This window comes from Peromyscus leucopus, chromosome 5 (genome assembly GCF_004664715.2).
Source record: "Peromyscus leucopus breed LL Stock chromosome 5, UCI_PerLeu_2.1, whole genome shotgun sequence".
Classification (NCBI taxonomy): Eukaryota; Metazoa; Chordata; class Mammalia; order Rodentia; family Cricetidae; genus Peromyscus; species Peromyscus leucopus.
The window spans coordinates 20,114,877-20,186,965 of NC_051067.1; the positions used below are offsets into that span (position 1 = coordinate 20,114,877).

General features: G+C 46.0%; 1 protein-coding gene and 1 long non-coding RNA gene across 2 annotated transcripts; one reads left to right on the forward strand and one right to left on the reverse strand.

Annotated features, from left to right (window-relative positions):
- The first annotated feature begins 2,287 nt into the window (after window positions 1-2,287).
- LOC119087940 lies at window positions 2,288-5,826 on the forward strand. Its single transcript, XR_005091493.1, has 2 exons — window positions 2,288-2,325; window positions 5,352-5,826. It is a non-coding gene; the product is annotated as an uncharacterized LOC119087940 (long non-coding RNA).
- Window positions 5,827-33,026: 27,200 nt separating this feature from the next.
- Cd83 (CD83 molecule) lies at window positions 33,027-52,507 on the reverse strand. The gene is made up of 5 exons (XM_028867721.2): window positions 52,333-52,507; window positions 52,121-52,242; window positions 38,031-38,223; window positions 36,230-36,336; window positions 33,027-34,600 (listed from the first exon to the last, which is right to left on the reverse strand). Exons 1-5 carry the CDS (start codon window positions 52,367-52,369, stop codon window positions 34,472-34,474), a joined length of 588 nt encoding a protein of 195 aa, XP_028723554.1. The 5' UTR covers window positions 52,370-52,507; the 3' UTR covers window positions 33,027-34,471.
- Between the last annotated feature and the right edge of the window lie 19,582 nt (window positions 52,508-72,089).

Genomic DNA, 72,089 nt, shown 5'->3' on the forward strand with positions numbered 1-72,089 from the left:
AAACCGCTGAGGACAGAAAATGAGGTTGCATTTCTTCATCATTCCTATTGGTCCCACCACGAGCTCCGAAGCACTACATAGGATTATTGCAGCTTTCCTGGCTTTAGACCATGGAACTGGACTTGGAAGGGAGCTGGAGCTGGAGCTGGCTGTGAAATGGGCTCCCTCCCCTCTGACAAGCAGTGGCAATTCCTTCAGAGCCACAGGGAGCTGTTTGTCTCCCCTGCAGTCTTCCTGATGCTGCAGGCTAATAGCTGGACGGGCATTCGGCTTTTTATCTCCTTCCAAACTTCTTGCGCAGGAAATGATTTAAATAACTGTTTTGTAGTCACAAAAGCCTCTTGAGTCACCAATGCTTCCGTGAAATTGTAAAGGTTCTCGTGGAGCCCCTTCCACAGAGCTTTTATTTCCTCCAAAGAGCATCAAATGGGGGAGAATTACATCTGGGTGCTAATTTCCCCAATTACCAGCAGTGGCTTTCTTTCCACCTGCCAGGTTAATAACCAACTTGTTTTATCACCCTGCTCGTGGAAGGAAGATTGTGTAGCTGGCAATTCTCTCTCCCTCCCCCTGCCCATTATCTCGAACATGTCCTTTCAAGCTTTCCAATGGAGCCCTCCTCTTGTGAATGTCCCCAAATTTCTCTCCATTTTAAATCTCACATTAATTCTTCCATATTGTCAACAGTAATTCTCAAATAAGAATTTCAATGAGAAATGAGCTCCTTTTCTCCTCTCTCATTTGAAAGTCTCCCTGGGTAGCTCGTAAAATATTTGGAAAACAATTTCTCAATGGAAACAATTCTACAGACCTATAGCCACAAAACCAGGTTCTCTTTGGCATTCACCTAATTCAAGTTGTAAGTGAATGGCTTCTGGGAAACACACACACACACACACACACACACACACACACACACACACACACTTTTTTCATTTTATACAGTTTCATACCTTTCAAGTTTAGACAAATTTTAAAAATGCACTCTTTAAAATGCATATAGCTAAGATAAAATTTGCATTAATATTAAAGGCACAAAATTCAGATCATATGATTATAGATGTCTTTTCTTGGGTAGAGAAAGAAAGCAGAGGAAGACATGTGCTGACTAGTCCTATGACAGCTATGAACCTAGATTATGACTAAAGGGAACTTAGGTCCTCCTCTGAAAAGCATGAGTGAGATACCCAGTCAGATGTTCATCACAAGTGTCCTTTGAAGCACGAGAGGGATGAGTTAGTATGCATGCCAATGACAGGGAATATCATCTTACATCAGACAGCTGGGTTTATGTAGAACCTGGACTGCTGCTTCAAAGGTGGATTTTCATCTACAGAAAGGGAGATGATGATTTCTGTACTTCTTTATTGGAAGGCAATGAAGAGAAGGTGAAAACATGTTCAGGACTTAAAATGGCACTTGGCATACAATTGAGCACTTAGTACCAGACATTTTTGTTTCTGGGTATACATACTCAGGTGTGGATGTCACCAACGTCACCAATGGCTCCTACCTGTTAACTTCCCTTTCCATACTCATACTTGTAAACTAAGTAAGAGTTAACCATTAGTTTGCAATTAACTAGCAATTAACAAGTTAGTTTGATGAGCTCTAAGGATGTAGAAGTAACGGATATAGAAGAAAGAACATGTTAGAGATAATGGGGTGGCGAGGGAGAGAATTGCCAGCTACACAATCTTCCTTCCATGTGCAGGGTAAAGTTCTAAGGATTCTAAGTAATGAAATGAAAAGCACAGTTTTTGACAGTGATGGAGGAGAAGATGTCTTGCCTGAGTCAACAGGCTCCTGCTGTCCCCACTGCGCCTGACTGTCTCACCAGTATCTTCTCGTCACAGAGATTTAAAAATGAAACATTTCTTCATAGCTTTTACTATTAGAACAAACCACCAGAGACTGAAGAACTGATAAAGCAAAGAGGTTTGTCTGGTAGACAGTAGCGGAGGGCATGGCGTTGGCATCAGCTCAGTTCTGGTGACTGTTCCGTGGTGGACAGCATCACAATGGTGGAAGTGGGTGGGAGACAGAAGGGTTATAAGATGAGGCAGAAAGCCAGGGGTGGGCACAATGTCAATCTTCCACTAGGCCGCACCTCTTAGAGACCCTACCTTCTAGTACCTGTGGAATATTCCTTTATACTGTGAACATTTGCCACCATGATTCCTTCAATAGAGAAGCTGACTGGCCAACAGGATAAAGTTAGGCAGGAGAGCCAAACTGAGAATGCTGGGAAGAAGAAGGATGGGGTCAGAGGAGTCGCTGGCAGATGCAGAGAGAAGCAAGATGGGCATGCTGTACTGAGAAAAGGTACCCAGCCATGTGGCAAAACATAGATAGGAAACATGGGTTAATTAAAATGTAAGAGTTAGTTAGTAGCAAGTCTGAGCTGGCGGAGCATTTATAATTAATATTAAGCCTCTGTGCCGGTTATTTGGGAGCTGGTGGGCAGGACAGAAACTTCTGCCTACAAGTACCTTCTCACTTAGCCGTCCAGGGAACCAAGCTTCCAGACCATGCACCTTTGGAGCAAGCCAAACCTGAACCATAGCAGCTGCTGAACTTGGCCAAGCTCCACTGACTTCTAAGAGATGGGCCGCATCATCTGAGAGTGACAGGACCGCAGGGAAGGTATTTCTGGAGCTGCTGCAACCAAGGAGGAAATTAGCACCCATCTCTGAAAGACCAGGAGAAGCCCTGGTGACACAGGACTCGGGACAAGAGAGCTAGCTGACCATGCTATGCTGCTGTTGTGGTGCTTAATCACACTACACAGGGCAGTGCGGGGGCTGCTTTCTATTGCCACTGTTAGCATCTTCAAGTTCAGTGTTTTGAAACCCACAGACTATTACGCAACAACTGTAGAAGTCAGAAGGCTCAAACTGGCCACTGGAGTTGTCCTTCCTTTGAGAAACCCTAATCTACGCAGACCAGACCGGCCTCGGACTCAGAGGGATCTTCCTGCCTCCGGGATTAAAGAAAATTCACCAGTACACCTAGCTCTTTTTCCTTCCTTCTTTTCTTTTTTAAAAGAAGACATGAATTAAAAACAAAAAAGGTTTATTTATGTATATGAGTGCTCTAGTATGCCAGCACGGCAGAAGAGAGCATCAGATCCCATTGTAGATGGTGATGAGCCACCATGTGGTTGCCAGGAATATGAACTCAGGACCTCTGGAGGAGCAGTCAGTGCTCTTAACAACTGAGCCATCTCGCTGGCCAGAGAAACCTTAACCTTGAACCCATTTCCTTCCCTTTTCTAGCTTCTAGAGGTCACCTGCACTTCTTGACTTATGGCCCTCTCCTCCATCTTCAAAGTCAACCGCCATGACGCCATGTGACATTCCCCACCCTCCCTCTCTCCTACCACTCATGCCTACCTCTTGGAAGAAAGCTTGTAATTACGTGTAGCCTGCCAGGAGAATCCAGGTTAGTTTCCTCATCTGAAGATTTTTCTTTTAACTGCACCAAAACTCTTCTTGCTAGGTATGAAAGCACACTCACAGGATGTGGACATAGTTGGAGCATCATTATTTTGAACACGTGACACAAGAAGACAAGATTACCAACCTGGAAGAAAACAAAACAAAACAACAAAAACCACCCAGTAGAAAGGCTTTCACAGTCGCTGTCAAGAATCCTCCAGGAGCCCCTGCTGTGGTATAAATGGTTCTCCATTATCCAAGTGATGGAAATGGAATCTTCATTTTACATGATGGTGTTTAGAAATGGGCTCTGGGGAAGTACCTGGGATCAGATGAGGTGAGGAGACTGGGGAGCCCATCATGGGGCTGGCGGCTCCATAAGAAAAGCCAGGGAGCTCGGAACAGTCGGGTGCTCACTCCATGACATCCTGTTACGTTCTTCACCGGACAAGAAGCAGCAAGAAGGTCCCTCCCCAAATGCCAGTGCCATGCTACCAGACTCCAGCCTCCAGAACTGCCAGCCAAATAAACTTCTTTTCTTTATAAACCACCCAGTTTCAACTATGCCAATATAGCAACTGAAAATGCACAATGACACCTACAACGTGGACTTAAAAGCTACACTGAAACCCTCATTTCCAAATGGGGAAACTGAGGCCCAAAGAGACAAAATGCTTGGCACCATGCGCATTGACTGAGCAGTCTGCAGTGGGCTGGAATCCAGTGTTTGACTCCATGCTCTGTGTTCTTCACAGAACAAACCCTTTCAGTCAGTTTCTCCACTCCTCTCTTTCTCCTCCCTCTTTTTAAAAGAACCTACAGCCAGAGGCGGCCTCTTCATTTCCGGCTGCTTCTAGAACAGCGGGCTTCTCTTGAAGCAGAGAACCTGTGCTGCCCGCCTTTGCATCTGGTGCTCTGAACCTCGAGCGCCGTGCGGCTGTGGACTCTGAAGATTCTCTGCTTTCATCTTGGCTCAAAATAGCACCTGCCGTCCTGTTAGCCTCGGAAACTTCAGAGGCTCCCGCCAAACGGGCAAATTTATCACCCGGTGAACTGGCCTACATTCTACCTAATTGTTTCTGGCCTGACCATGACCCCAGGCATCAGAGCCAAAAGGAAGAAAAAGTTGGCTAGATCTTAATGTGGTGAAGACTCTGTGGCCCTGGATGGGCCACAAAATTAATAACTGTCAGGAAGAAATTTACAGATGAAAGAGTCTGAGCACAGAATTAATTTTTACAAAGAATGTGCTTCCACTGATCTTTCAAGAAAAAGGAATTCTCAAAGCAATAATGTGAGGTTTCTCAGGGCCAGAGTCTCTCGCCCTCTTCACTGCTCTTTAATATATGTTGGGCCGGGTTGTATTTTATTACAAAGAGGGTCTACTTAGAAGTTAGCCCATGTGCACGCATGTGTGCCTGTATGTGTGTGTGTGGTTTGCAAATGACATAGATTTCTCTCTAAATGACAAGTACGTCACCTTGTCCCCTCACCACTAGTAACATCAGAAACAAAGGGTTTGCTGTTGTTTTGAAAACATGAGCTGATTGATGATGCTGTCCGAAGATATTGAAGGTGTTGCTAAAATCATCATCAAATTCATTTTACTTCTCTGGTTTTGTTTGTAATGCTTTGGTTATAAAACCCCATTAGAACACTTCGGAGCCTCTTATTTCATCCTGGTCTTATAGTTTAGTCCAGTCGGCCCCTGCTGCATTCCACCTCCCCATGCACTTCCAATGCGGACCCAGGCATCATGGCTGGTTGAATATAGTACATTGTTTTTGTGTTAGTCCTTGTAGCTTCATCTGCCTTGGTGTGCAAAGGGAAGCTGGGTCATTATCTGTACGTGTTTTCTTTTTCTCAAAGTTTTTCTTCAATTGGCATGACTTTAACATTTGCCTGTTTCAGCAAAAGAATGAGACATCCTCCAATTTCTCCAGCCTCCAGTAGTAAATACAAGATAAGGAAAAAAACCAGCATGACCAACACATCCAATGAAGCTTCTGTGTCAAGAAGCCGTTTGTGTGACCAGTTGTGGGGAGCTGAGACATAGAACCTCTGATGGGACTACAAGGCTGTTTACTTACAGACTTTTCTCCAGTTCCTTGGGTAGCTCCACGGCCAGACATGAGCTCATTACTCTATCTTCCTCCAGCCTTCTCCCATGGGTTCCCACCTCAGTGGTCAATACCACCACCCACCCAGCTGTGTGATCCCGTGTCCAGTCACCAACCCATTGTTATCTTCTAAGAACCTCTTGAATCCATCTGTGTCTCTTTAACTCTGCCTGTGTGGCCAGAGCCACGTGCTGACATCTGTGGTCTCCAGGCACTTTTGTCTTCCTGGATCTCTTCCACCATTAAAATAAAACACTTAAAATTGTGCTTTATGACTGTTGGTATAAAGATTAGTACTGGATTTATGACTATATATTCATTTGCAATTCTGATTTTAAGATAAACTAAAAATTAAATCATTTTTATGGCCATTAGAATGTGCTACGAAGCCTGGGCACGATGCCTGCTGTGCCTGGCAGCTAAGTTGAGTTTGTTCATGCTGCTGGCCCACACCTGGATGCTCTCATTACCGGCTATTTGATCTCTGCACAGCCGCTGTAAGTAATCCAACTGCAGACAGAGGGTTTAAGTATTCAAATTTGCCTATAACCCACCAAGACTATGCTTTTAAAAAAAAACCACTTTTTAATTAAAATGAAATTTCTATAACATAAAATTCACCATTTTAGCCATTTAAACGTGGAAAGCTTAATGGGTTTTAGTATATTTAAAAATCTTTCTAAGCACTACCACTGTGCAATTTTTGGAATGTGTCCTACCCTCTGAATCCCTCCTCTCCAAATCCCTGATAGCAGCAAGAAGATAATCCCTTTCTCTGCCATGCCTTTGCCTCTTCTTGAGGTTTTCTTTGAGTCCTGTAAGTATTGCCTTTCATCTGCCTTTTAGTATGTCTCAGAAGTTTGGCCGTGCCTGGACTTTATTTCTTTTTATAGCTAATTAAGAACTCACTGTAGGGCCAAAGAGACAGCTCAGTGGTTAAGAGCATGTTCTGCTCTTCCATAGACTACAAAATCAGTTCCCAGCACCTATTATCAGTGGCTCACAACTACCTTTAACCCCCATTCTAGGGGATCTGATGTCCTCTTCTTTCCTCACAATTAAAAATAAAATCACTATTTTAAGAATGACTCATTGTTTAGATACATCATAGTTTGCTTACCCAGCCATCAGCTACAGGACATTTGCACTGTTACTCTAAGATGTCTGCATATTCACGTACAATTTTCCTGACCAACATTCCCAGTCCCCTTGGGCATATACCTCGTAGTGAGGTTGCCGTTCTGAGGACCTGCAGGCCTGTCCATCAGCAGCTGTGTGGTTGTGCATGGCCATCAGTGTGATAACACAGGGTCTCGATGTCTCTGCATCCTTACCAACATGACTGTGTCCCGTTCTTTAAATTGTAACCATCCTAATGAGTCTAAGGTGCCATCTCATGGTTTAAATGTTCCTGCGGTGACTGAGGAGGTGAGCATCTTTCCGTGCATCTACAGACCACTTGCATTCTGTTACACAGGATTTTATTGCACTCCTTTGCTTTTTTGCATATTGGGTTAATTTTCTTGAGGTGCTTGAGTCGCAAGCGCATTTTAAAAACTATGTAATTACTAATCCTTTCTCAGATGTGTTATTCCACCTCACAGGTTGTTTTTCACTCTCCTCACGGTATCTTTTGATGGACAGGTTCTAGTTTTCATGAAGTCTAATTTAACTATTTTACCTTTTGTTATTTAGGCCTTTGATGCTTTATTTAAGAAACAGTCGCCTAATCCAACTTCTCCAATATTTACACCTTCATTTCCTTCAAAGACCTTTACAGTTGTAGTTTATACATCTAGGTCTGTGGGTCCACTTTTGGTTCATTTTTGCACATGCTGTGAGGTAGTTGGCCAGCATACATGTGGAATGTAGTGGCTTAAGTGTGATGTGTGTCGTGCCCGACCGCCGTATCCCCCCCCATTTCACCACCACCACCACCCCTGTCCCGCGCCTCCCCATTCTCCTCCCCCATAAGTCTTGGGCCTTTGAATACTTGCTCTCCAGTTAGTGGCACTGTTTGCAGAAGCTTGGGAGGTGTGGCCTTGTTGGAGATACCCTGGGGATGAGCTTTGAAGAGTTAAAAGCAATGCTGGTTTGCTTTCTGCTTCCTGCTTCCAGTTTAAGATGCAAGTCCACAGCATGTTGCTCCATCTGCCACGTCTGCCTACTCCACATGTCCCTGCTATGATGGTGATAGACCTTCAGCCCTCTGGAACCATAAGCCCAAATGAAACCTTCCTTCTATAAGTTGCCCTGGTTATATTGTTTTATCACAAAATAATGAATACATGGATATCTAGTGTTGGAAAGACTATTCTGTCCATGTGGTGGTATTGTGTTTCCCAAAATATTGTGTACTCTAATAAATTTATCTGGGGTCAGAGAACAGACAGCCACTAGATACAAAGGCTAGAAAATGGTGGCACTCACACCTTTAATCCTAGCATTCCAGAGATAGAAATCCCTCTGGATCTCTGTGAGTTCAAGGCCACATTGGAAACAGCCAAGCATGGTGACACACGCCTTTAATTCCAGAAAGCCAGCCTTTAATCCCAGGGAGTGGTGGTAGAAAGCAGAAAGATATATAAGGCGTGAGGACCAGAAACTAGAAGATTTTGGCTGGTTAAGCTTCAGGCTTTTGAGCAGTAATTCAGCTGAGACCCATTCCGGATGAGGACTCAGAGGCCTCCAGTCTGAGGAGACAAGACCAGCTGAGGATCCGGCGAGGTGAGATAGCTGTGGCTTGTTCTGTCTCTCTGATCTACCAGCATGGACCCCAATAACTGGCCTCAGGTTTGATTTTATTAATAAGAACTTTAAAGATTCATGCTACATGTCCGGGTTGAATTCTTACCAGAAGTCAATTGACCACAAGAGTAAGAATTTATTATTCCATTCCATGACTTGATTTACCCTCCTTATACCAGAACCACATTATCATCTTGATTACTGCAGTTTTTAAATTGTGCAGCACCCTGAATTTATTTTTCCACATTGTTTTTGCTGTTCTGAGTACATTGCATCTCCATGCAGATTTCAGTATCAGCTTGTTGGGTTCTGGAAACACCAACAAGGCGGCCGACTTTTGATGGGAAGTTGGAAGGACAGACAACTCATGTTTTGTTCCTCACTCCTGTGATGACTATTGTCTAGGTGTGGTGGGAATTCATTCCGCCAATGACCTTGGGGTATCTGGCCCAATAGAGGTATGGTTTTTCTGGGTACGTGACTGCTTAACACTGAGGAAGGGGTGCATGCTCTCTCTCTCAGGTGGTCGTAGACCAGACGGCTGGTTCCATTCACCCCCACGCAGAACAGAGGATGCCCATGGCTGTTCACTTTGTTCTGTATCTGTGAGTGTATTTCTCCCCATTTTGTATCTTAATAAGTCCTTGATACCCTTTAGCAGACTTTCATGGATTCGCTTAACATCTAGGTGTCCTCATTAAATATTGGCATCAAGTAACAGCTGGATGCTTTCTGTGAATGCTTTCCATCAGGTAAGGGATGCTCTTCTGTTCCTGCTTCCTAAGGGTTTCTGTTATGTTTTGTTTTTATGGAGAGAGGGCTAGAATTTCTCAAGTGCTTTTTCTGGCTTGACTAGATTTTTCTTAGTTTATTGTATTAATTTATTGTATTGTATTCTATTGATTGATTCTCACTTATATTGTCCTTTCAACATTCTGCTGAAGTCAATGTGCTAGTATTTTGATGAAGATTTTTCCATCTATATTCGTAAGAGACAATTTGTCTGCAATGCTCTTGTGATGTCTTTTTGCCTTGGTGTTGTGTTAACACAAGCCTGATAATAAGCTAAGGAGTTTTTCATATATATTTTATTTTTGGAAACATTTAGAATAAGTAACGTTAATTCTTTAAGTCTTTGGTAAAATTCGGTGAGTGGTTTTTTTCCTCTTACCTCCTCTTTTTGGTTTGAAGCTCTCTAGGCTTTCAATTTCTTCTTTGATCAATGTGGCTAGATGTCTGTTTCAAAAGTGTACACCCCCAAATCCTGCATTTCTACAGCTCTGGACTCCTGCCAATGTTGCTATCACCACAGTTACGTCTTTACATCCCATCAGTATAAATTTGCGCAACTTGTTTCATAAAATTATCACATGTCAGGTGGGGAACAATAGTTACAATCAAACGCTACGTTAACTCTGTATTATGTGGCTGTTTGATAGTCTAGGCTCTTTCATGCAGATTTCATTAATGAGCCAATGGCTTTTTACTGTAAATTAAAATGTCTTTTTAGCATTTCTTATAGGGAGGTCTGTAGTAACAAATTATGTCAAAATTTATATGGGGATAGTTCCATTTATCCCTTGTGCGTTTTTAAAATTTATTTTTGTCATTTTAAATTCTGTGTGTGTACATATCCTATCTCTGTGTAGCTATATGTGCATGAATTCCTGAGTCCACAGAGGCCAGAGGAGTTAGATCCCCATGGATCTGGAGTGATAGGTGGCTATGAGTGCTGGGAATTGAACCCTGGACCTCTAAAAGAGTAGTATACATTCCTAACCTCAGAGCTATCTCTCCAGCGCCTTCTCCCATATTTCAAAAATTTTGTTGAATATAAAGTGTTTCTTTCCTTCTTTGTGTATATGTATAATATACATGTGTGTGCTGCATGCGCATGTATGGGTGTGGGAGCATGTATACTGCAACATATGTATACAGACCAGAGGATACTTGAGAGATCAGAAGATTACCTTGGGTACAGGTTCTTGCCTTCAACTTGTTTGAAAAGGGATGTTGCTTTTTATTGTTCGCCTCTGTGTGTGCCAGGCTAGCAGGTTACGGTGGTTTCAACGGGACTAACCCTCATAGGTTCATGTGTTCGCTATTGGTGGAACTGTTTGGAAAGGGTTAGGAGGTGTGGCCTTGGGGGAGGAGATGCCACCGAGGGGTAGGCTTTGACCCAACCATTCCCAGAGTTCGCTCTCTCCCTTCTACTTGAAGTTTAAGATGTGAGTTCGAGCTGCTCCTGCTGGCATGTCTTTATTCCAACATCATAGACTCTAACCCTCTGGAACTGTAAGCCCAATTAAACATTTTTATAAATTGTTTGGTCATGGTGTTTTATCATAGCAGTCAAAAAGTAGCTAAGACGCAAGTTCAAAATCTTACACTGTCTCTGCCTTCCATCTTGCTATAGGAGTACTGGCATTATAGATACTGCATGGGTCCTGGGGATTCAAACTCAGGGCCTCATGATTGCATAGCAAGGATTTTATCCACTGAGCCATCTACACAGCCTTACATAGATTTGTTTTGTTTTGTTTTGTTTTTCGAGAGAGGGTTTCTCTGTGTAGCTTTGTGCCTTTCCTGGATCTCACTCTGTAGACCAGGCTGGCCTTGAATTCACAAAGATCTGCCTGGCTCTGCCTCCCAAGTGCTGGGATTAAAGTCATATGTCACCACCACCCAGCCTTACACAGAATTTTTAACTGACAGTTTTTATTATTTAGTACTTTGAATATGCCTCACCCCCAGCTTTCTGTTTTCAAGATTTTTTTTTTTTTTTTTAGAAAATCAGCTATAAATTTTATGGATAAACTGGCTTCATATTTCTTCTTACCCCTAAAACTGTATGTTTTGTCTTAGGGTTATGAGAGATACTTTTTCATGTGTCTGAGATAAAGAAATATCTGTGAGCATCTTCTGTAAAAACAGATCGCACCTGCAGATTCACCACCTGCTCAAGGGCAGTTCAGAGTCTTAGGGCCACTAACGCTGTACTGCCAGGCAGGACCAAGTACTGCAGGGCTTATTTATGCGCAGGTCTGGGAAAGGTGTAGCGCAGTCCGGCAGTGTTCTCTGGAGAACTCTGCTCGGTCTACCTCCAGCATCCAAGATCCAGGAACCAAGAGAGCGGGCACATCCAGATCTCCAGATCTCGGGTCTTCAGGGCTCCTCTCTCAGCTCTGCCTTCTAGGTGTGACAGTTACCGAAGTCTCAATGGGTGTAGTACTTCCAGGTCAAAGCTGGAACAGCTACCCACTACAGCAGCCAATCACTAGTCAGGAGGTATAGGCAGGATTTCTGAGGACAGAAAGGAAGTGGAAGAGATTTAGGTATACAGGAGAAGCCAGGAGACACAGAGAGGAAACAGAAGGTGCAAAATGGAAGAAAGGTAACACCACATGATAGAATGTAGATTAATATAAATGGGTTAATTTAAGTTATAAGAGCTAGTTAGGAACAAGCCTAAGCTATAGTCTGAGCTTTCATAATTAAGAAGTCTCCATATCATTATTTGGGAGCTGGCTGGAGAGACAGAGAAAGACTCATTACAGTATGTCTCTGTCTCTCTGGGTCTCTCTCTCTCTCTCTCTCTCTCTCTCTCTCTCTCTCTCTCTCTCTCTCTGCCAGCTCTCTGGTCTAACATGGCTATTCATCGACTCCTCTGGTTCTGGTGTTGATTTCACCCATCTTCCCCTTGTCAGAACTGATTTTCCTTGGAGAGGCTCAGGTTCTTGGTTCCACTCCTCGAACAATGGTTTCTGTTTTCCATAGGAATGAGTTCTTTCATGCTACCATGCTGTGCCATGGCAGGCTTCTCTGGAAAAAACCCTAACTTTAAAACTCCCCAGCCCTCTACCCTGCCAGGCCCCCTCTGCCCTGCCAGGCCTCCTCCACGGGTCCCCTGACAGCAGTACCATTGTCCTTTAATTCATTGGCACTCATGTAGCCCCCAGACAAGCTCCAAGTAGACACCAAATGTTTACTGATGAGTGGATGAATGAACCTTGTTAAATAGATCAGTTCTACTTTTCCTATAATATTTTTGGTCACAATTCCCTAAATTTGAGTCGCTATAGTGAATCCACTTTCTCTCTCATGGTCTACTTTGCATTCACTTCCCACAGATGTGTTGTATGTGATGTACCTGAATCACAGAGACTTGGGTTCCACACAGGCAGATGCCTCTGGTCCTTGCCTTTTAAATAAGTTTTTGCATGTCTTTCTGTTTGCAGGTGTACGACTCTCTTGTAGGAATTGTGGCTGACAACGTCTTGGATCACATGCTAGTTTTTTGCAGGATGAATCTCTAAGGGGTGTTTCCAAGGAACTATGGCTGTATGGTGCTCATGTGTATGTATGGTCCAGACCTGGGCTTCTCTGTGAACTAATGGTACCATGCATCTAAATGAACACAGAGCATGTGAGAAACAATTAAAAATCTTTGTGTGCTTTTTGGCCATTTCACAGAAGTACCTGCTCGTGGCCTGATGGACATAAAAAGCAGTAGATATCACAGGTAGTGTGAGAAGCACTTGTTCAGTTTCTGGTTAGGTCAAATATGGAGGTCGGTCAGTGAGTCTATCAAACAGGTTCTGAGCTTAAAGACTGTGTCACATGACTTTCAGGAAAAAAACCTGCAAACTTGAGATAATGATTCCTGATGGGGGGAGATTTCAAACCTTTGTACATATTTTCAATAGGAAAAAAGACTCAGATCGCAGAATAATGGACATCATCCTGAAGTTATGCAGAGTGGCGCGGTTTCAAAATCAGTTTATCATCCACCTTCACAGCACACCAACTACCTCTTCTGCGAGGACAACCTTATCCACTGGTGGAAAAAGCCGGCAGCGGTGGCAGAGGTGATGGAGAGGCTGCACCGTCAGAAAGCAGCTCATCAACACCGAAGCTGATGGCTGAGCAAGGAGGCTTCTGGGTCCAGGGGAGACCAAAACTGAATCAAGATAAACAAGTGATGCCATGGCGTACGGGGAAGAGTAGGTACAACGCAGATGTGTGTTCTCCGTGCAAGAGAAGATTGGGGCTTTCAAGGCAGACAGTTGTTGTCTGTGCAGTTGACATAAATTTTGCTAATGTTAATGGAAATGTACCATCGAGATTTACCAAAACCATTTGCAGCTGTTGAGTTGGAGGGAAATAGAAAGCAATTGCAAAAAGAACCCACGAGGCCTCGTGCTCCTGTGTGCGAGCAAATGCATATTTTAAAACTTCTAGATGCACACAATTTCCCTCTAATGTGCCAGTTTTTACTCTTCCTTCCAGTTATTTCAGATGTGAAGAAACCACGGCAAATTCTGTCATTCCAAAAGCCCGTCGGGAAGTCTGCCTTCTCCATTCTGAGGAGATACTTTCTTTCTCCTCATATATACCTCTTAGGAAAATATGCCCTTTCTTTCTTCCTCACAGTGCTGAAGCAGGATATGTTATCTGTGGGAAGTCACAGGAGTCTTATAGTGTTCTGGAACATCTGAGGCCTTGCTTTTAGGCCAGGGGTGGCAATGTCCCAGGTGTGGGATGATTCTACAGAGAAGCCATTCAATGCAAAGAACATCCAAAGCTGGCCGTGAAGGGTACGAGCCACAGCTTCTGCAGCCAGTGTTTGGAAAGCAAGCTGAGAGAGTTGGTGGCACATGGAAAATATCTCCCCAGCAGAAGCCTCTCCTACTGTGGAGAAGGTAACGAGCCGCCTTCCACTTGGGGACTTCTCCCTGGAGCATCACCTCCTACTGGGGACCAAGTGTTCAAATACATGAGCCTATGAGGGACATTTATCATACAAACCACCAAAAATCATCCAAGAATCACAGTAGTTTATAGGGCAAAGGCCTAGGCCAAATCCACAAAAAGCTAAAGCTCACGTTTAGTCTAAAACTCAAGAGGCAGGACAAGGACCCACAGAACATCCCAGGATAGTCCTAGGGGGTCAGAACTCATTGGCTCACCAAGGTGGACTTTATTACAACATTACTTTGGTGTGTTGTGGATTCCCTTTTTTCTGGGGTGAGTAGGACTCGTGTGTGTGTATGTGTGTGTGTGTGTGTGTGTGTGTGTGTAAAAATCTGGAGGTGGGAGTTGGGATATTAACACATTCTATCTAATATACAGGCAACTAAAGCTTTTGTTCCTGGAAAAATGACACTCATTGTGATTGGAAGGTGAACACACACACACACACATACACACACATACACACACATATATACATACACACATATACACACACACATACACACACATACATACATACAAACACACACATACACACACACACACACACACACACACACACACACACACACACACCAGACACATTTCATTCTCTGGACTTATGACAGCCATCAAGCTCACCTGATTCAAGATGAAATAAATAACATCCACATAAGAAGTAAACTAAAGTTTGGGGTAGAAGTAGCAGTTTCAGCTCTTCCACTAAAAGGCATGGCCTTGAAAGTGAGTGAGCATTAAATGGTAGACTAGGGGGTGGGAGAGGAGGACTAAGAGATGATGGCTCAGTGGTTAAGAGAGCTTACTGCTGTTTCAGAGATTTCAGTGGCTGCTCACAAGGGTCTGTAACTCCAGCTTCCGGGAGTCTGATGCCCTTTTGTGGTCTCTGCAGGCAATGCATGCACATGGTACACACATACTCTTGTCTGAGTTAGGGTTTCTATTGCGGTGATGAAACACCATGACTAAGCAACTTGCAGGGGAAAGGGTTAACTTTACTTACACTCCCACATCACTGTTCATCACTGATGGAAGTCTAGACAAAAACTCAAACAGGGCAGGAACCTGGAGGCAGGAGCCGATGCAGGGACCAAGAGGAGTGCTGCTTACTGGCTTGCTCCCACGGCTTTCTCAGCCTGCTTTATAACCCAGAACCACCAGCCCAGGGATGGCACCACAATGGGTGCCATCAATCCCATCAATCACTAAGAAAATGCCCTACAGGCTTATGTATAGCCCAATCTCATAGCGTCATCTTCTTAATTGAAGTTCCCTCCTCTCAGATGATTTTTAGCTTGTGTCAAGTTGACATAAAACCGTAGAGAACACTCATGTAGGCTCACACACATAAAAGAGAGGTAGATGGTACAAGCTAACTGTCTGCAGTATACCAGGGTTTTTCATCTGGGGAGGAAATTGTTTTCATTTGGGGAAGGGTTCTTCGTGTGAGCCAGAAGTGCAGGTCAGCCCATCCACTTAATGCCAGTGGCCACCTCCACCTCATCATTATGACAACAGAAAGATGCCCCAACACAGTTCCAATGGTCCTCCTGGAGAGCATTGCATGGTCGAGCAGTACCGAATGCAAATGCTTCCAGCCAGCTGAACCCAGTCTTCTGAACTATAGTGTATGCAGGCCTGAGGTGAATAATCCACGGGAAAAGATGGAGTTTCTCTTATGGATGCTAGATTGTCATGCTTGACCAGCCTTGGCAACAGGTCCAGGACAACACTGCGTGACATACACATGTAGAATAGAGGAAGAACATGTAATGCGACATCCACAGCCTCCCGTACTCCTTCAAACATTTCCTCCACAGTAGACAACACTGGATGAGCAGAGTTGAGCGCCTGTTTCTCTAGCTTGCTCTCGGCTCCAGAATGAAAACACCCCCTTTTCATCCTTGCCTGCTCACTGTTTCCCTCTGGCTTGCTCTCCTACTTTCATCCACAGAGTGGCTCATTTCTCCCTCTGACCGTGTCTTCATTTCCTGGGCACTGATGTTTGTGCTGCTCTTTTGGAACCATAAGACACTCCCACTTAGGGATGGTGGCAGGATCAGTTGATAGAACATGAGAGTCACACTTGGTTGTGACTGACAGAGAGATGAAAAAGTAGCCTTTGCCGTCTTCTTCCAGCCTGGCAATCTAACGGGCTCTTTTGCTCAGTTACTCAAAAACAGCAGAGTCCTGGGCTCTCCTGGCTTAATAAAATGTACCCCTTAGTAACTGCAAAAGGCAAAGGGAACTGTGGGCATTGGGCATCCTTCTGACACGATGAAGCCTGGGGTTCCCCAGAGGGAGCCAGAGAGCTGCTGCCCAAAGGGGAGGCAGGGACACAGTGCTGAGCAGCCAGGACCTGTCAAGTCTGTGCTGCTGGCCTGCAGGGAGGAAGTGAAGTCCTGAATGAATGTGTGCTGTTGGCATGGGCACAGCCATGTCATGGACCTAGTGCCTGAGACCCGTGAGAAATGGCGAAGCTTTTCCCATGGTGTGATGTTCAGAGAAGTGGTAAAACCTTCCTCTGGTCTGAGTATGAATGGTGGTAGTGTGGGCAAGTATGAGTGTTCATGAGAGCCAGCGACTGCGGCTGCCTCCCCCAGGATGCTACAGCCTGAGACTGCTGGCCACAGACTCCTCCTCCTAAGGCTAGCTAGCTCCTCCCTGTGCGGTACCTAAGTGATTTGTTGAGGGTTGATGAGGCTCCATCAGAGTGAACACAGCCCACCCTAACCTCAGCTTTTCGGTACATGTGTCTGTGTGTCTGTCTTTCCCCCTTTCCCTGCCACTCCAGTTAGGTTTCCAAGATCTCCCCGCACTGGCTCTTTGGGGGTTGGCAAGGGATAACTGTACAGTACAAAGACTGGGGAAAGACTGCCAACTGTGGTATAAGATTGAGAAGCCATGAAAGAAGATAAAACAGGAAAAGAAAATTCTTGGTGCAATGAATACCACAGGCAAAGAAAGACAAATGAGAAGTCAGAAAAACAAAAACAAAAACAAAACTCCCATCATAAAAACCTAATTTCTCTAATACATATATTTTCCTCCAATTTAATTTTTAAAGACCATCAATCCATTTCAAAAATGGGCAAAGGATATCAAAGTTCATAGAAAAGTAAATATAAATTCCTCTTTAAGATTAGAAAAAATATGTCACTCATTTATAAAATACAAGTTAAACCTGCACGGATCCAGCTTTTCTTCTTCTTCTTAGATTAGCAGTGACCCGGAAGTCCAGTAAGATACTCAGTGAAGTGTAGAGTAAAGTGAACTATTTATCATCCTGGGGGAATAAATTGGAGGCCTTCAAAGGTCAACACAGTCACATCTATTAAAATTACAAATGTGCCTACCCTTTGACCCAGCAGTTTCATTTCTCAGTCCGTGTCCTATGGGTACCCCACACATTAGCAAACTGATACATGCACAGATTGCTTACTGCAACATGTAAGAGTGAAAGACTGGGGACTGTCATCATGGCCCTGAGAAGAAGGCATGGGCAAGAAAATACTGGTCAGCTGTTAAGAAGGCTGAGAGAGCTCTACCACCTGCTGATAGAAAAAAAGAAATAAAAATAAGGTCTAAAAGTACAAAAAAAAAAAAAAAAAGAGAGAGAGAAGAAAAAAAAAGATGGCTTTTTGCCTTGAAATTTTCCCTTTTCATCTTGTCAACCTTATGTCCTCCGGCCTCAGGGTCTCAGATCCCCACATTCTTCCTCTCTCCTTCAGAGTGAACTCCAGGCTTAAAGGCTCATATTCCATTTGCAGTTGATGCCAGCCTTCATTTGGACTTGAAGACCCTGCTCCAAAAACACTCTGAGACCAGTGCAGATAGCTTGTGTTACTGCTTGGAAGGCACAAGGCCTATGATCCGGGTGATATAGCTTTCCAGGCCAGCTTGCACAGTCTGACACACCCACATACCGTCAACGGTCTTCCAGGGCCCCCAAGGCCAGCTGTGGGCATCTAGAAATCATCATGTTTCTTTCCACGTGGGATGAAAAGTTAGCCGTGGCAGGAGAGGCTGGGCTCACTGCATAGGGGAGAGCTGTTACGGATCAGGCGAAACCCTTGAGAATACAAGCTTGTCATGAAGGGGGCTGGGACGGAAGAGCAAACCGCAGCTGTGGCCGTTAGTTATTTTCTGGTATGGACAGTGCAGGGGGAGTAAGAGTTGAATTGGAGGCTTGTTGGGGGGGGGGGGGGGGGGGGGGCAGAAGGGAGCTGGTAGAGCCATAAAAGGAGCAGAGTGTGACCAGCAGAACCAAATTCTTGTAAATGTGATGCCCACTAGTGATCCAGTCCTTCCACTGACAAGGACACAGAACAGGGGCATCGGGTCCCCAGCCAACTCAGAACTCTAATAGACTCCGTGACATGGAAGGCTGTTCTTAGGCAGACCCTATATGATGTGTAAGTGATGCTTTTCTGGAAACCTCCTAGCAAGGCCACGTGTACACATCCAGGCTAATGACCCAGAGGATGCCAAACTAAACTTCATTTTCCATTTCAAAGCTTTTTTCCCTGTGTTTGGGGGCCATGTGAAAGTCCTGGCACTTTACCCGTGGAGTTCTTACATGCAGTAATAACAACTGCGTGCTTTAGGGTGTCAGAGCCCCATAGAACGTGCAAATGAGTCCCAAGGCAGACCAAGGAGTCAGGCACAGGGCACATCTGCTGGTTTTCCTCTCCAAAACCACCAGGACACTGTGATTCCCCTCAACCCCAACCTCCAACATACACCGTGCTTGCCAAGAAAGCATTGCCCTGGTGACTGGTCGTTGCCAGCACGGGCCCACACATGGCTCCCCAAGTAGCAACTAAGGGAGACCTCTCATACACAAAGAACAGTTCCATGCATTGACAGGAATGGCGGTCAGACTTCTGTGGTTTGTGTGTGCTTAAATAAAAATTACCGCCTACTCTTGGACGGTACAATGAAAATGTAGAGTTTGTGTTTGGACTCTTAACTGCTTAATTGGCCCAATAACATCTGTCCTGAACTTTGAGCCATTATCCACCGAGTCACAGAGAGACCACAGGCTATGTGATTCCTGCCTCTGCCAGGTGATAGCACTCACATCTCTTAAGAAGACCCTGCAGGTCTGACCCAGTTCTGTCCCTGGGAGCCTCTAACCCAACACCAACCTCGGGAGTCAACTCACCAAAACAGCGATGAACAGTGAAAATCATATGAAAAACTTCATACATACAATGAACATTTGACTTAACCAGAAAAGCAAATGTCAATTATTTTGCCAATTGTCCTGGGCCACCAAATCCTGACCACTACCCCTACCAACCCCTCACAGCCAAGAAGAAGAGAGAAGCAGAATGGCATTCTCCTGTGAATGTTGTCAGAATCAGAACAACCAACTTTCATCAAAGTCTAACAAGAGACTAAAACGTGCTGCTGGGGGAGCTGGGTGGTGGCATATGCCTGAAATCTCAGCACTTGAGATGCTCAAGTAGGAAGACTGTGAGTTTGAGGTCAGTCTGGGCTACATAATAAAACCCTATCTCCAAAGTCTGTAAACTGGAGCTGGAGAGACGGTTCAGTAGTTAAGATGCTCGCTGCTCTACCAGAAGAGCTGAGTTCATGCTCCAGCACCCATATCAGATGGCTTGCCGCTGCCTATAACTACAGCTACAGGGGATCCAAAGACCTCTTTTGGCCTCGGTGGGCACCAACATACACATGACATACTGATTCATAAATAAACTAATAGTTAAAACCACGAGATTATGATGGACAGGAGGTCATGAATGTATGTCTGATGGAAAGGACTATTTGCAAAGGAGTCTGGCAGACGCACAGCCCAGTGCAATAGCCACTGCCGCCTTGTGTAAAATTACTCTTGCAAGGGCATCTGTCCAACAGCTGTCTGTTTAATCTTGGACTGGTGTCACTCTTGCTATTGATCCTGTCACCAAGAATTATTGATCTGAGCATCCCCCGTCATCCTCTTCATTTGCTAATAACAACTTTCCCCTTGCATCCACCTCCACGATCACCTATGGTTGCTAGGGCACACACATCCCCACTACAATGCTCTGCCATTTCCCGATGAGTTAAAGAACCCTTGGAGATTATTCCTCTGTGTTATCCAGGTGACATCCACCACTAATTCCTTGGCTAATTGTAAGGAATTCCAGAGCCCAGATGTTACCAAAGAGACTACTAGCTTATTCTACCTCTTAAATGAATTGGAAAATGAAGTCAGAACAAGCATAAAGAAAAACTGAGAGTATGTATCTGAAGTGTCTCCAAAAGGGATGCCGGTGAGAATTAAACTCATGTGCTCCCTAAAACCCAATAAAGACTCCAAACTATGAGGCCCCCAAGTGTCATTGAAGGGGAGTTGAGACACTGATATCACGGAAAGCAGGAAGCTCTTCTAGTCTTCTTGTCTAGCCGGGCAACTGTCCCTATGCCCAGTCACCAGGAGATGCAGGGGTCCCACTGAAGTGAAATATGAATAGGAGGAACTCTGACAGGGATGCCAGAGAATGGGACATGGCACCCAGGGCAATGAATAAGAGTGCTCATGCTGGCCCTTAAGACTTTGTCCTTACCCAGCTGTAAGGAGGCTGGCAGCTTGGCAGTTATCCTCAGGCAGAAAATTGGACCATCCCAGGGAAGAAATGTGTACCAAAGCCCCAAGTTTGAGCTGGTCCCAAGTAGAGAGATCACCGAGCTCTGAGCACAGACAGGTGGGCAGAGGCAAAGAGAAGACCCCACGTGTCTTCACCTTCTGCACTAGGAGTTGAACAGGACTCTAGAAAAGCGCATTGCAGAATCATATCAGCATTTGAAAACGGTCACTTTGGCGGCAGAAGAAGCGCTACATGATTAAGGAGGTATGCCTGGGAAGGTTTAGTTGGACATACAGACGTGAGATGACTTTCTGAAGGATAGCATACATGAGGAGGAGGAGGAGGAGGAGGAGGAGGAGGAGGAGGAGGAGGAGGAGGAGGAGGTGGTGGTGGTGGTGTAAGATGAGAAAGGATATGCAGGAAAAGTTCAAGCCAGAACATAGCCAAGCAGTCTCTCACTGACTTCTTCCACATCAGACTCCAGGCGCCCGAGGTCACCCTGTGACTTTGCAGTTAATAGACCCAGAAAGACCTAAATGACTGACCACAAAGCACAGCACGAGTGGGCAGAGTGCTGACTGTGATATTTTCAACCCTTGGCCCATCTCTCACCAGGAAATGTCATTTCACTTTGAATTAGATGGGGTTTCCAGGAAATACTCTGGTATGCAGTGGAGCTGCAGAATAGAGGTCAGCTCCACAATTATGAAACAGCCAGCTTTTTGGAAAGAACCAGAAGCCATCAACCATATCCTCAAAGAACAGCTAGATTTAAAATGGCACCTGCACCCCTGTCACTGGAGACCACATGGGTGACTGTGATATGTGTATGGGAGGTGCTTTGGGGAGCTGAGCTCAACTGGGCAACAACCCTACACAAGGGGGAAAGAAAGGGAAGGGTCTTCTACCAGCCATCAACACAGAAGACTAGGCAACAATAAACACAGCGCATCTACATGACCCTCAGTGGATCCTCCCATGACATGGACAGTCCTTGGACCATTTGCAGTATGGACAGAATAGCATAACCCCAAGAAAACTAATTCCACTTCACTCATTCCACTTGCTACTTGCTATGGCTTGAATAAAATTTGTCTCCTAAAGGTTCATGGGCTGTTGCCATGGTGTCTGATGCACTGGTGCTGAGAGATAGTAGAAACCTTTAAGAGATAAGACCCATGTGGGGGAGATCACTGGGGTACCCTTCTCAGAAAGAATCATCCAATGACCCAAACATTAGAGGTGTGGTCACCAGCCTATTGGGAAGAGGTAGAACACCAAGAGTAGGGACCCTGTAGAAGGAGGTCATTGCCAGGAGGTGCCTAAGGGAAATAGCAGGACGCCCATCTCTTCCCCTCTGTTTCCCACTACCATGAGGTGAGGGGCATTGTTCCATTATGATCTCATGCCTTGCCACGCAGTCCAAAAGCAATACCCTCTCGTGGACTGAGCTCTCTGAAACTGTCAGCCAAAATAACTGTCCTCTTCAAAAGTTGTTTATCTCAGCTGTTTTGTCACTTGGGTGGAAAGCTAATGGTTAGCTACCATGAAAGTGAGTTTGACTTTCTGGGCTATTTCTCGCTTCCTCTCCCACAGTGTGACCTCTCCCATATGTGTTCCTGGCATGTGGTGCTAAAGCGGGAAACTAACAAGGCAACTCCATGTAGTTTATCTGGTAGTTAAAAGAGGTTTATTTCGGGGTAACTTACAACCAGTAAAGGGGTCAGTTACAGGATCTGGGAGAGGTGAGGTGCAGTCCAGTGTGGTTCTCTGGAGAACTCTGACTTGGTCTGCAATCCAGCATGTAAGATCATGAGGAGCCAAGAGAGCTGGCACATATTCATCCCGGGTCTTAAGGGCTCCTGTCTTGGCCACGCCCCAGGGGCAGGTCATAGGCTTGAGTGGCAATTACTGGCTGCCTCACTAGGTGCAGTACTTCAAGGTCAATGCTGGAACACCTATCCCCTACATGGTGCAATCCACCATTTGTCCTCACTGGAATCTGAGGCTGTGGCTGGGTTCTTGGACCTCAGGGCTTTGAGTTAACAAAAACCTCCTTTCTTTATAAAGTGCCCAGTCAGTCAGATACTTTGCTACAGCAACCTGAATGAACAAAGCATTCAAAATGACTGTAGTTATAATAATGGACAAATATGAATATTGTTCAGGATGTTAGAGAGTATGAACCAGAAGAACAGTTACACAGGTCCTTTTCTGTTTAGTGACTGGAAATAAATATTAGCAAGTGTCTTTAGACCATCCAAACAGCCCTATGCAATGCCTAAAAGGGCAATGCCTAGAAGGGGCTGGGATGGAGAGGTTATCTGCCTAGGAGGCAAAAGTGTAGGAAGTCCCATAAGCTCAGCCATGGTGACCAATGCTACTCTTCTGAAAAATCCTAAACAGCAAAACATGTACTATAAATCTATGATAAACAAAACTTAATAATTCACACAAAGAAGTGAATATTGTGCTTCATATTGGAACCTGAAGGAAAAAAATGAAAAAGCAAACAAAGTATTATAAATAATAATAATACTGGTTGCCTATTAATTTATAATCTTGGTATTTGATTCATCATGAATTTTATTTTTTAAAAATATGACAGTATGGCTGGTGAGACGACTCAGTGGGCAATGGCATTTGCTGGCAAGCCTAAAGACCTGAGTTCAAACCCAGGTCCCGTATGATGGAAGAAAAGAACCTACTCCCACAGTTGTCTTCGGACACGGACCTGCCATATGTACCTACACACATACACAAACACGCAAATAAGTAAATTTAATTAAAAATATAGCATTAAAACTTTTGCCCCTCAAGTAGTGACTCTTTGGACATCCCTTTAAATCTTAGGCTGTCCAAGGCTTGTGGGGAAGAATTTGGACAGATTTGCTTATATTCACCAGAAACTTTAGACACCCCACCCCATCCCAATACACACATCCACTCACATTTACACAAAAATGGCAAGGAAAAATTAAAAACCACTCGGAGACTGAAGCACGCTTCTTGTTCGTTCATAGAGGTTATCCAGGGCATCTGTAAAACAACTTTTCTCATTTGTCTTTTCAAGAGTCACACTGCTCACCTTTAAACACACACCTGAGATGGGCATTTGTAACAGGGCTGTGCACTCCAGTTGTGCTTACATATAGAAAGGGGAAAAATCAATTTCAATCCCCAGAGGACAGAATTACTGGTGCAGAGGTCACTAAATGTGAGCACTTGCTCAACGGCCTTGGAACAAGATCCTTGTCCGCATTGCTTCACTGCACTTCCAGAGAAGGGAGGGGGGAGTGCAGAGACAAGCTCCCGCCGGGAGAGGAAGAGATGTGGTTTGTGCCAGCCGGAGGACAGTCACACTAACGGCACGGGGAACAAGGCAAACACGTCCGTATGTGTGCACTGTGGAGCCATGGACTTGTGTTTGTACCTCGGGCTCTGGAGAAATCGGCCAAGACGGACTCCAACCAGCTGAAAATATTACTACTGTAATTCTCTCAAGGTCGTTTGTCAGAGCAGGTTAGTACTCCCCAGGGGCTGGCTGCATAGATCAGATTTACCAAAGAGTCGTAATTCAGGAGCTCTCGCGGGAAGCCCCTGAGCCTGGCGGCCATTTTGTTTATGTCCTTCCTTGCCAAGGGCATTCAATTCAGGCCATCTGTGGTCTGCAGCAGGTACATGCTGAGCCTGGGGCTCCTGCCAGTAGGTACTGCAGACCTGCCTCCCCTCTGGACATAGGCAGACTCATGCCATTTCAGTTGCCTTGGGGATAATTGTCAATATTTGACTGGAAACCACGTGAATGGGAACAAGAAATAGGGCGTGGAGGACATCCAGGCCAGTTCTATAGAAGATGTGTGAGTTTCCTCCTCCCTAGAACACTCACAGAACAGGATCTCGAAAGGAGTGCCAGGATCCAGGAGTCACATGGAGCTGCAGACCAGAATCTGGATCCTGGCTCTACCTTTTGGTTATGGACCTCGGCATACTCCTAAACCTCTCTGAGGTTCAGTTACCTAAGCTGTAAAACAAGGGAATGTTAAGAGATGCAAGGTACCTGCACAAAGCCTGTACTCCTCCGGTGTTGTTCACGTCACACCTCCCCAAGCAGGGACCTGTCCCACAGTAGGGCCTTTTCTCTCTTCTTCTCTTAATGTATCCATTCTTTTGTGTCCCCAGAATTCTGGGCTGCTTTGACTTCCTGTCATCACACTAGAGACTTCTCATGGCCTTCTCTGTAGCATGCATGTGACTGGCCTAGGGACTAGAGACCACGAGATTCCCATAAGAACAAAGAAGCCGGATGATAGCATTGTATCCCGGCTAGCATGACATTCAGCAGGGAGGCAATGAGAGGAAACTAACCATTGAGCTTCTCTCCCTCTCCTCCATCCTCCTCAACCCACAACTGGCCCCTAAAGCTGGCCCTGAAGCCAGCCATATCTTGGTCAGCCAACTGCAACCCTAAACCACATGAAGGAAGTGAGTGAGGAAGCTGAAGGAAGCTCAGCACAGCTGTTCCCATGACCCCTCAAGAAAGACGGTGGGAGCCTGGGGCGTGTACATGGGGCTCTGAGCTGAGGTCATGAGGAGTTCTAGTGTGCCTGGGCAAAGACATGGTGGTGTTTTGTTTGTTGGTGGTGGTGGTCAGTGGATTGATTTTGTTTTTGGTTTGAGCAAAGCCCAGGACTCATTTGCTGGCACTAGCAAAGAAGTGTATGGAATGTAAGGCGTGGCTGCCAATCTCTGTAGCATTTTGCCAACCTAAATAATAGAGAGACATTCTTCAGATACACTGATATTGACTTGGGATAAGATGAATACTGCAGTGGGAATGTAGAAGCCACAGTAAACCATAGACGTGGGTTTTTGTTTATTTGTTTTTGTGTGTTTGTTTGTTTTTGTTTTAATTGAAGTGGAAGGAAAAATTTAAAGGCAACAGAGAGAGACATTTATATAAGTGTTGACTACAAAGTTCAGTGGCTGAGCAGACCACAGGCAGGAGTTGGCATCAGCTGGTACTGTCCTGCTTGGGCATGTGCTCTGCCAGGAGCATCTTGTCCAAACTGTAGTCTTCATGAGCATTAAAGATAAGCTTTGCTGCCGAGCTCTATGCAGATGTGTGTGGTGTGCACACACAGGATGTTTGTAGAATGAGGGGAATTTTCCAAGTGCCTCAAGAACGTCCTTGACTCTACCAGAAAAACAGGAGTCCCTCCTCCTTCAGCACTTCCTGGTCCTTTGTTTGATTTTGTCTGACTGGACCTGACAAGAATAATATCATCTCGCTGTTCAGCCTTCACACTTCATGGGAGACGTCACTGAGAGGCTGAGCCTAGAGTTGGGCCCTTCCTGGAACTAAGAGTCTGGTGGCATAGGCTTCTGAGTCCAGCAATTCAGGAGGCTAAGACCCTTAATAAGGCCAGTCTGGGCTACAAAATGAGTTCAAGGCTAGCCTGAGCCTTTAATATGAGATCCTGTCTGAAAATGAAACATACAAAGAGGGCTGCAGATGTAGCTCAGTGAAAGAGTGCTTACCTAGGATGTGGGCCCTGAGAACAGACAAAGACACTCTTGAAGATTCTAGACCAGTGGTTCTCAACCTTCCTAATGATGCGACCCTTTAATACAGTTCATTATGTTGTGATGACCCCCAACCACAAAATTGCTGTTTCTATTGCATAACTGTAATTTTGCTACTGTTATGAATCTTAACGTAAATATCTGATATGCAGGATAGCTGATAGGTACCCCCAATGAAAGAGTCATTCCACCCCAAAGAAGTCACAACCCACAGGTTGAGAACGGCTGCTCTAGAAAGCTGAGAGAGAAAAGTCCTTCTGCCTTCGAAGCAGAATACTTCATGAGCATGACAGCTTTCTGGAGCAGCAGGAACCTGGCTGGCCACCTCCATGGATTTTAGCTCATTGTTGAGGAACAAGGTATTTCTGAAAGCAGCATTGGGGTGACAGAAAGGTTCCATTCTCAAAATTCTCTAGAAATTAACTTATCCCCAGGAGTTTCCATTGGCAAGATCCTCAGACTCAGTAGCAGCCAGAACAGTGGCAGTCAGCCCTGGGTGGCCCAGGCAGAGACTGGGGAACCACTGGAGTGAGGAGGATGTGCAGGGACAGCCGGGGCGGGAGAGAACCCACTAAGCATTGGGCAGATGTCTGGGATAAGGGAGGGGGTGAGGGAGAATGTAGTATAAAGGGTGTTTTTAAGCAAGGCGGCTGCCCATATGCTCTGGACATGGAGAGTCTAGAGAAATAAAGTCACTCTAAAGATTTGTTAGTATCTGTCCAAGTTCTGAAACTTTCGTAAAGATTCTTTGGATTTGAGTAAACCAGAGTTAATGAATTTGACTAGGGTTTAGTGACTGTGTTCGAAGGTGAGATCCTCCCTCTGGTTCAGTTTAGGTCTAAAATGGGTGTAGACAGAAGTTTTCTTGTTTCCTACCCGGTCCAGAGGCTGCTCGGTGTGACATAAACACACAAAGGCTTATATTAATTACGAACTGTATGGCCTATGGCTCAGGCTTCTTGCTAACTAGCTCTTTCATCTTAAATTAACCCATTTCTGTTCATCTATATGTTGCCATGTGGCTGTGGAGTTACTGGTCTGCTGGCATCTTCTTGCTCTTTCGGAGGCAGGCTGGTGTCTCTCTGACTCCACCCTTCTTCCTCTCTGTCTTCACTTTGAATGTATTACCTAACCTTATTCTGCCTCTCAACTGGCCAAACTGCTTTATTTATCAACTAATGAGAGCAACACATATTCACAGCATGCAGAAAGACATCCCACAGCAGATGGCAGAGCATTTACCTGGTGTGAGAGACCCGCCATTCAAATGCAGACAGACAAACAAATGAAATGGACTCGTGATGACTAGAAAGATGAACTACCTCGTCCGATGCATGGGAGCAACGTCTGCTTCCTTTCTGTGAACTAATCGACTCGCAGCCTGCTGAGAGGGCTCCACTGGCAAGCTGGGCTGCTGCTCCTCACAGTGGACTCCTCTGTTCTCTATAACGTGACCCTCCTCTTTAGAAAGGAAAGGTAGAGAAAGATTCCCCTCCATTGCCCACTGCTGGTCAGCTACTAGGGAGCTGCGACTCTCTGTCCCAGTAGCTCTGGGGACTCAGGGAGGAAAGTAGGAAGCTCCCAGGAGTGAGGTTCACTGAAGCCACGTGGAGGAGGAAGCACCTTCTCCGTCATCTGTAGCTTGATAACAGACAGACCCATCGTGAAACCCTTCCATTGCAAGGCCTCCGGGCATCACTCCACTGCCGCTCCAGAGGGCTTGTCCCCCGTCACGCATCTTCCATCCTCTAAGAGAAAGGGCCAGCCGGGCGGTGGTGGCGCACGCCTTTAATCCCAGCACTCGGGAGGCAGAGCCAGGTGGATCTCTGTGAGTTCGAGGCCAGCCTGGGCTACCAAGTGAGTTCCAGGAAAGGAGCAAAGCTACACAAGAGAAACCCTGTCTCGAAAAACCAAAAAAAAAAAAAAAAAAAAAAAAAAAAGAGAAAGAGCCACATGCAGAAGAAAGTGAGGCTGATAATTTAATGTAATTTTTGTGCCAGCCTTTTACTTAAAATTCAAGAGTTGCTACTAACACCCATTTAACAAATGAGTCAATTGAGACACCAAGAGAATGGCTATTGGTATAATATGGTTGAGCTGGTGAGTGATGGAGCCTAGATTCCAGTTCATGTCTGTCTGACTCCACCGCAATTTCTTTTTCAGACAGTAATGTATCCTGCCCATGTTGTATTGATTTATGTGTTACCCCTGCTGGGATTGCTTGTATTTTTAAAAGAAAGAGTCTGAAGAGAGGACGATGAAAGATGAATACAACAGATGACTTCCTGTCCTGAATGTCCACAACCTCACCATGACAGAATAATGGCATTTCCAAAGTTTGGGTCTTCCTTGCAACAGATTATTTTTTTTTTCCTTTGCTATCTTTGATCCAGCAGCAATGGCTTCTGGGTACATATTTTGAGTTTTTTTTTTTTTTTTAAACGATGTCAACTTTAGGGATGAAGAAATGGAATGTATTGAAGGCATTTACACAACTTCAAGTCATATACCAAAATAAGATTTAAAAAAACTAGGGCTGGAGAGATGTCCCAGTGGTCAGAATACTTACTGCTCTTTCAGAGAATATTAGTTCTGTTCCTAAACCCCACTTCTGATGGCTCACAGTCTCCTTGATTCCAGCTCCAGGTAATCCCAATACCTTCTTCTGGCCTCCCCAGACATCTACATACACATGCACACATGCATACACACACATAAATAAAAATAAATCTTAAAGAGCGATAAAACCTCTGGGCAAGAACCAAGAGCTGCCATGCCAGAGGACTACTGTGATGTCGCTGTCACCGTTATGCATTATTACTAATGTAATAATTATTACTAGTGCATCCACCCACCCGTCCTCATCATCAGCTGGAGCATTATGACTAAAACAACCATTCATTTAAAAACACATTCCAGCCCAGTCCCTCCAGGGAACCTTTCCCTGGTTATTGGATAGTGAGATATGTTCTCACAGGCTTGACGTTTTAATCACCTTAGATTTGAAAGCCTCATTTTGCTCACTTCACTGCTTTCTCGAACTTCCATAACAAAGTACCACGTGCTGGAGCCAGAAGTCTGATACGAGGTGCTGCAGAGCCGTGCTCCCTCCGAAGGCACTTGGGGAGGACCGCCTCCAGGTTTCTCTCCTGCTTCCGGTGTCACCAGCAATCTTTGGCATTTCCTGGCTTTGTGGGTGCATCACTTCCAGTGCTACCTCTGACTTCACCAGGCCGTCTTTTGTCTGTGTGTCTATCTGTGCCTGTGACCAAATTCCCCTCTTCTTATGTGGACATCAACCTAAGCCCTAGCACCTCATTGTACCTACATTCTCTATTCTCTCTCTCTCTCTCTCTCTCTCTCTCTCTCTCTCTCTCTCTCTCTCTCTCTCTCTCTCTCTCCCCATTCTTCTTCTTCTTCTCCTCCTCCTCCTTCAACTTCTTTTAAAGATTTAATTTATGTATTATGTATACAGTGTTCTGCCAGCATGTATGCCTGCAGACCAGAAGAGGGTGCCAGATCTCATTACATATGGTTGTGAGCCATCATGTAGCTGCCAGGAATTAAACTCAGGACCTCTGGAAGAGCAGCCCAGATGCTCTTAACCACTAAGCCATCTCTCCAGCCCCCTGGTAACTACATTTTCAAAAACTTTGCTTCCAGAGTAGATCACAATCATAGGTACCAAAGGTTAAGACTTCAATAGGTCTCTTTGGAGAATATAGTTAGATGCAACAACATACAAGACTGAGTACCAGTGCTCCACATGGCAGTTATGACCATATCTACAAGCCAATCAAAGCCACTGTTGTACAGATGTTTCCTCTGTATTTGAACATTATTTCCTGGAATTGGGGGAGGGAGGGTTCATACGACTCAGGAAACAAATTGACAAGATTTTGGAAGTTCATGAAAATTACAAAAATCCATAAGCCCCTCCCCAAAATTATAACAGCAGAAAACAGTTGCTGGGAGACAGGACTCTCCAGTGAAGCTGACTTCAAATTGCGAGTCATCAGCCACGACATAGTGGGCTTCTCTGTAATGGAGGTGCCTGTGAGTCAGACATGCTACCATCAGTAACCAAAATCAACTCATTGGGTGGATAAGCTAGACTTGTGTGGAATCATGTCTTTGGTCTGTGGTGGGTGCCTGTCTAGGGCAAATAGATAACTGGTCACATCTTCCTAGAAGATGCCACAAGACAGTCACTATGTTTGCCATCATGCCACTACAAAAAGTAGTTTGTAGTGATTGTCACCTTGGTATGTGGTGATAAGCCTCAGGAGAGACCATGCCACCATCCTTCAAGCCCTGGTGCTGGTGGCTCCCTCACTTATGCATAAGCTGGCGTCTGCTGGGAAGTCACCAGACCATTCCTTTGACCCAATGGGGACTGTACACCTGACCACACACACTCTTGGGCTCACAAGGGAATGTTCCCACTTCTTCTGAGTCCACAATCCACAGGCATGTAACATGGCCTGTTTCCAGCTTCACTCCATGCCTACACGTCTCCTCCCACTACCCCCTGCCAATTGGAAATAGTGATACACAGCCATCTCCCAGGGCTGCTGGGCAATTTAATTAATGTTTGTAAAGCACTCTGAGGTCTTCAGATAAAAACTGCTGTGTAAGTTCTCAGCCTCCTGTCCCTTGACTTCTGACATGGCCTTTGTTGTTCCTGATGGGCGTCGTTAACAGGCTGTCCAGCTGGCTTTGGGGGAGACCTGGGCAAGTACATACACATTTACAGATTGTTTTTTCCCCCTTTGAACAAAAAGCCTTCCAACTCTGTGGGGCATCTCAAAGCTCTTCAGTGTGTGAATTTCTCCCTTCTTGCCTCTGCTAAGTACTATAATCTGCGTCATTTGGAAGGAGTAGTCCCTCTTATAATGAAGCAAAAACAATATCCCTTTCACATGCAGAATTCAAATGAACCACTAAGTGAAGTCCAGTTCCTCTGCCCAGAGGGATGTTGTACTTGATTACGCATGATGAAGAGAAGAGAATGGAAGACTTGCTTTAGTACCCGAGTCTCAATTCCTTCCCTTACCCTAACTTCTCAGGAACCATGGAAACAGACACACCCAGCCTAGATGATGTTTTCCTGGTAGTTCCCGGTGACCTAACTGTGCTCTGCCTAGAATCTCATGGGGAGAATGAAATCAAGAAGTGGAAAGGAGAAGAGAGATATGCAAGTGAAATGTGTTGGCTCTGAAGGACAGGAGCTGGGTGTGATTTATGAAGGTCTGAAATGAGCGAGGGTGGAGGCTGTTGGCCTTTCTCCACCACACATTCGTACTCGTTCCCCAGAACAACCCATCACACAGCCCAGAAGGTGTCACTGGGTTCGTCATCCTACTGGTGTGTTTACTCTGATTTAGCTACTTTTAAAAATTAAGGAGTAATTGCATAACACAAAGACTCCTGCTCCCTACCCTTTCTTGTTCCCTCTGTTTTTGCCATCTCCATCTTCTCTCTCTTCCTGTTTCCCTCTCTCCCTCTTTCCATTTCTTATCTCCCTCTCATTTTCTCTCCCCCTCTCCCTGTTTCTCCCGTGACCTCTCCCTCTTCCCTTTTCTACTTTCTTGTTCTTTCACTCTCCTCCCTCTCCACTTCCATCCTTCTTTCCTCCCTCCTCTCCCTCTCTTTATCTCCTACTGTATATCTCTCTGTGTGTATGACTCTCTATATATATCTCTCTATGACTCCGTCTCTCAATGACTCTGTCTCTCTGTCTCCCTGTCTGTTTGTCTGTCTCTCTCATACACACACACACACACACACACACACACACACACATGCATTTTTAACACTAAGTATTAGGTGTGAAACATGGAGTCAATCTGCTATCAAATTTTAATAATGTTTCTAGTTAAGTCTACGTAAAGCAACAAGGACAACCCTCCTCCCTGGACTCCACACAATAGCTCTCATGCCTACAGAGTATTTCACTGTGTGTTAATTCTCAGCAGGTAACATGCAACACCCAACAAGCCTATTTATTCCTTTTAATAAAACAAGCTTGTCAAAACTTTGTGGGCACTGGCATGTTTTCTACTCCCCTTTCTCCTTTCTTGTTCTCCTAGCCTCTAACACTGCTAGACACCCAGTCCTTCTGTGGACTCCCTCAATTAATCGTTGGAACATATCTAGTAAGCGAATAACAGTTCTTACTCTGAATCTCCTGACTGAGGTGGCTCAACTTCACATGGATAAGAGGTCTGAGTTCCTCAACATGATACTAAGTTGTCTGGTGCATTTGTAAAGCATTTGACAACGGACTTGAATCCATTCAAAGTGATTCTGCAGCTTTGACAGGCACTCTGTAGGTATTCATCTTCACAAAGAGCCTCTCGTCCATGATGCTTTTTACAGCCACCACAAGCACTTTGTGTAGATCTTAAAGGTTAGGTGTCTATTTGAAAACCTCAAATAAAACCCCACGAATCCCAAGATCAGTGCCCCCAACTTCTCATATCATTTAGAAGCAGAGTCTTTCGGTGTGTCCCCACCCACCCCTGCCATGGTCACATAGGTGGACAAGCTGACCATGTACTAGCTGGTAGGGATGCAGCTCCAGGATCTGGTAGATTTTGCAAGAAGGAATGCCATGTCACAGAAGTTTGTCAGCCATATGTGTCTGCCCCCCACCCCTGTCCCAGACTTAGGAAATCAGCCAGTCCTCTACTACTACCATTTCTACATTCTTATTCCCTAATCAGCATTCAAGCATCATCCCAAAGTGTGAATTATTTTAAAGACATAGAAGAGGAACATTCTTCTTCACATGCACATCTTTAATAGCATGAAAGTGGTGACTAAGAGGTAAACACTGGGTCAGCTCAACATTGCTTTTACTCTCATGCTAGTGTGGGTGATGCACACACCATTAAAGAGACAAAATCTCTTTGGGAAGCAAATGAGGAAGGGGACAAGTTCATTAAAGAAATGCAACAATGTCCCGTCAGTGCAACATCTGAGAGCTCCCTCCTGCCATGGCCCAGTGGCTCCCATGGGTTCGTATCTTCAAGAACTAAACACTGAGCCAGTCTCCACATTTCTCAGAAGAGTTCACATGGAAGACCATGGTAACGTCCTCTTTATAGCCTTCTTTGTTTGGATTGATGGGAAAGGTGAGACATGACAGGCATTCTTACAGCTCCAGAACTCTAGGATATCAACAAGAAACACAACCCAGGGAGGTTGCCACTGTGAACAGTATCTTCAGCTTTTCCAAAGCATTTTCACATCCATTGTAGTCAACCCAGACCAAAACTATCTGGTTTACAAGATAGAAAGTGAAAGTGAAAGCCACAAGTGACTCATCCAGGACCCTACAGACAGGCTTGGACAACTGTGGCCAGACTTCAGGTGGCACAGTCCATGGTCTGCCCTTCCCAGCAGGACATTGTACAGTGCTTCTAGCTTGTTGTCCCTATTCTGAGGGACACTGTCCATATTCACAGGGGCTGCTTGTCAGCTAGCACTGCTATCTAACTAGGCAATCATTTTTTTAAAAAGAAAAGAAACACACTTCTTTGAAAAACATGAAAATTCTTCTTCGACAAGTTCATGTAGATTAAAAAAATAAACGTGGCATCCCTCTGTACTGCCGCTTTATGGATGTCTTTTCCAGATGAAAAGGCCCTGCTGAGGAACAGTTCATTGACCTCTCATTTCTATGTACACATAATACTCCTTACTAATAGCAAGACCTTCGCACTGGGAAATTATTTGCTAAATATTTCCCACTGGCTCACAGCTTGGCCTGTCAATTTCTGCCAGATGTGAGACATCTGGACTGGTGCAACAAAACAGGACAAATTCAAAGAGATGTATCCCAGATGTAGAAGAGGACAGCTGTCCTCAGGAGTCTGTCACAGGGCCAGCTCAGAGTGTTCAAATTTCCCGTGACCCTGCTCCACCTGCATCTCGCCATAGCTTTTACATGACTGAAATGCATTCAAGAGGTTGACCAGATAGCCGCATGAAACACTAAGCTGACAGCCACAGAGAAGCAGTGATGGCCCCATGCTTCATGATCGTGTGATGGTGCTCAAGACCCTGTGTCAGGGAATAGTGTGGAAGCCACTGTCAGGTGAAGGACTTCAAAGGAAGGTTGCCATCTGAGGGTGGGGCTCTTTCTTCTCCTGTCCAGGCAGCATTCAGGTACACTGATCTGATGTGCCCTTGGCTTTGTAAGAACCAGCAGAGATCCTACTCATACTGCTTCTGTCTTGGGAAGGGTCACTGGCCCCGAATGCTTGCTTGGGGAGGTGACTGGAAGAAAAGCTTGTTCCATACCAGGTTTAGAGATATCTGGAAAAATACTCTGTAGTCGTGCAAATTTCTATAAAAAGCAAAATGAGAAGATTTCAGAAATGAATTATTGGGGAAACTTGACAGTTGCCACACCATCCCCCCCCCCAGTTGTCTGGACACCTCATTTTGGAAGCACTTCTTATACTCACCACCCCTCATTCTTTATAAGCTATAAGTACCACTTCCCTGATGTTTCCAATTCTCATCAGGAGACCCACTGATTCCCAACTACAATGCTCCCTAGACCCCACTGTCACAAACCCTGGAAAGCCAGTACCTGTGGAAGCAGATATCTGCCAACAAGAAACCAAAGGCGGCCATCTTACATGTACTGTCTGACCATCCTAGTTACCTTCTTATAAACAAACAACCCTGCTGACCCAACTGTGAGCTCCAGGATGCTGGGGACACAACAACCATTTATTGCCATCCCATGCAGTTGCTGGCTTTGTATGCAGCAGATTCTCACGGAAGTCTTTTGCTTTATTTGTATACATTTGCTTTTTATTTAAAAACTATTTTAAATAAAGCCTTTATTTTATTTAAAGCCCATTTAGGAAAGGCTCTATATTTAATGAATAGCACCATCAAAAATATATTCACCTTAAGAGCCCTTTTCAGATTAATGGATGTAATCATTCTTTGAGAAATTGATAACATCCAGAAAAATCTTAGTATATTACTCAATAATTCATTTCAAAGTTATAAGTATTGCAAAAATACACTTTTTCACCTTTGCCTGATTTTGAAACACCAATAATTCATTTTGTTCTGTTTCTTTTTCTTTAACTAAACTAGTGACTTAAATTTTTATTCACATATAATAATTGTATATGGTTATGGGATATGATGTGATGTCTGTTGATTTTTAAAATAGAAATCAGAAACATGATTTAGACAATAAGAGGGACAGACAGCTGAATATAAGGACATGGTAGGTGATAAGAGCCAGCCCTGGGATGGCTCCAGGATGAGTCTATCCTGGTCCTTGGGTAGCCAGCCTTTCTGATTGCTTTGAGACATATGGAGAGGATTGCTTCCAAGTTTGTCAGAGTCTCAGATGGCCCTGCTCCCTAAGGGCCATGGTCAGTCCAGGGGAATAGCCAAAAATGGGCTTAAGGGCTTCCAGCTGAAGCCTATGACTAACAGCTAAAGGGCATGTCAAGAATGCCCCAAGTACTGCCAGTCACCCTCCATTCTAGAGGACCTTTTGGGTGCCCCAGTGTTCTGACTTCTTAGGATCAAATCTTTAAAAGGATGGGAAATACAGAAATATAAGTAGATCCACTAAGAGAAAACAGGCTCAGGGCAGTGTGATCAAAGAGGATGACAAAACACTGTAAGCACAAGGCCTCTGCCCCAAGGTGGTGGATGGTGACATTGTAACCACAAGTCCTTCAGGTCTTCCTGGGATTCTTCAGACCTTCCTACACAACCCCTCCTGTTTAACCCACAGGCGTTACGTAATGCTCCAGGTGACTCACTAAACAAAAGCAAGCTGGAGGAATCTCAGTGTGCTTCCTAGTGTGGAGGCCTCAAATGCCCAGCCTTCAGAGGGTAAGCGTTCAATGATTTACACTGTCTACAAAACCTACAGGAATCAGTGGGGCCCCCGGGGACCACATCCCAGCAACAGACGTTCTGAGCAGACACTTACGCAAGTGAAAATGATGAGTGTCAGGTAGAAAATGACCAGAGAGAAGAGGAGCACGGCTTCAGCTCTGTACTTCCTGAAAGGGGACTCTGCAGCTTCCTTAGGGCATCCTGAAGAAAGGAAAGGAACCGATGAAGACATGTAAGGACTGTCCTACCCCGCTCCACTCCTGCTTCCTCTGGTCCTAATGTGTCCATCCCCACCCTAGTTCTGTCAGTCAGGAAAGACAGTCATGGGTGGCAGTGACAACGGTCCTAAGTGGTTGCTGTCACATTGCTATGGCTATATGCCATGGGATGTGTGGGATGTTTGCTGAACTTCCAGGGCCGGAAACCACCTTAACTTCTTGTGACTAGGTGAACTCTCAGGTGAGTGATCTCAACTTAAGGACACTCAGACTAGAAACTGAGGCTGGGGATCTGCCTATTCATGTCCAAGAAATCTAGAGCTTTGTCTTCTTGTGACAGGGACTCATGTAGCCCTAGTTGGCCTTGAACTCATCATGCAACGGAGATGACTTGACACCCCCCCCCCTCTACCTCCTAAGTGCCCAGATGATAGGCATGTGCTACCTTCCCTAGTTTTTGTTGGTACTTCAAACTAAACCCAGGGTTTCCTGCACACTAGCTGAGCATTATACCACCCCAAACCCTCGACTAGAGTTCTTAGAGAAGGCCAGCAGCACAGGATGGGAGGACCAGCTCCCTCAGGGTGTTTGAGGCTGTGCCTGGGGCACTAGAGGAGGGCAGAAGGGAGAACCCAGCCAGGAACAGCTTGGGAGAAGGACCGTGTCCCGTTCAGTTCAGTCACGAGCTGATGTTTGGCTTGTACTGCAGTGAGATTGCCAATGGGCTTGGCTCACCGCCTGGGCAGGGGCAGGCAGCAGGCAGATGATTCCAAGAAATTGTTCCCTGGAGTCTTATGGATTTGAGATTGGATTCAAAATTGCAGTGCAGTGGTCTAGAAATAGATTCTCTCAAGGGTCTATAACTCAATGGAAAGGGTTGAGAGACATTATCTTAGGGATCCCTAACAATGACTGAGTGTTCCGTCTACCTCAGGCACCGTACATAGCATCCTAGTGTAATATCCCATTAAATTTAGCACCAAACAGCATACAGATGTGACTGGCCCCATTTGAAAGATGAGGCTTAGCTTAAAATAGTAACAAAATCAGCTACACACCAGTGTGTGTCAGTGTTTGAGACACATCTAAACAGTCATTCCAATCTGACCCTTGACTTGGAGGCACTACTGTGTTAGAGGAGAAGATGGAAGGCAATCAGCTGTGCTCTTCACTTCCTCTCTGTCCTTCATAACTCTCCCTGGTTAGGCTATTCTCATTTCTTATCTATTTAGATAATTGTTGAGGGCCTGCTGTGTGCTGAGAAAAGCCCAGAACAGAGAATTGCTTGAACCTGGGGAAGTTTCAGATTTAGTTAATCATACATTGCATGGCAAATGCACAATGTGTCACAAAGATAAACCAGGGCAGAGGCCTGGATGTTGAAAGGGGTTGTGTCTGTGTGTGTGTGTGTGTGTGTGTGTGTGTGTGTGTGTGTGTGTGGTGGTGGTGGTGTGTGTGTGTGTGTGTGTATGTGTGGTGGTGGTGTGTGTGTGTTGGGCAAAAGTCAATGCATAGATTAAGCCACATAGAGAAAGAATCATGATGTTCTTCAGAGGAATTCACTTCCACCACAGATGTCTTCCTAAGCTGCAGGGTCAGATTCCAGAAGAGGAGACTTTGGGGCCCACAGAAAGCACACCCCAGGCTGTGAGGAGAAAAGGAGCAAGGCGTGCTCACCTGTCACTTTCAAGATCACGGTGCCGCTGTAGTTCCGCCTCCCTCCAAGCTCCTGCAGAGCGCATCTGTAGGTGCCAGAGCTGCAGACTGTAGTGTTCTGGATCGTCAAGGAATACCTTGTCCTGGGCGCCTCGAAGGAGTTGTTTTGCCTGCTCTGGGGGAGCTCCAGCTTTTCATTGCCACCCTCTGAGAGCTGTGAAGAAGCAACCATGAGTCACACTTACTGACAGACTAACAGGAAGGTCTCACAACCTGTTATCACAAATCCATCCAAAGTGCATGTTTTTAAAGCAGGATATGGCAGCTTTTTTTTTTTTTTTTTTTTTTTTTTCATACCTGTGAATTCCAGGGGAGAAGAGGATCTACAAAAACCTCTCTAAGGCTATGTTTGCTTTGAAACAAGATCAGAATATGCTTTCTGATGGGAGCACTAGTAACTCAACCTCTTACCCTGCAGGGGTGAGTAAGTCACCTGGGGACAAGGGCCCAGTGTTCTTTTGTTTTTTGTTTTCTTTTGTTTCAGACACTAACTCATGCCTAGCTGGTTCTTAATTTTGGATGCCAGTCTGTTTCTTGGAAACAGTCTGTTTCTTGGAAAACTTTCTAAATCTGTTAAAACAAAAACAAAAAACACTGCTAGACAACTCAACTAAACCCAAGGTACAGATGAGCAATGGGCCCTGTTAGCAAGCACCTTTGATGTTCAAGGTCACAAATGAGCAGTGACTGGCCATGTTTCTCTCTTCTCAGCAGGAAGATGCTGAGGAGAATGGTATGAAGCTTTATGAGTCATCTCAAACTATGTATGGAAGGACAGTTACAGGCCATCCTGATGGACTAGATGCCCAAGCTAGCCAAGCAATTTAATTTTTAAAAATTTATTAATAAATTATATATTTTTAATTTCTCTTGAGCTATCTTGGAGATGCAGTTGTGGGTTGTTTTCAGCATCTTCTTCTACTTAAAAATGTGACATACACCACATTCATTATCTACTCTCTTTCCCAAACATCTCTTAGTGTGTATGTGTTTATGCATACATACATGTATACATTTACATGTTCGTGTGTGTGTGTGTGTGTGTGTGTGTGTGTGTGTGTGTGTGTAGAAGTCTGATGACAACCTCAGCTGTATTCTTCAGGTGAGATCCACTCTGTTTTTTGAGACAAGGTCTCTCACTGACCTGAAGCTTTCCATGTAGGTCAGCCTGGCTGGCCAGTGAGTCCCAGACCTGGCTACAGCACTGAGACCATAAGCATGCGCCTCCGCATCTGGCTCTTTTTTTTTAACCGTGGGTTCCTGTGGGCCAAACTCAGGTCCTCATACCTGCAAGGCCTGAACATGTTTCTAATCTGCACTCACCAGATGGTTCCACCACCTAAATGGTTTTAGGCACATCCAACCTTTTGACACCACAGGACACTGTTTACAAGGTTCACACTTAGAGAAATGTGCAATTAAAAAAAAAAAAAAAAAAAAAAAAAACAACACCAAAATTGTCTCATGAAAAAGTTTACATTTTTGTGTTGGGCCATGTTTATAGCTATTCTGAGCCACATGTGTCCTTCAGGCAACAGGCTGGACACACCTTAATTAAAAAGCTTGTAAAACAGATTTTCAGTAACAGTAAAGCAGAACATCACTTTCAGAGCTAGCAGGAAGTCAGCATCCCCAACCAGCCTGGAACTGCCCTTTGCTGCTTGCCCGGGGACCAGTAGGAAGCCTTGAGACAAGTGGCATCCCTCACCTATCCCTACTATCATAACAGCACCCAAGAGTCCCCTCAGGAAAAGGGACAAATTACCAGACTCTCCATGCCAGCAGCTGCAAAGAGTGAATGGGGAGCATGCTGAAATTCTTCAACATTCAGAGGGGACTCTGGGATGGAAATAGTTAACTAAGGGGCTGGGGGGTCACTGTGAAATGGAAGTGTACAAGCTCACTTATGTGTGTGTGCATGAACACAAACACAAACACACACACACACACACCCTGGACCACTGGAAGCCGAGCAAGGCACAGCAAGGCCACCCAGCTTCGGTCCCAGCTTTCAGTGTGCTGGCATTCCTGTGCCGTGGGCTAGAGAGACATCTGCTGGCAGATGGATGCTCACTCCCAGAACCAAGCTGAAAAGAGTGATCTCCTCAGGTGGTCTGCAAACATAAATCCCATTTCTTGCTAGTCCTTGCCATTTTATAAAGTTCCTTATCAAGTAATCAAGAATCTCCAGGTGAAAGCTAAAATCTGGGGCCTCTGGAGGTTCAAAAATACAGCAGCACCGGGACTGAGTGAGGACTTGGTCCAGCGAGCAAAGGGCGTGCTGCCCAAGCATGAGGACCCGAGTTCAATCCTCAGCCCTAATATGAAACACATGTCCATCATCCCAGTGCTGAACCAGCAGCGTCAGGAACATCCCTCCGGCTTGAGCCAGTCACCCTAGTCAAACTGGGGAGCTCCAGGTTCAATGGAAGACCCCGTCTCAAGAAATAATGATTGAGTGACACCTAACACTGACTTCTGGTCTCCAAACACTGACTTCTGGTCTCCACACACATGTATACACACACACACACACACACACACACACACACACACACACACACACACACACACACGAAGCAATGGAAGGAGACGGCTGAAGAGCCGTCAGAGAAACAGAGAGCCTCCAACTTGCGCTAGGACACGTAGAGCCAGTTCCTCGTGGCCCCTGACTGTCCAGCAGCGCCTACCTATGTCAGCTGCCACATAAGACCCGTCTGAGCTGATTAACCCACCTCAGTCTTGCACAGCCCTCACCGATGTTCCATTCATCTCCTTTTTTTTTTTTTTTTTTCTTTTTCTAAATCAACCCTCAATGGCAAATATGGCTGCGACAGGCAGTTATCGTTGGCCTGCCCCTGCTTTCCTCCTGGGGAGCTCTTTTCCATCAAGAGGGCCCTCGCTGAGTTCAGAAAGGCCCATGAGAAAGTCAACATCAAAATCCACAGCACTCCAATACAGGAGCTGCCGTATAATCGACGATGCCTGTTTTGATAAAGCAGGCTGATGGTGGCGATCAGAGCTGCTTGGCAGTGACCTTCTAGCTACCTGCAAAGGAATTCATTTTGTAACAAGGCAGCTCCAACAGCAAGGAGTACACTTTGTGGTCAGATTTCTATGGGCTTCCGGAACAATTCTCGCTATTGCATTCCAGTCGTTAGTAGCAATGCAAAAGCCAGGCGAGACGGTGAGGGCATAAGGGAGAAATGAAGGGAGGTGCAGAACAAGGTTGTCGGAGTCATCGCTTGCCAAATCCTGCCTTGCTGAGCCATCACAACCATCGGGGGAATTACAGCCAAATACCTCCGCTCTCACAGGTCTCCTCCAAAGACCCTTTCTTCCCAGTGCCAGAGAGCTAGCATAACCCAAGAACTCTTGCCAAATGAGTGACAGCCCTCTGCTTGATAAGTAACCACAGGGGTGTGTGTCTTATCCATGGGAATCTGCCCAAGACCGTTAGCGGGTGAAATCACAGGCGGAACTGAGCCTGACTATGGAAAGGCGCGATGCTTTTTTCCTGTACCTACCTACTCAGGACAGTTCAGTTTCTAAACAGGTGCAGGTTTTCTGTGCACATTTTCTGCCTACCAAATTCATCTTTTCTATCTCACTGATGCATTTTCGACACGCCGTGACCGTGGCTTCTACAGTTTGAGGCACGACGACAGAATGAGTAAGCATTTCCTTTCCCTTCTTCAACATATTGAGATAAAGGATCCCTTCTTACCACGGACCTCAGCAATCTCAGCATGAGGAGCATGGATTTTCCTCTTTTTTTTTTTTTTTAGTAAGTCACCTGTTCCCTTAGAGGAAGCACTTTATGGTTTTTCTTTGGCATATCCAAACTGCTAGCATCACCACTCTTGTGCTTTGGGCCCATTATTAAGTAAAATATGGGGGACTTGAATGCAAGCAAGCGTGTCTGATACTAAGTGTATCTGACAGCCACCAAGTCTGCTTAGTAACTAGCGGAAGATAGCCATACTGCGTGGCTAAGCTGAACAGAAGGGTGATTCACATCCCAGACAGGACAAGGTGTGAGGTGTTCGTCATGCTACTCGGAACAGCAAACAATGAAAACCTTGGGAATTGCTGATTTCTGGAATGTTCCATTTAAGATGTTTTTACTACAGTTGGCCACAGGCCATTGAAATGGAAAAAAGCGACATCATGGATAAGAGGGACACAACAAAGTCATACAGTGCACCTGGAAATCCTTCACAGCCGTCTCCTAGTTTCATGTTTGAGGTATATGTAGCCTCTGCTACCTTCCTTTTGTCATTTTAACATATAACTGCATATACACCTGCAGGCCAGAAGAGGGCACCAGATCTCATTATTGATGGTTGAGAGCCACCATGTGGTTGCTGGGAATTGAACTCAGTACCTCTGGAAGAACAGCCAGTGCTCTTAACCGCTGAGCCATCTCTCCAGCCCTTAAGATATACTATCCAAAGGCGGAGGGGTGGGGGGAGATAGACCTTTCTTTTCAGGTGACTCCACCTGAGAAATACTGGATCTCCCCCTGCTGTAAAAGTAGCAACCATTTTCGTTTGTTTTACGTGCTCAAAACCAGATTGTAACTCTATGGTCATCCAGGAAACCCCTTATATAAAACTTCAAATGATTCTCAAAAGACCCGTGGCCAGGCACATGTCATCTGTCCACGTCAAGGGAACCAGCCATGGCCGAAGCAGCACTCGGGACTGAAGGAGATGTCCCAGAGGGAGGAGAAGGGGAGAAGGGCGGATGGACAGCCCCTCTTTGCTTTATTCTCTGAGTTCTTACGAGCGCTGGAGCTGGCGGGAAACCAGCCACTGGCAAGAGCAGCTTTTTAAACATTCCAAGTCTAAAAGTGTTCCATTGCGTCTTTGCAAAAGCGTTTTAGGAAATAGTAATTTGTAACAAAAGGAACCCTCCGCTCCATTCATAGCCCAGCATAATTGACGGGGACTGTTTAGTGCACACTCCGTGATGCTAATATCACCATACAACGTCTGAAAGCACAACATAATTTGGGCAAATTAATTCCTCAAAACGCGCATTCCAATGCTGTTTTAAATATCCACACTCTGTGGATTAACTTTTATGCTGACGACTGAACTTCTTTTATTGAATTAGCAAAAAAAAAAAAAAGACATCTCGTTTTCAGAAAACCTAAGGACTTTGATTTGTCTTAAGGCCTCCAATTTGAATAAATGACCTAAACATCGTAATCTTTCTCTGAGACAGAGATTTGACCTTAAGGAAACCACAAGACCTAAATTAAACTGAGCTTTCCCTTTAGTTTCCCTGAACACAACATCAAGCAAACACAAGTACTAATTTTAAGAGCATGCGAATTAAATAGATTTTTTAAAAATATATAGACAAACGTATTTTAAAACAAATTTACATAATTTTACTCAAATATATGACAATTAGTCAAACCTGGTAGGGCAGCCTGTGGTTGCAGCTACTCAGAGGGCTGAGACAGGAGGATTGCAAGTTCAAGGCCAGCTTAGCCAACTTTGAGAGACCTTGTCTCAAAAAGTATCCAGAGGGCTGGGAGGCTTGAGAAATGGCACAGCAGAGAGAACACTTGTTGTGCAAGGGTGAGGCCATGAGTTCAGATCCTCACCCCACCCCCGCACCTCCGCCCTGGGCAGGAAGCCAGGCACGCCTGTAACCCCAGTACTGACAGTGCAGAGACAGGTGAGCGAGCCCCAGGCACTCACTGGCCAGCAGGTCTAGCTGAAATAGTTGAAATAGTGAGCTCCAGATGCAATAAAGAAAGCTTGTCACATGAAAATAAGGTGAAGAGTAAACAAAAGGTGTCCTAACCCCAGCCTCTAGCCTCTGTAAGCATAGGCACAGATACATGAGTATGTATACACACCACACACACACATAACACACACACACACACACACACCACATACACACAGCACACACACACACACACACACACACACACACACCACATACACACAGCACACACACACACACACACACACACACACACACACCACATACACACAGCACACACACACACACACACACACACACACACACAGCACACACACACACACACACACACACCACATACACACACCACACACACACACACACACACACACACACCCCATGTGAACTTCCTAGAATGACCAAATTTGATTGCTATATCAACATTACTTACTATTCCTGTAGCAAACAGGGAGTTTTGATCACAAACTTGAGGTCTGAGTTCATCAGCTATTAGATCTGCTAAAAATGTGATCAAAGCTTGGTGAAAAGGTTTACTTTAAAAGGAAAAATAACACAGAATTTAGACGTTTCATTTACCAATTTGGTAAACCATATTGAAAGAGGGAGACTTCAAGTGTTTGAAGGTGTCGTTACACTAATCTGATGTATCCCAAGCATACTGGAACAGCTTTTTGTTAATTGCATTTCTTGTGCACTAACATTCATGTACTTTGGTTTTAACTCAATTAAAGTGCTAATATAATCTCCATTCATCATAAAAACAGCTCTTTATAATGTGCAAAATAGTTTGGCTCTGAGGTTGATGTCATAATGAGGATAAAATGTATGAGCATTAATGTCGGGTTTTTTCTGAGTGTGGTTTTATTAGAAAAATGATTTTCTGCTTTGAAATATACTGGGTCTAACAGACAGAGTTGGATTTATGGCTGCTAGCGAGAGTAATGAGCATGGCAGAGATGGCCTAATTAAGAACGTTGGCTTTGGAGTGGGGTGGAGGGGGAGCCATTCCCAGCCCTGCACCAGCCCTCTGCTCTTGGCTGACTGGCTGAGCAGCTCAAGGTTAGTTTGTACCCATTAGACCGAGGAGTGAGTGACCGCGTCTTAGAGAAGTGGTGTGAAGATATTTATGGTGTTGTATACATACCCTAAGTATGGTACCAATCATATGGAAAGCCTTAAAGATGTTACTTTTTTAAATACACATCCAAGGTCTCGTTCAGCATGCTAAATAGTTCATTGCACACAGGAAGGATTTGGAACACACATTTGAATAAACAAATGAATCTGAGAAATAATGAGAACGTGACAAGCACGTTGGCTTCCAAATCACAAAGCCTGAAGTCAAGCCCGAGCTTCTGCACTAGATAATCGGGTCATTTCCCGTCAGTCACTTCGTCTCTGCATTTCATTCCCTTGTCTAGCAGGAATAGATTATAAAGATCAAGTAAGAAACACCCGTGGGCTCTGTGGAGTTAGGAGAGCTGGAGGTAGAAGCTGTTGCTATAGCTGATTGTTTTCCACTCCAGCCACAGTTTATCCTTCCTTCCAGCTCATTCTTCTTGGCTTCTTTCTGGTAAAATTATCCTAGAAGTCTCAATGCATTGCTCTAGGGAGAAATCTCATGTTAGTGTGTGTGTGTGTGTGTGTGTGTGTGTGTGTGAGAGAGAGAGAGAGAGAGAGAGAGAGAGAGAGAGAGAGAGAGAGAGAGAGAGAGAGAGAGAGAGAGAGGTGTATGGGGGTGACGTGGGGTGTGTGTTTCTGCTAGTGTGGTGTGTGTGCGTGGGGGGGGGTGTTCATGTGAGTGCATATGCACATAAAGACCAGAAGACTGCCTCAGTTGCCCTTCCTCTTTGGGTACTATCCAATTTTGTTTTGTTTGTTTTTCAGGATAGAATCTCTTACTGGCCAGCAGCTCTTTTGATTGGCTGGGCTATCTAGCCAGTCTGCTCCAGGATGTACACCAACCACCACACGCTACTTTTTCTCACTGGTCCTGGGGATCAGATCCAAGTCTTCATGCTTTTAAGCTTCTAACTTCACTAACTAAAGTACCTTTCCAGCCCTCTACAAATAAATTTGTTAGCTGACCATGTCTCCAAAACACCATAGCATTCTGATTCTCTCAAGTGTCATCTTTATAAAGCGGAAAAGTCTTTTAATTGGGGCCCGGATGGCAATGTTGGACCTTTTCATTATTGACATCGTCAACTATCCTGAGGTTGTCATCTTGTGGTGCCTACTAGACTCTGAGTTCATGTCCTTCACTGAACCACAAGAACCTCTTGAGTCTAGAGGAGGTCTAGTTGACTCTGAGCTGACTGACGTGCCTCAGAAACTAGCTATGATTGGCATACAATGCAATCATAGCCACTTAAGAATATTCAGATACTTGTCCTATTAGAAGAAAAAACTTAATGAGAAAAATGTTGTTTGGGGGAAAATATGCAAGTGTGTTTATCAGCTACTATTTCCCTGCCAGGAAGAAGCTGGCAATAAAATCAATATAAAGATTGGGAAAGATGAGAAATGGAATGTCACCAAGCCTGGGGGATATTCACAAACCTCTAAGCCCAGCTTTTCTTAAAGAAAAGGAACCAGGTTGGCTTATATATGATGGGAATATTTAAAAATATAAAATAAATCTAATATATCATGGATAAGCCAACATAGTTCCTTTTCTTTAAGATAGAATTGCAATTTATTGTAACAGAAAGTCTTAATTGTTGAGACACACACACACACAGACCACTACATAAGGGTGGCATATGGGGAATGGTGCCCATGTGGCCCCAGCTCTGGATCAGTCCTACTCATGTGCCTCCTCTCCTCAAGTCTTGTACAATCTGTACACACGCACAGACACACACACACTCACACATTTAGAATCATTGCTGAAGTAGCCAGAAAGAGATTATGGAAACATTTTTAGCCAGAGAAACCCCTTTTTAGGTTATGAATTTGATTTTTGTCCTGTCTTACATAAAATGTCTACGTCACTGAGATCTCCTGCAAACTTCTCCTTTTTTCCATGCTGTGACACCACTAAGAATAAACCCAGAAAACCCAGTCCTCACGTGATTCAGGTTCCCCCTTGTATTCGTGGAAAGCACGTGGTTTTTTGTTGGTGTTTCTCTTCAACTCTCAGCAGCCCTCTTCCTATCCTCCAAAAGATATGAACAATGCCATGTTCAGCCATGTTCAGCCATGTCCAAGACCTCAACAAGCCACCATTCTAATCTGGCTGAGACTTCCTCCATCCCCTCTGAGGTAGCCTCATCCTTCCTTGACCACACAGACAGAAATGGTGATGGAGAAAATCCAAGGAAGCAAAGATGTGCTCTAGCCATTGATGAGCTAAGCTTATGGGAATTTCAGTGGCGCAAAAGAATATAGGCTCCCAAAGGTTTACCTTCTCAGATGAGTTATGTTCTTCCCATCACCATGAGAAATGTGTTCTTTCCTTAGATTTGTATGGCATCATTTTCTGTGCTGAAACTCCTTCAATGGCTCATTACAGCTGAGATAGTATACCCTGGACTCATTATCACTGGACATGCAAGTCCTTCACTTTCTGTCTCTGTCCTGTGTCTAGGTTTACCTGCTATACCATTTTTCTTTCTGGATCTCTAGTTACCTCACTTGGACCAAAGATGCTTTGTACATTTCTATGCCCTTGTTTAAGATGCTACTCTGGAAATGTTTGCTTTGTCTCTGAGTGTGGGCATGGGTGTGTACATGTATGTAGACATCAGATGTCTTCCTTTATCATCCTCCTCCTTGTCTGTCAAGGCAGGGTCTCTCAAAGAATTCATGGATTTGACTAGGTTGGCTTATATATGAACTTCAGGGATCCGCCTATCTCTGGTCATCTGCACTGGTGTTACAGATCCTAGCCATCAAAGCTGCTTTTTGCTTTTTTTTTTTTTTTTTTTTTTTTTTTTTTTTTTTTAATAAACCTGTGTGATGGGGCTCTAAAGTTAGGCGCTTTACTGACTAAGGCGTTTTCTCCATGTTGATTTTGGGAGAACTATTACCAGGTCCAGGACTTGATACACCCTTGTGTTACAATAATGGTGTAAATATGAAAGACATCCAAAAACCAACTTCATGTTTTTCATAGTTTGAGCTAAAAGTGATTTCTCCAAGGCAAGGAGGGCACATGTCTATGGGGACAATAGTATTTTTCTTTGATTCTAATGTACATACAGTTTTCATATTTCAGATTTTCAGTCCTTCTAAATTTAATATGGAAATGTTTCCTTTTCGCCCAAAAACATGTTCTTAGATTGCCTCTGAGAATCAAGGAAACTCAACAAGTGGTACCTATTAGCTCATGGGAAGGCCCCTGGGGATGGCTTCACCTCTGGCCCCTCTGCTCTTTTCAGAGGCCTTGCCCTCCGAGCTCAGCATCACACACTGGGAGAGGCAGGAAATACTCACCAAGAGTGACCACCATCCAGAGGAGACCCCAACCTAATGAGTTAAGGTCAATACATGGGTGTGGTGCCTGGCTTGAGCTGACAGGTGGCCTGCCTTCCGGCAATGCCCTCACAAGAGTGTCAGAACCAGAACCCAGCACTGGACCAGACCGCCCACGATCTCCCCTAGCCAAGACTTTCCTAACCCCTAGAGTCAAGTGTGACCATGCTCTGAAATCACTGTCTCGCTTCCCCTTTCCCTCCCTTTGACAGTCACCTCAATAGAGTGTGTCTTGTGATGCAGGGCTGTCCCCACCCCCGCAGCATCACCCAGAGGCCACATCAGATATCCCCTTTCATTTTGCCTCACTGTAGGTTGTCAGGGCTTCTAGCATGACCCAGGACGGCACTATATCTGCAGAGAAAATGACGCCTCCTCATTAGCAGAAAAGGACACCGACCGTGGCCAAAGCTCTCTATCTGGAGCTGTGTTCTCTCTTCAGACCTACTGCAGTTCCATGGACGCCAGCAGAGACACCCTGACACTCCGTGAAGCACAGATACAGCCCCTCACACAGAGCCTTGTATTCGGCTCTGTCCTCTGAAACCACAATCCAAACAAACACCATGGTCAACAGCCAAAGCATGATGGATCAAAACATATTTGCCTGTGTTCTCAAACTACCTCCTCCTACCCAAGCTGTAACCTATCAGAACTTCAAAAACTAAACTGAGTTACAGTTCCAATGGAGATAACTTATTGATTTTTCTATTTCTCCTCCATCATCCATTCTACCTTAAAAGGTAGGGAGAGAAGGCGTCTTCGGGGGTTCCAGTTAGGAGGGCTTTGGCCCACAGAAGGAAGAGCTGTGCTCAAGGACACTGGGTTGGTGCTGTCTGTATTTGGCCTTTGATCTTCTGTGCTTATCACTGCTGAATCCTGCCGGCCTCCCCATCACCACGTCTTAGAAAGAGAGTAAAGTCGGATACGGCCCGATCCACCAGTTTTTAGACTGGCACTAACTGAATTCCATCCGCTTAGAGTTTTCGGTAAAAGGCAAATGATGTTTTTAAGGTATGGCTTGTGGGAGTCCTTTCTTAGCCATCAGTCCTAACTGACTAGCGGCGGGGTGTTCCATGCGACCCAAGGGCTGATCGTAAGTGGGATTTTAAGGCGTGTGTCGTTGCGACCACCATTGTGACAGGCAGAAAGAAGGCCTGTAAGAGTGTGATTCAGCGTGACAGGCAGTGGAACTTCACTTCAAGGGGCTCTGCTCTCCTTGCACTAATCCTACAACCCAGGAAACGAGTTTTATAATGCCAGGACAGAGACCAGGAAGGGAGGTGAGAGCTGGGCTGGCCTTTGGTTCTGAGTTTAAATCCCCTACCTCACAGTTCCCCCAGAACATTTTACAAGAAAACCATGACGAAGAAGAAAAAAAAACCCCAAGACGCTCATCCATAAAATGACCTTATTTCTAGAACTCTCTATCCATTTTTGTCATACAAGCAACAACAATGCAAATTTTTTAATTTGGGGGCTGAAAAATAGCAACTTCCAAAAGTCCTGGAAGAAATAATACATACCGATTTCAAGTACTTGGCTAGTGGGTTGGCATTGTATCTACCGCTCCTCCAGCCACAAAGCCCGTGGGGAGAGGATGAGACTAGACAGACACCTTCCCTTTTATCATCAGAGCTCCATTCATATTAAGCAAGCATTCCACCACCCCCTCTTGTTGTTTGTTTGTTTTGTTTTTTTTTAGAAAGAATTTTTAAGAGACCTTCAGGCCAGACCTTGCAAGAACTATGTCTAATAAACAAGCACATACATTACAGAGTTACATCATCTGCCGACATCCAAGAAGAGGTCAAAGGCTAATTGCTATGATTTACTGAACCATTCCAAACGACCCTGTGTGAGGAGATTTAACTTGACAACTGTTTGAACTTCACAGTCTGAAATTTCATCTGCTTGTTTCATGAGTACTTTTTAATTACTCCCCTGGGGATATTAATGATGCCTTCTTTTTTTAATTACAGTCTGGGAGGGATCATGGTTTCCTCTTTGCTCCCTCCTTGAGATGGCTAAGTCCACTGTCTGACTGGCTCAGGGACACTTTGCTTTTCTTTACCCAAAGTAATTAAAGTAGAAAATCAAGATATCAAGATAGACTAACAAGCCAAGATCTGGAATCTGACAGCTTGGGTCAAAGCCCACTTATTTCGTTCCCGGGGGCTCTGTCTCTTCATCAGGAAGTAGGAACAGGCATATTTCTGGCCTCTTAAGCCCACACTGTTCCAGAAGACAGAGGTAGATAATATATGTAAATATTTATTCCCACAGTCTGGCATATGGTGAGCCCTTAGATATTGTTTTTACAATATTTTTAGAGCGCTATTGTTTTGAGTACAATTCTGGACTCCTGTTCTCCGATCTCACAGAGAAGAGAAGAGAAACAAAAACACAATAGGAACCCCCACCACTCATCCACCCCACCCTACCCACTCATCCACCCCACCACTCATCCACCCCACCCCACACACACTGTCCTAGAACGTTCTACACAGCAGTGTCCTGAGGTCTCCATGGTACTACCTCCCTCACGGTCCCACTTAGATCCGGTAACAGGATAGACACCGGGCGCTGGACATACAGCAGGAAGTACTGGAGCCGTCGTCCTCGGGGAATGACAATCCATTTGATTGACTGGTTTGGGTTTTGCTTTCATGCTTGGGGTTTCAAACCCAAGACTTTTTGCATATTAAGCAAGCACTGTACTACTGAGCTACCACCCTCCAGCCCAGACAATTGGCTAAAGTGGTTAAACACCACACACACACACACACAGAGAGAGAGAGAGAGAGAGAGAGAGAGAGAGAGAGAGAGAGAGAGAGAGAGAGATGCCCGCACACACGTGTCCCCTCTGTGCTGCCTTGCATGTTTAAACTCCCATCCATACTGCAAGCTCTCATGGAATCTTGCATATTGGGAAGAAGACAGCCCTGCGTTTTGTGGAAACTGAGAACAGACAGAGGCTTCCTCAGAGGTAAGTCGGCAAATCAGAGAGCCACCCCTGGGGATTTAATTCATTTGCCTTAAAATGGAGGTGGCCTGGCTCCGAACCTCACTTAAAGAAGGGTGCAAAGGCCAGCACTATTAAATTACAGCAGCTGGACTTTAACATGCCACAGGAATTACAATTTTGGAGTCTTGGGATCTCGCTGAAAGGAAACCTTTCAAATGCCTTGCCTTGTGCAACTCAATTTCCCACCACAGGGGCAGAGATTCATTCTCTCCTGTTTGGGCCTCCAGCTCCAGCAAATTCCTATGGAAGTCCTCATTCATGTCGGGACCCCTCCGGGGCTGCCAGAGAAAGCAGAAGCGAGGTCGGAGACGAGCCGATTGACGTGCCTTGGCTGAAAAGAGATGACCACTCCTAACTACCTCCTGTGGCCAGCCTAAGTCACTTGAGACCCTTTTAATACCTCCCTCTCAAGTGTTCCTCCCTTCTGTATTTTCAAAGTATCATGGTCACAAGGCACAAGAAATAGGAGTCTGGGGACATGCTTCCTATCCCACGTCCAAATCTAGGCCCACGTTGCTTTCCCTGCAACCTCCACAGGTGCCCTGCAGCAGGGATCCAATGCCGCGCAAACCTCTAGGGGGATCATTCACGCCAAGCCGCCTTTGATCATGATCTGCCAGGAACTAACATAAGGGGGCTTGCGCTCTGGATGCAGGTGCAGATGAAGCCCGGTGGGAGAAGGTGGGGTATCAGAACAGCTGGAGTCCCCAACCTGGGGCCCCGAGAGACCCAGTCCCTCGGCTGGCTGCTTCCGCTGTCCCCGCAAGCAACCCGCCCAGACCCGGACCTCGTTTACCTTGGCCCAGGACACCTCGTAGGAGAGCTGCGGGTCCCAGGGCGCTGTGCACGGCAGGTCAGCCGTCTCGGAGCAAGCCACCGTCACCTCCCGCATCGCCACCGCGGGCGCCAGGCTGCAGGCTGCAAGAGAGAGGAAGAGACAGAGCGGCATAAGCCAGGCCACCGAGGCGGGGTCGCAGGCAGCGTGGGGCGACGGGCTGGGGGCCGTACCGCAGCCGAGGAGCAGGAGCTGGAGGCCTCGCGACATGGCTGGAGCGCTGCGCCACCGTCCGGGCCGCCCTCCTGGGCGCGCGCCGCGTTCTTGTACCCGCGCTCGGGACTTCCCCGCGCGCCGGCCCCGGGGACTCCCCAGCCGGAGGAGGTGGGTGGCCGGGTCCCCGCCCCGCGCACGCGTCCCCAAGTCCGCGTCGCTGCTGCGGCTGGTCAGCGGCGACAAGCAGTTCCGCGGAACGGCCCCGCGCCCTGCGGCTTCGGAAGCCGCGATGGCACGCGAGACACCGGCTCGATGACCCTCAAACCCAAGCCGGGAACCAGGCCATCGAGCCGGTCATGCAGGTTCAGAGAGGGTGGGCAGCTTCCTCTAAAGCCCAGGACTGTGGCGCCGTTGCTCGCTCCTCTCCAGATTTTGTGATAGGGGCAGACACACTATAGACTTCCAGAGAGGTGGCATACGCCTGCAGTCCTTGGCTCCCTGCCTTCTTTCCGGGTTATCATTTGGCCTTGTTTACATTGTTTGAACAAAGGAGATCTTTTTATACTAAAGCATTAATTACATGCATACGCACAAGTATTTTAGAATACAATGTCTAAGCGAAGATTGAGTCCATCTCCGTAGCACCCGCTCTCCAAGGCTCAGGGACTATGGGGAAGGGGGTGGGGGGAGCCGAAAGATTTTAAGAGCCAGAGGTCTGGAAGGATCAGAGAGACACAGTGTCTTCAGGACATGACACCGGGTACTCTTGAATTCACAGCAGTAATGATGATCTGCACAAGACCAAGGTGATCAACCTTTCAGCATGGGGGGGGGGAGGGAATCACAAGCTCCCACCCCTAACTGAGGAACCATGGACAGTTGACAGCTTCTGGGGAAGGGAGAATGGGTTTTCCTTAAGGTATCCACTCTCTCCCTGCAGGTCAACCACTCTCCAGCGGATACGCACATCCAGAAGTATATGGACACCACAATTCGGTTATTTTAAAAAACAGTCACCTCTAAGCCCTCCAGAAGCAACCCCCTTAACACTTTGGGGTACTGACTTCCTTGCCTAAGTACAGATTTCAATGGCTTACCTTTCTTACCCTCCCCATATCGTTCTGTCTTGTGTAAGCTTTGATTGTGAGCAGTTTCACAATATTAAAAATAATTCCAGCCACTGCTTAGTGGCTGTGCCGTATTCCACTGGGCCACAATTTAGAACCCATTAGATAGTATTGAGTGCTTGGTGGCTTTTATATTTTACTATTTTTTCCTTCATATCTGAACACATTTTGTTTTTGTCAAGTCTACCTCCCACTCCCCAACTCCAACTTGTCCCAGGTTCCTTCGTCCATTCCCCTGCCAACTTCATGTTCTCTCTCTGTACCTCTCCTCAGGGTCTCTGGTCTCTGGCTCTCTCATCTTCACTCTCATCTCACTCCCTCACTCTCCATACGTGTGTATGTATGTATGTGTGTATGCATGTATGTGTGTGTATGGATATATATGTGTGTGTATGTATATATATATATTCTCCATAAGTGTGTGTGTGTATAAAAACCTACTGAGATCAATTAATGCTGCCCACATGCATGTGGGTGTAGGTCTGTGCACTGTAGCATGACAACCTTCCAGGAGCCCCACTTCTGAAGAAAACTATAGGCATGCCCACTTATGCCCAGGTATAAGGTAGTAGAAAGGGGATACTCCCTAAAAGTTTGCTTCCTTCCTGGATATGTATCCCAAACCATTTCAGGCAGGATCAGCCTCCCCACTCTCCTACTGGACATAACTAGAGCATTATTGAGCAAAACCTAAGTTTGAGGCACCTTAAGGGAAGATAAACTTCCTGCAAAGCTCTGAGTTAGGTGTGTATACAGCTTGATGTGGGGTCCTAGGCTGCCGACGGGTTGTTTGAGGGAGGTGAGGTGTGCACAGTAGTGTGGGTAAAGATCTCAGGCTGCCAGGTGCATTATTAGAAGCGGGTGGGTGCAGAGCCCAAACCAAGTAGAGGCAAGGTGGCTACTCCCTCTGCTTGCCTGACACATAGAATCATGGGATCGAGCACACCAGTGTACGATTAATTCCAAGGAATGAAACATCCCTGATATGTCTGAGATCCTCTGTGTACCACCCACCAGAACCCACGTCCAGCTATGACTTCTGCCTTCTGATTCTCACTCATTAAACACAGGGCGATAGGGAGCAGAGGATGTTCTAAGGCTGGGGCTGAGCAGCCGCTGGTCTCTCAGATGATAGGGGTTGACTGACCTTTTCCACAGGGGTCGCCTAAGACCATCACAAAACACAGATATTTACATTATGATTTATAAAGCAAAATTGCAGTTATGAAGTAGCAATGAAAATAACTTTATGGTTGGGGGTCACCACAACATGAGGAACTGTGTTCAAGGGTTGGAGCATTGGGAAGCTTGAGAACCACTGCTGTAGGTAGTGCTTGGCAGGGCCCCCTTAGCAGACTTTTTCTACCTAGTGAGTGTGAGCTCCTGAGTTCCCTCTGCCTGATTCTGACCCCTTGTTCCTGTGTGTTATGAAGCTGTCCCATGTCCCCTTTCAGGAGTGCCCATTCCTAGCCTTTGGGCTTTAGTTAAAGCTGTTCACTATAAATCTGGGCCATCCCTTCCAGGTTAGGTACACACTAAATTCCTTCTCCAAGTTTAAGATTTATGTTTCTTCTTTATGACATCTTGTATGTACACAGAGGTTTTTGAAAGTATTTCAATGTACTCAAATGTATCGTCTTTATTTACGGTTTGTTTTTGGTGTGGGGTTAAACAACTCTTTTCTTACTCTGAGATCCGAAGAGCATTCTCCTCCATTCCCTTCCGACACTTTTCAGGCTACCCACTTTTCTATCTAGCTCTAACCCATTTTAACACCACTTGATGTGGACACCTAGCTGGTTTTTTCCTCAATGACAGTGGGACAGCGGTTCCTTACAATGCTGCTCCCCCGGCCCCATTCTGCTTTTTGAGACAAGAGCTCAGGAAGTAAACTGTGCTGACCTTGAACTCACAACCCTCTCAAGTGCTGGGATTGCAGATCCACGCCGCCATGCCCATCCCTGCTCCAATGTTGTTTCTAAAAGTCCCCTTTCCTTCCCTGAAATGTCTGTGTTCCACACATACTTTCATAAATGAGTGAACCTGCTTCTGGAATCTTCTCTGTTTCTCCCGGGACTAATATCACACATGCTCCTGACTGCAGATGATCTAGGCTCACACAGTGCAGGAGTTGAGCCCCAGGCATTAAACTCCCTCTCCAAAGCTGTCCCAGGGTTATTGGTTTCTTGATAAGAAACCATTCAAACCATACACTGCATGATATTGAGAAATTTAGGACTCAGATCCACAAGTCCACCAAAATTGTGTTATTTCTCCATTTACTGAGGACTTCAAGAATGTATTCCAAGGCACCTTCACATTTTTGGATAGCTATTTTAATATGTGTTTCCTAAACCATATTTTTCCAAGAGTCTTTAACCAGTGACTAGAACTTGACGTACTTGTTAATAGTGTATTCTCAGAATGGCATTTAAATTCCCATATTATGGCATTAAATTCCCATTATGGCATTTCTTGACTCATCAGTTGTTTTAAAGATTTATTTTTTTCCAAGTAGATTTCACTGTCACTACAGGTGTCTACCAGTGGGGGATGTTCCAGAACACCGTCTGCTAGAATCTTTGCAGCATCTGGAGAATTGTTTTGTGGGCTGCTGTGTGATCTGTCAGTGAGAGTCAGCACATTCCAGGGAGCCCCTGCCTCTGCCTTCCCAGGCTGGAATTACAGACGGTCACCACATCCACGTGGCATTTATATGGGTTTTGGGGGATCGGATCTCTAGTCCTCACTGTGTAGGCAAGTGCTCAACCACTGAGCCATCTCCTAAACCCTGAAGCATATTCTTTACAGAGGTCAGAGATCTTTTTCTAAAAATCATGTTTGCTTACTGTGACAATCAGGTCTTTTATGACCTTTCTTTTTGTTTTTAGCACTCTCAAATTACTGAAAGAGATGTGTTAAATTCTTGCTCTGTAACTGTGGAATTGTCCACTGACCTTTGAAATTCTGTCCATATTTTGCTTTGTATAATTTTGTAACTTACAGAGCTCTATCTGCCTCTGCCTCCTAAGTGCTGGGAACATACATACATACATACATACATACATACATACATACATACATACTTGTACAAAGGCATCACCTATCCCTAGGTTAGCCTCAAACTCACATCTGAGGACAACCCTTAAAGACTGATCCTCCTGCCTCCACCTTCCCTGAGAGCTGATATTACAGGCGTCATTTCAGTGCAAGACTATTAATGCTTTTAGATAATTGCCTTCATCACATGTTTTAATAAGCAGGACTGCTTTCATAAATTCTAGAACCAATCGCTGTTACCATCCCGCTCTACCCCCCCCCCCCAGTGCCTGTACTCTGCCCCATCTCACACACTTGCCTGCAATGGCTGGCTGTCCTCCTCTCCATGCCCAGGACTCCTCTTGGGCCCCTGCTGGTTATCCAGGCTGAGGCTCCCAGATCCCCAGCCCTGGCAGCTGCTCTTGCCCATCTCATGCCAGCAGTCCACGGTCAGCTCAGACTAGAACCTAATTCTTCCCTCATTTTCAACCCTCACACATCACTTTCTTGCTGAACAACTGTGTGTGTGAGAAAGACTTTATTCAGCATTTCTAGAAACTTCCAAAACATATCTGTCATGATTCACACTGTTGACAAGAAAAGTACCTGCTCCATGTGACTTCACAGCAATTCCCTCCCACCCCCAGATGCACCAAGGTATATGTTTGCACCCCTAGATGCGCCAAGGTATACGTTTGTACTTCTCTTACTCTTTTTTGGCTCTAAATAGCCCCACATCCCGAGTACGAAGCTGTTTCTAAGGAAGGCAGTTCAACGTGAAGCATTTCCAGGGTACCTTGGGGCCACATGAAAACAGAGAGCATTTCCCTGGATGTTTCTGGAGTGGGGAAGCCCCTGCTCCATACCCCAGAGGAGAGTTCATGGGTGGATCCTTGCTCTCCCAGGAAGGAACAGGAAAACTGAGCACACCGTTTCTTGCACTTTGGACACCACTAGCTGCCATCTTCACGTCTTCCTACTTTGTTATGAAGAAAAAAATCGTCAGCAAACCACTGTGGTGCCACTTTACAGAACAGAGGCTCATTAACCTTGGGTAAAACCCCAGGCTAGCCTGTTCCCTTCACTGCCTATGCTGAAACCCTGGGGGGTTTTGTTTGTTTTGTTTTGTTTTTCTCTCAGAAAGTACACCAAGGAGGCCTGTTTAAAATCTTAACTAAGTTTTTAAGGCTACTATTTCAGGATCTGGTCAGATTGGAGGTCAGGAGAGAAAATTCTAGAACATAAGAAATTCTCACCCACCCTTCTCAGCCCTTCCCATGGATGTGGAAAGGAGACCATTTCTGTTCAGTTAAGGCTTTGCTCAGTATCACAGAAGGAGTCCTGGGGCACAGTAGAAGCTTTCTAGTGTGGATGAGGCTTGTTCCCAAATTCGCAGTTTTCTCTCTTGAGGGCTGAAGAAGCGGGCTGGTGGGCAGCTCTACAAAGAAAGAAAATAAGTAAGCCGTGGGGGAGTTTGGGGGAGTAGGGAAGGGATCAGGAGAAAAAGGAACTGAGAGTAAGGTTTGCCCTTTAAGCAGAAGTCCAGCAGAGCGTGTGGGTGGTCGTCAGATGCTGAGCTCATCACAAACATGTAACCGGGCTTGAGGCTGCCTGGGAGCGGCTTCTCCAAGAGCCGCTGATGGTCTACTGCAGGGGGAACCCCTAGGGTTAATCCCCTGAGATCTTGACCCTCCTCTCCCTAGTCTCAAGGATGAGGAAGTCTTACAAAAGAGAGGTTCCCCTTCACCCCAAGTTTGCCTCCTGAGGCTGCTCCTCCGAGACAGGAAGAATACTGAAGTCAGCCCAGCCAACAAAAGTACCAGAGCAGCTTCCACAGGCCAAGGACCTCCACAAACGCTCCGCCGCTCACACTGCTCAGTAGCACTAACCCCCGGATGTCCACGGGCCTCGAGAAGAGGAGGCTGAAAGGGAAGCCAGAGTGTGGGCATGAGAGCCACGGTTTTTAGCCAAATTTCCCCACTAGGTTTTTCCCTCAGAGCTAATTCTTAGTCACCCTGTACTTTCCAACAAGGGGCTTATTTATTAGCTGATTGGGCCAAATAAATGAATAGAAATAACTTTTATTTTCAGTATCTTTCTTTCTCTTTTCCTAAGAAACTAATAACATTTTTTTTTAAAAAAAAAAAAAAACACTGCTGGCCATTGTCTGAGGAGGAAAGCAGCACTGGGATGATTCCAGGCTTGGATATGTGGTCGTCCACATGACCCCACCGGGCCAGCCACACACAAACTCAAGGCAGAGAAACTGGTCCCAGGCCCGACTCCAGGCCTGAGGGAAAGAAAGCTTGCCCTTGCTTTACTTCTCACCAACTCACACAGTCCTCTAAAATCAGGGGAAGAAACCCTTCACTGGGTGAATATTTGTGAATGCTCACCCTGGGCTGGGACCCCTGCTCACATGCTCATTGAACTTGTTTGTCCCTCTCTCTAGAATGTTCTGGGCCTGACTCACAGCCCCAGCTTCCTCTTTCACTCAAGTCTGTTCAAATGCCACTTTCCCAGAAGTGTCTTTTAAAAAGAAAAGATTTGTTTTAGTATGGGGGAAGGGGGTAGGGGTCGGGGAGTAGGGGAGGGCAGAGGGCGTGCCTTCAGGGGTTTCGGAAGGTGGAGCCACACTGACTCCCTGGAGCTGGTGTTACAGGTGGCTGTGCACCTGGTGACGTGGGTCCCCCGGAAGCACTTGACTGCTGAGCCGTCTCTCCAGCCCCAGAAGTGACTTCCTAAGTGAGATGTGAAGAGAGGATCTCCTCTGTCTCCCTTTGGTGCATTGGACCCCTCAGTTCTCATCTCTCACACGTTAGTCTGCTTGTGTGTACTCTGTCTCCACCAGCATTCACAGCTGCTCTCTCCCTTTGCCCGGTTTCAGACCCCAGAACAGCACCAGGCACACGGAGAATGCTCAACGACGGTAGAAAGTGAGCAAAGCAGCCCGTGAGCGGCTGCTGGGGCCATCCGCAGTCTCATGTCCATCCTTCCGTGTTTCCACACTGTTAACGTCACCTGGAAAGTTAGGGAGCAATCGACGGAACATCCAATCACACTTGAGAAGGTCCCTTAAACCCAGCCCCATGCTTGCTAATTCACTGATAGGACCCCCAGAAGGCACAAAAGACTGTTGTTGTATTTATGGTTCTAGTTTCTCAGGGTGAAGGGCTGGAGATTAAAGGGCACATGGAAGGAAAGTTGAATAGTACAGAGTCTGGGGGAGGAAAGAACATGGAACTCTGAATGTCCTCTACCTGTGGAGCCATGCATGGGTGACGTTGCCCCTCCTAGCCATGAGGTGTGACGATATGTCTAGAATATCACCAACCAGAGAAACACTCAAGCCTTGGAATTCCATATTTTGATGGGGGTTAAATCACATCCTGCTCACTTATTGACCTTAGTTTTAAGTCTCTTCAAAAATGTAACCAGTACTACCATCCTACCAAAATCTTTCATTAAAAAAAAAAAAAAAAAAAAAATTGTTACTCTGTCCAGCGGCCGAATCTCCAGACAGACACTTCTACCCACCATGAGATTCCAAGGATCTACTCATCATCAGCAGATACACAAAGGCCAGGGCAAGCCTCTCTGTACTGTACACATGCCTTCTAATTTGTCAGTGCCCAACAGTTGGGGGCGGAAATGTTCTCCCTGTGCCTGACCTCGGGTTTGGTCATATGACTTGTTGATCATAGAGGCTGGCAGAAATCAATGTGTGCTGACTCCACTTTCTCTCTTGGACTGCTGCCATGGCCGTGGGAAGTATATTCTGTGTAGATTTCACTAGTCCTGGAAGAACAGGAAAAGCCTGGGAAGACAGTCACTCAGCCCCACCCCAAGCTGAGCCCAGCGCTGACCTTTAGTCATGAACTGAGCGCCCGAGTTAAATAAATGCCTTCTGTCCAGTGCTAAGATCTGTGGATGGTTGCTAAGTTGCATTGCTGTGGGGGATAATTAATTGATAAAGGTAGCAACCTAACCTCTTGTGTATCAGAAGAGCTTATAGTCTTTGGTGAGTTTGTACTTTTGGTTATCCTTGAAGAAATGAACACAAATTGACAAGGTCTGTTTGGAAGTGGGTGCTGTGGTTTAGACATGGGTTGAGTGTGTCTCCAGAGTGTTCCTGTGTTCACAGCTTGGTCCCCAGTATGGGGTCTAGTGGGAAGTGATTGGCTGACTGAAGACACTTTCCCAAGAAGAAACGAATGTGATGTTTCTAGGACACTGAGTGATTAACTCTCAGGAGAGTTGTAAAGATGCATGTCTAGAGCAGGGCAGGCTAACTCATGCCTGTAAATCCTAATACTTGGGAGATTGAGACAGGAGTCTAAGGCCAAGCTGGGCTACAGAGTGAATTTCAGGTCCTGCTGGGTTCCGGGTAAGGTCTTGCTTCCAAAGTAAACAAAGCCAGACAACAAAGACAATAAAAAAAAAGATGTGCCCAGGCCCCAGGATCAACCTCATATCTTCCTGCTTGCTTCATGATTTCACTTTCACAAGTGCTTCTGCCAGGATGTCACCTGTAGCAAGGTGACAAGGGGTGTTACTTTTGTTTACGTTGCATTTGTTGAACTCTGTGAAGCTGTGTTACTCTGCCTGTCTAAACACCTGATTGGTCTAATGAACTGCCCAATAGTGAGGCAGGAAAAAGGATAGGCAGGGCTGGCAGGCAGAGAGAATATATAGAAGGAGAAATCTGGAAAGGGGGAAAAGAAGCAGCCAGAGAAGGAGGAGGGCTCCAGGGGCCAGCTACCCACCTCACACAGCAAGCCACGGAGTAAGAATAAGATACAGAAGAGAACAGGAGAAGCCCAGAGGCAAAAGGTAGATGCATTAAGTTAAGTTAAGTTAAGTTAAGTTAAGTTAAGAAAAGCTGACTAAAAACTAATCCAAGCTCAGGGTGGGCATTCATAATTACGAATGAGCCTTCATGTGTGATTTACTTGGGAGCTGGATGGCATCTCCCATCTCAAAAAAGAGTAAAAACCCCCAACAAAAATCACCTGTCATGTGGTGACCCAGCCAAAGGAGCCTGAACCAGAGGCCAAATCAAGGGGATCTCCCTAATCTTGGACTTTCTTGGTCTACAAAACTGTGAGTTTCAATAAACCTTTGCCCCCTTAACTAGCCTCAGTTGTTTCGTTACAGCAGTGGAAATGTGCCGACAAGACCAGGAAGGTATTGTGAGTAAATAATGAAATTCAGCTGACAAGAAATGTGGCCAATGTAAGAAGAGAACAATAGAAAGGATGGGGACCATGGGGAAGTAGATGCCACAGCCACCTGACAGGAACTGAACTCTAGCCATGGGCAGGTAGCATCTTTGTTAATGTCTGAATTAAAATGAGGACATGACTGCCCCTAGGTAAGGCTAAGGAGAAGATTTTATGGTAGGTAGGAGGGAGAGAACAGCCAGAGGCATCTAGAAGGGTCCAGACTGAACTGGGCCACCAGAGGAGAGAGAGGGAAGAGGGTGAGAGAGGAAGAGAAGAGGAGACACGCAGACTGAGAGAAGAAGCTGTGGACCAGGAGGCCAAGAGTAAGCACATACATCAAGAGAGCGTGTAGCCCAAATGGCTGTTGTATAGGGATCTGAAGCTGAGGGAAGGGAAGCCCAGCTCCCGGGCTGGGGAGGTTTAGGGTAGGGGTCAGGGTCAGAGGTGCTGGGAGGAGCCATGGGTCCTGAGTGATGCTGGGAGAGTCGGCCAGCATCTGCTTTGATGTGTTAGTAGGCGCCTCAGTTTGCCATTTGTCCCAGGTTTCTTAGAAATCGAACAGTTGCCAAATCTTCCAAAGGCTTGTTAGGAGCAGTGGAAATTATAGATGTTTCTGTGAAAAATCTTAAACACGGCACTAGACAAACCCCCAAGTCTGTCAGTGAGCAACCTTTCCTTCATGTGATGATGTGCAAAATAGGATGACACACAGCGTCTGTGGGATGAGAAGGAAAGTGTCCTCAGTGGCTCAGAACAGCCACGGCCTCATGTGGGGCTTTGTGTGTTTTATTTGAAAGTGAAAATTAGACTACGAGGAAATGGGCCATAATAAATGCATGCCAAAGAGATTTCCTCAGCTCTTGGCCCATGGCCATCTCCATCACGGCTTCATTGAGACACTTAAGGATTAGGAAATGACTCATTAACATTTTCCTTCCTTGAAATGTAGCATTCATGAAAATCCAGCACAGCACAAAAGCGCCTGTCGTCATCCTTTACAGACATCACTCTCAGTGGGATGGGGATGCTTCTGGAACGCCATAGTCCTCCAAGAACCTCACAGGAGGATGGTACTTAGCTAAGACAAAGTGAAACATGCTACCGCTGCCCCACAGATCTCTCCTCACTAGAGCGCAACCTCAGAGGCTGACCCTCTTCGTGTTTGTGTGGTAACAAAGCTGGGTCTTGGTGTGTGTGTGCAGGAGTGTGTGCATACAGGTGCATGTATATACAGGTGTGTGTGTTTACAGGTGTTTGTACATAGGTGTGCATGTGTATGTATGTGTGTATGTGCAGATGTGCATATATGTGTGTGCATGTGTGTATATGTGTATATACAGGTGTGTGTGTGTGTGTATGTGAGTATGTGTGTGTATGTGTGTGTATAGGGGTATGTGTGTATGTGAGTGTGTGTGTATGTGTGTTAGGGGTATGTGTGCATGCAGGTATGTGTGTGTACAGGGGTGTGTGTGTGTGTGTGTGTACAGGGGTGTGTGTGTGTGTCTGCATGTATGTGTATGCAGGTGTGTGTGTGTGTGTGTGTATGTATGTGTATGCAGGTGTGTGTATGTGCATGTGCAGATGTGTGTATGTGCATGTGCAGATGTGTGTATGTGCATGTGCAGATGTGTGTATGTGCATGTGCAGATGTGTGTGGAACCTGGAGGTCTATGTCAGGTGTCTTTAATCACTCTCCACACTATCATCATCATCATCATCATAATTACCATTATTATTATTATTATTATTATTATTATTATTATTATTATTAATTATTTGAGAGCACACTTCTTACCAACCTGGAACTCAGGGATTCAGACAGACTTCCTGGCCAGGGAGACTTGAGAATCCTCCTGTCTCGACCTTCCCAACACTGTGTAACAGATACACACTACCATGCCTAACTGCTTACCTGATGCTGGGGGACCAAACTCAGGTCCTCATGTCGGCATGGTGAGCACTCTCCTAACTGAAGCATCTCCCCAGCCCCCAGAATTTGGTCTTTGAAACAGCAGTGACAGTAGCTTTTTGTATGTAGATTTCTAAAAGTGTCTCACATCAGCACCTTCTCTGTTTCCCTGAGCAGGCACAGCAGAGCTGGCAGTGAGTCCAAGGACCATCTTTTAGGCGTGTGTTTTCCAGTGTCTGGTCCTGATGTTAACTTTCCTCTTCTCTACACGTTCAAGAATCCTCATGAGGTGAGGGAGTTTGTTCAGTGCCAGGTGTTTCTGGTCCCTCCTGTTCCTGCTGCACGTAACCCTGAAGAGGCCATGTGTGTGATGATGCAGAGAAAAACCAGGAAGGCCTCCCCCGTTGTAACATACCTGAAAGCACTAGTTGCCTGGAGGGACCATGAGGAGAGAAGATTTGTCACTGATTCTGATAGCAGCGAGGCTGCCTTGTGCACAAAAGTACTTAAAGTCACTTAAGAGCTTCTTTTCAGGAATGTATCAACAGTGCCAATGGACAGCACATTCTTCTAGGGCCAGAAAGAGGAGAGAAACCAGCATCACCTGAGGCTCACCGGGCATGCACATCACACCATTCCATCCTCAGGATGCCTCCAGTGGGATGTGTTACAGTGTCCACTTCCCAGTGCAAAGACATTAATGCTCAGATGTGCCTGACCTGGGAGAAAACATTAGATAAAGGTAATTAGTCTTGGTGAGTGAGTTCCTTGGTAGGACCTCACTTGGTCACTACACTAACAGGAAGATCCATGTCACTCAACTGTTGGGAGCATAGCATGAAGGTCCTTGTGCCCACAGATCTCCAGAGAAACCAGGAATGTTAAACACATAGGATTGTCTTTCTAACAGGAAAGGTGAAAAACCTGTTCTTTCCTTCAGAAAGCTGAAAATTAAAGATTAACAGCCTGGTGATCTGTATTATCTGTTGGGCCAGGCCATATCAAGCTCCTACAACCAAAACAGTAGGTGGCTGGTAGTCTAGATGGTTCTTATAGCCAGAGGCTCCCCCAAGCTCCCCCAACTAGGACCAGAGGTGCCTAATAGCCCAAATGACCTCTACACCAGCCAGGTCAGACCCTTAGGCCCTTAAGCTAGTACAAGTAGCCTATCTCTAGAACTCATCTTCTTGAAAGAAATGACAGGTAGCCTGAGTTGAGTTTCAATGTAATTATGCTTCTTTGTGCACTGGGGATTGTATTCCACCAGGAAACTTTTTTTTTCCCCAAATTATACTGGCCTTAAATACATTGGGAATAAACCTCTTGTCATTAGACTCTCTGAAGTCTGATCCAGGTTGTCAAAGTCAATCTGCCCCAGGTTTTCATTCTTATCTCTTCATTCCGTTCAGTTCCCTGTGTGACACCAGCAGGGACTCCCTCACTCAGCTTCCTTAATTCCTTACACTATTGCTCCTGGCATGCATGTATTCACACGTGTTCATGGGAGGAGTCCTCGGGTGCATGTGTGTACAGTTCGGAGGACAACTTCAGGTATCATTCCTCGGGTTCTGCTCACCTTTTATTTGACACAGGATCTCTCGTCGGCTTGGATCTTTGCTAAGCAGACTAGACTAGCTGGCCGGTGAGCCTCCAGGGATCCCCTTGCCTCCACCTCCCACCTCACGGGCACTGGCATCACAGGATCACACCACCACACTTGGATTTTAACATATGCTCTCTGCTCCAAACTCTGATGATCATGCATACAAGGCAGGTGCTTTACCAACTGAGGCAGCTCATCAGAGCCCGACAAAACTTCTGTAGAACATTCTACAGAGGTTCTTTAAGTAGCACAAGTGAAAATCAACCAAACGAGAAGAAAGCCTTCAACTTGTCTGTGGCCACTCACACAATGGCTAAAACTTGTTGAGAAGATAAGCCCTGTCACTAAGTGAAAGACTGCCTTTCTGCTGTCCTGCAGCTGATGTAACAGACTGTCCCTGAAGATCCAAACACCATAGTGCGGTCAACTATCTACTTCTCCCAAGGTGGGATTGTATGGGAATGTCCACCTTCCTGCCCAAGATTGTCCAGAAAGTTTATCTGTGGTGGCAGTCAGCCAACTAGGAAAAATAAATGGCAATCTGGGAGTACAACCAAGGTCACAGCGGCCCAAGTATTGTCAGCTGGTACAAGCTGGAATGGGCCAGCCAGGAAGTAGGGGAAGGAGGACTGGGAGGCTAATGACCGGCCCCCGAGGCTCTGAGGGTATCGAAGACTTGGGCAGAACAATCTTTGTGGAGGACAGTTTTCCTTTACTGCAGCAACTACGTCAAACAACCAACTTATAAAGAGGGAAGGTTTGTTTGGACACAGTTTTAGAGGATCTAATTCATGACCTGTTGAGCCCGATTCTTTGGAGTAGCACATCATCACGGGAGCACATGGCAGGCAGACAAAAGGCAGTGGCACACTTCACGGGCAGGAAATAAGAGCAAAGCAACAGGGTCGCACATTTTCCTTCTGTCTCCAACAAGGACATGTACCCAACGGCCTGAAGACCTATCACTGGGGCCCATCTCTTAAAGGTTCCACCGTCACTCAAGCTGAAGACCAAGCCACCAACACACGGGCTATTGATGGACACTGGGTACAAATTACAGCAGTCATGCTGTGAAAGGAAGCAAGGTCCTTCTCCGGGAGGAGCCCTCTAGAAAACTAGATCATGTTCAAGCAGGACCAGACTGGCCTTGCAGGGCCAGAGCCCTCCTGCCTACCGGCATTCTCTGGGTCTCACTTGTGGCCAGGCTGACCTCCTGAGACCCTTAAGCTGGTTTTGAGAGGTCTTATTTGTCACAGAGCACCCTCAATGACCCATATCTTTTTAAAATATGGCTTTAAATATGTGCTCTCTGTGACGTGGTCCTTCTCGTTTGAGAACTCCTATTACCCAGCAATCCCCCAGCTGCTGCCTGCGTCTGAATGGAGACAAACTACGTGACCAGGGCTTTGCATCTAAGGACCAACCCAGATGGCAGTGAGTATGGATGGACGTGTGGCCTGTGGCGAGTGTTTCTCTGCCTGGGTGGTGCTAGGAGACCTGGGCGTCTCTTGTAGACGGGGATTCAGAGCTGGAGAGCCGCAAGCATCGTCTCCCTTTCTTCACCAGAGGAACCTAGATCGTGAATGCTTCCTATCTCACCTCTGCCACCAACTCTAATCCTAGCCCCATAGGCTTGTTTGTCCGTCTTGGAAGCCAATCCTAATAGTGAAAGCTGGTGGGACCTGCTCCTCCTCCACAGGATGGTTGGTCTCTTGGGACGTAATTTGGAACCAAGAAGGGCTTCCCTGTTTCCCACTCTCCTCATTAGTCACTGTGAGGATGGTTGATGTGCCTTGAAAGGATGGATGTTACCTTCCAAATTACAGTTCTGCTGCGACTAACTAGCTTAACTGACCAAAGACTACAATCTTTAATTAATTACTAAATTACTTTTTGAGGCAGGATCTTACTATGTGGCTCAGGCCAGCTTTGAAATCATGCCGCACCTCTGGAATTATAGACACACATCACCATTTCTAGTCATAGTCTCCATTTCTTAACAAGGACTTTATGCTCCATGAAGGACACCTGTCACTGCATCCTGGGCCCAATCATAAATCCATTCATTATCCCCATCCCCGGGATGCTCCGTTTCTTTGAGAAGTATCTTATTTTCCTTGGGATAAGCTTTATCCTTTCGTGCCTACAGTGCTCTGGTGAGGTCGGACTCAGCTCAGCACCAAAGCCCCACTGGAGACACTGATTCAGCCAGGTGCCAGTCATCTGGTATCAGAGATGCTTCAGCCTTTCATGGAGTAGACCACTAGGTGGACTGGCTCCATGGAAGGTGTAGTATGCAGTCAATTAGTCACAATAGGAAGCAGAGTGAGCTGGGCCTGGGCTGGGCCTTCAAGGCCTGCCCTCAGTGACCTATAGCTGCTAGCCAGGCCCCACCTTCTACCCGTGGCACACAGCCTTCCCAAATATGAGCATTTCATTCAAATATTAAGCATTCAAATATTAACTGCTGGGTGGGGGGACGACATTGCAGATTCAAACCAAAATACCAGGCATCGGCATAGGGATGATTATTGAGAAAATGTAAGAACTGGGAAACAGGAAATGGAATTACCATCTTTTTAATAAAGTCACACCCATGTTAAACATTCTACAAGGCTGATTAGAACTTCAGTGTTTGTGGAGAGTTGGAATGTTGCAAGTCCAGAACTAAATTATCTTGGGCTATCTCAGCCCCTTAAATAGCCATTCGTTACTCACTTCTGTGTGTGTCTTATCATCCTTATGACTATCAGGTAGAAATCCCTTTTGGATTGTGCAGACAGAACCCTACATGCTACCCACACAAAGGTGAAGAATGTTGTCAGGGGCCGGAGTTCTGGATCCGTGGTTAAGAGCGCTAGCTGTTCTTCCAGAGGACCCTCATGCTGGTTCACAACGATCCATCACTTCAGTTCCAGGGGCTTCAAAGGCCCTTTCAGACCTCTGCAAACACCAGGCACACACATGATGTCCATACATGCAGGTTGGCAAGATCGCTCATACACATAAAGTAAATAAATCTGAAAATAAGAATGTGGCAAAAGAATGCCATCGGCTAACACCTGAAGCAGAGACAAGCCCCACCTCCCATTCCTGTAACCCGCCAATGAACTTGGAAAGTGCCTTGATTTTTCTCTGTCTGCTACTGTAATAAACTCATGAAACTGCTACCACCTTGGAACACAGAGTTTAGAGTAAACTGACTAAACCCATGTTTCCCAGGCCAATGTCACTGACATTTCGCTCTTGAATAAACTCCTTTTTCCTTTAAGGTGTGAGCTGCGCTTTTACATCAACAGAATTCACTCACATAGGAGCAAGACCCAAGGAGTCTCAAACACGAGCGTGATCCTGACTCCCACACTGTGACAGGAGTGATGCCAACATTTCCAGGACTCAGACAGGGGACACTCGGGAAAGACCTCTGTGAGCCAGGGTCCTCCCACCAGAGCAGACTGGGGCCTGGAGAGCAGACCGTGGGCCCAGAACTGGACTGTTCTAACTGACCACCCCAGGGTTTATTAGACAATTAGACAGCATTTGCTGTTGGAATGGCACACACAGAGATCCAGGCTCCTGTTTCGAAATGAAATTGGAGATCGCCTGGCCGCCTCCCGTGACACCTCTGCCTGCTTTCTCCAGGTGGACTAACATGCCCTGTAGCTTCCCATAGTTCGTCCCCAGCAGCACAGCTGAAACCTGGCTAGGGGTCCCGGTGGCCAATGGCATCTCGAATGTACCATGCCTTAGTTGTGCATCCTGTGTCTTCCGAAGCAGGCGGCTTGGGCACAGTTAGCTGCGATGCCCCAAAATACCTGTCCCGACTACTGGCATTGTCAGGGACAAAGCCAGGTAGGCTTGGCCACCTCTCCCCAGAATGCCAATCACAGAGATGCGTGATAGTGAAAAGCAGAGGAAGGGGGGCGGTATTCAATGTGGCCACAGTGGGAAGAGGAAACAAACGGTGTTGGTTGGTTTTTTTTTTTGTTTATTTTGGGGGGGGGGGCAAGGTCTCACTCTGTAGCTCTGGCGGGTCAGGAACTCACTATGTAGACCAGGCTGGCTGTGAATTCACAGAGATCTGCCTGGCCCCAATTCCCAAGTGCTAGTACTAAAGAAAGGTGTGCACCAGCATGTCCCGTCCGCCTTGGAATGGCTTTACTCCTAGCAGCGTGATTATGGCTCCCCCTTCCCATGCTGGCTTCAGCCTCACTCAGGGCAGACGGCCCTCTGGAACCTTTGGATCTGTAGACACACCTATAAACAGAAATCCTACATGAGCTCACCAATTAGAAAGAGGAAATGCACGAGGACCAGAAAAGCGGTTGGTGGATGGAAATGAAACCCGAGGGCGGCCTCTCTCTGTAAGCACAACGTCTGTGTGTGTGTTGGGGGGGCGGGGGGAGGGAGGAGCCAAAGGAGAGTGGCCAGAACCAGGGGCAGAAAGAGACAGCCGCAGAGACAAAAATCCCACCCGCTGGGAATTGTGGGAGGACTACCGACCCTGATGGCTTAAGCCCAAGTTCAGGGTCAAGACTGAGCTTCCTGGTGCTGCCCAGACTGGCTATTTCAGGACAGGAAAAGAGGCAGACCTTTACAAAGGCTGGTGACGTCCTGGTGAATTTCCATGTAGAACCCACAAGAGACCAGGTTTTGTCTTAAAATACTATGGGGAAGTTCCCTCAAACCTTTCCCTTGAACAGAGGAAATACAAGTTCTCGGTAACTCTAGCAAAAAGGCTATCAGGCACAAGTAAATCACACACACAACACACACACACACACACACACACACACACACACACCTGGATCATTCAGTGTCACTCCCACCCCACACCAACCCCTTGTTTCCAAACTCAGTCAATATACAGGTCTTATAAAGCACATGTTTCTCGTGCCATAACTTACAGTCATACTCCTTACACTCACTCTCTGCCTGTGACTGGGAAGTCAGTGGCATGCCTGAGCTGACGTGGACAGTGGGTGTCCACTGACAACATGGATTGACCTTAGATGTGTTCATTTATTCCACAAGCGTTCGTTTATTGAGGATAGACAGCTAACAACCCATTATGCTGAACACTGTGGGATCCAAGCAATGACTAAAAAACTCTGCCTTCTCCCTGGAGGAAGCCTCTGGCTAGATGGGGCTGGGGTTGGTCTGTGGTGGGGGTGGGGGTTTCCTGTGGTGGGGGTAGGAATACCTGTGCACTCGCCTGCCCCCTTGGGCAGGGAGGTGGACTATTCCTACCAGGAAACATCTTTGTAAGGATTTGTAACCAGGCTTCCTCAGCTGGGAGCACCCAAGGGAGTTTTGTCTTTTAAATCAGACCCCGATCTGTTCCTGGCAGCAGTGAGGCTAGCAGCGTCTGCAGAATAGGAAACTGAATTTTAAAATAATAATGATAATAATAATAATAATAATAATAATAGTAATAGTAATCAGAGCTGAGGAGACAGCCCAGTCAGTACAGTGCTTGCTACACAGGCATGAGGGGCTGAATTTGGTCCCCAGAACCCACATTTTAAAACAAAACACAGAAAAAGGTAGAGTGGGCTGCTGTGGGATGTTCTGTATGTCCTGTGGGAGCCCTTCTTGGGTTCTTTGTGGCGTTACCCAGCAGGTCCGCATAGAGGATGATTAGGACCATGGGCCTGAGTGCAGGTGTTTGAGATGGTCTGCACTTGGCTGTGCTGGGGGATGGTCTGTATGTCAAGTTGTTCTGATTGATCAATAAATAAAACCTGATCGGCTGTGGCTAGGCAGGAAGGATAGGCGGGACTAACAGAGAGGAGAAATAAAAGAACAGGAAAGCAGAAGGCTGGGGCGGAGAGACACTGCAGCCACCGCCATGACCAGCAGCATGTGAAGATGCCGGTAAGCCACCAGCCACGTGGCAAGGCATAGATTTATGGAAATGGATTAATTTAAGATATAAGAACAGTTAGCAAGAAGCCTGCCACGGCCATACAGTTTGTAAGCAATATAAGTCTCTGTGTTTACTTGGTTGGGTCTGAGCGGCTGTGGGACTGGAGGGTGACAAAGATTTGTCCTCACTGTGGGCAAGGCAGAAAAACTCTAGCTACAGTGGGCTACACTTCTAATCCCAGAAAGCCCCGGATCCCGGTGAGAGACCCTTTCTCAAAAAGCAAGGTGAGTGACTCCTGAGGAAGTGACAGCCAAGGTTGAGCCATGGTCTCCACATGCCTGTGTACTGTGCACATGAACCTGCACACATGTGCCCCCGCACACACGTGCCCCTGTACACAACACACACACAAGTAATGTACTAGGACACTTATGATGCATGAGGTGTTTGTTTTCTCCAGGCTGTCACTTATTAAATGTTGCCTGCTAGATATTGGTGGTAGTTTTGGGTAGTGGTGGGTGGGTGGGTAGTTTTTGAGTTGTTATTTTATTACAAATTATTCTGTTACAAAATAGAACAGAGAAGGAAAAATAAATTTGAAGAAGAATGCCATTTACGTTGGCCAAATAGAAGATTCTACTGAGTGTTAGTGGAATGAAAATACAATCTGATGCTTGTCATCTCATTCAGTTCCCAAAATAAAACAAAATAAAATTTAAGGGAAGGGGGAGGAGAGAAGGGAAAAGCTCGTCATGGAAGCTGCAGTGTGTGTGACACAGTGAGTCACGCAGTAAACCCTTTATCCACATATTTACATGCAGGCACTTATTGAGGAGAATCATTGGTCTGGTTTGAGGCCCCTGGTCTCTGCTACACCTTCGACACTGGGCCCTCACTGGGACTCTTCCTGGGCATTCCATTGCTGCCCTGTGTCGTGGAGATCCTGCAGCCCTGAGTCCACAGGACTGACACCTCCCCACCCACCACCCACCACCCACCCCC

Coding starts and splice junctions, on each gene's coding strand:
- Cd83 (XM_028867721.2), bottom strand. CDS start 52,369: ATGTCGCGAGGCCTCCAGCTCCTGCTCCTCGGCTGCG. Junction 52,243..52,332: donor GCTCCTGCTCCTCGGCTGCG/GTACGGCCCCCA, acceptor TCTCTCTTGCAG/CCTGCAGCCTGGCGCCCGCG. Junction 38,224..52,120: donor ACGAGGTGTCCTGGGCCAAG/GTAAACGAGGTC, acceptor GCTTCTTCACAG/CTCTCAGAGGGTGGCAATGA.